The sequence below is a fragment of the Haliaeetus leucocephalus genome, unplaced genomic scaffold, assembly GCF_000737465.1.
Source record: "Haliaeetus leucocephalus isolate CR32 unplaced genomic scaffold, Haliaeetus_leucocephalus-4.0 Scaffold678, whole genome shotgun sequence".
Taxonomy (NCBI): domain Eukaryota; kingdom Metazoa; phylum Chordata; class Aves; order Accipitriformes; family Accipitridae; genus Haliaeetus; species Haliaeetus leucocephalus.
Genome location: NW_010973114.1, coordinates 5707739 through 5779427, shown reverse-complemented (window position 1 = coordinate 5779427; position 71689 = coordinate 5707739). Strand labels below are relative to the sequence as shown.

At 44.2% G+C, this 71689-nt stretch overlaps 1 protein-coding gene across 1 annotated transcript; it reads left to right on the top strand.

Annotated features, from left to right (window-relative positions):
• The first annotated feature begins 37446 nt into the window (after positions 1-37446).
• On the top strand, positions 37447-65007 carry SLC35F4 (solute carrier family 35, member F4). The gene is made up of 9 exons (XM_010579870.1): positions 37447-37501; positions 39873-39953; positions 41004-41192; positions 45312-45609; positions 53213-53432; positions 60217-60342; positions 61559-61751; positions 63458-63547; positions 64558-65007. The coding sequence occupies exons 1-9, from the start codon at positions 37447-37449 to the stop codon at positions 64797-64799; spliced, it is 1494 nt and encodes a 497-aa protein (XP_010578172.1). The 3' UTR covers positions 64800-65007.
• The last annotated feature ends 6682 nt before the right edge of the window (positions 65008-71689 follow it).

The following is a 71689-nucleotide window of genomic DNA, read 5'->3' as shown; positions in this document are numbered from 1 at the left end:
GCACACAGGCGACTCATGGGGGGGGTTACAAAAGCGACCCAGCCTTGGATTGCCTTGAGGCCCTGTCTCTCTGCAGAGACAACTCACAGGAGCTGTGTAGACAGCTTAGCCCTGGGTTGTCTGATAAACCCTAAACTAAACAGGGTGGTGGCTGCACCATTCAAAGAACCAAAACCTGAACTGAGCCTTGAAATCCCTTAACAAATAGTGTGCCCTGAGTCTCAATCCAACCACTTTTCAGTTGCCTGAGGAAGCAAGGTAAAAAAAAAAAAAAAGCTGGAGGGTTTCAGTTTCAAATGACAACCTTGTGTATTTGAACAATCACAGACCAGCAAAGGAAGGGGAGACTCCAGTCAGATTTACATAATCCATATAGGCATATATCATAATCCACTCAGACATAGTCATACACACCATTCTACAAGTCAGGATAAAACCCCTAAGATTCAGGTTGGAAATGGGGGAGTCACTTCTCCAACTATACAGTTGGCTTGTGAGGGAGACCCTTCTGCCCCTTGATCGGGACGCCAGTTGAGGTAGCTTCCCTGGGATTGAGACCCCTTACCTGGAGGGGTAAGTGAATATTGTTTATGCTTTAAGTTTGTAAACACGCGTGTGCTTGTGGTTGTCTGTGAGTTGCTTGTGGTTGTAATAGTGTACTACTCTTGCTTTAAAAATTGCAGAGTGCATTCCTCCATTGTATCAGTAAAACCTGCAATAGTGGCCTGTTAAGTCTGTAAGTAAAGTTCAAATAAATCATTTGCTTAAACCTTGCAGTTAAGTCCATTTCCGCCACATTATCTTTTTACCTGCTAGAGTAAATGTTATGGTAGATAACACAGCAAAGAGAGGGGCAGCAGCTGATCTGTGACATGTCAGCCTGCTTTTGATATGCTTGGTTGTGCTTCCACAGGTATAAATGCAGGGGAAAAAATATCAAAAGGACTTGAAATATTCCATGTTTGTTGAGCTCAGATACCTCATCTGAGTCTCTGAAACTGGTAAATAGGTGCTGAAGTCAAAGCAGTCAGAGTCTGTTAGTAGTTTCCTCCTGTGCAGGGCTCCGGTAGGTGCCCTCAGAATGCTGGCAGAACATGGTTCGAGGTGTCTAACTCAAGGCAATGCAGATTTTGAAAACCTTGGCATCAAATTTTGCTGGGGAGGAAACTTTGACAAATGAAGCAGCAGAGGAGGGGGGAAAAGAGAGGAGGAAGACTGGGAAATGAGCTCTGACTCTGCAAAGCGGAGCATGGCCTGGATGTGGCTATCATGGGAGTCCTCCAGTTCCGCTCCTGCCAGTCACCTCTGCCTGACCTGCCGAGCTGAGCCGTCCGGCTCCATCCCTTTCCCCAAAGCTCCCAACCCAGTGATCCTCCTCTCTCTGCCCCTCCTCTCTCAAAGCAGTTGAAACCTCAGTTCCTTGTGCACTTCCCTGTCAGCTGTTGTTGTTCTGAGCTGAGCACTGGGTAAGTTGATTTAAAAATGCATCCAGTTCTGTCTGCAGGCATCTGGCAGGCTGGGGCCTGGGGTGGAACAAGGGAACAGCTCTGAGGTTTGTGCTGCTTCTTCCTGCCCTAGCTGTGGTGCCTGCCCTTGTAGGTCTCTGGAGGGAACGGATGAGAGGCATCCTCAGCGCTCTGCAGTTGCTATGTGGGGCTGGGGCACAGATGGGTCCTGTTTTCCCCATGGTCATGGGAGTAGAACATGCTCATTATGGCTTTGCAGACAGCAGAGGACTGGATGTGGGCAATAGTTTTCAAACTGCCTGGTGATTTTGGGGTGCTGCACTGTAAAGACTATTCCTTTTTCAGAGGTGAAGTCCCATTATCTTCTGAAAATCAGGCCCATTTCAGCTTTCACAATCCATAGACCCCAAATCAGATGTGGGTTTTTTTTAGCAAAGCCTAGCTTGGAAAATATCCCTTGAGACATTTGTGAAAGATTCTTGCTTGCAAAGCTACCTACTGATGTGCTTCTAAGTAGTGTAATCATATTATTTCAATGATGCCTCCAGTATAAAGGATTTTTTTTTCTTTTTTCCTAATACAAGGTGTTTGTACTTGGATTTTCTTTGGAACTGGGTGTCGTGATTAGAGTTTCTGCAGTCTTCTAGGGAGCATGTGTTGCCTCTTTAACAAAGGGTGTATGAGTAAGGCAGAGGCAGTTTGTCTCCCTCCCCTGCCATGAAGTGCACTGGAGAGCAGTGCTGAGGGTCAGGTTGGTTTTAATTCAAGCCTTTACAGGGTTCACTTGGCTGTCACTGTAGTTGTAGTGTTTTCTGGCAATTTTAAGTTTTTTACACTGACTTTTAAATGGTAAATATCTTTTGGGGACCAACTGACTAGTATGGGGATTTTTTTGGTGCAGTTTGTTGTTTTTTCTTGGGTTTTTTGTTTGTTTTTTAATTTGAATCATTAGAGCAGGAGGAGGAAGAGGACAGGCTTGCGATGAAGATACTGGGCAGCAGCTGAGGTCTCAGTTCAGTTTGGGGTTTGACCTGTCTTCATCCTTGAAAAGGATGTGTGGACTCCTATCTGCAACTGTACTTGGTACCTCAGCTGATGAGAATAAAGTGCATGGATATCTCTGGGGGTGCATGAAAACAGTTATACCTCCTTTCTCTTCCGTCTTAAGTATTTCTCTGGTATCTCTTTGCATGCAGCCTCTTTGGGCCAGGAACCAGCTCTTCTTGGTTTGCCTGCAGTGCCAGATACAGTCAGGGCTGGCTCCCATTACACAAGCAGTAGTGAAGCAGAGCTTCATGGCTCTTTTCTGTTGAAAAAGATTTGGCCTTGACATACGTTGCCCTAAAGCATGGCGGCCGGTGTGATTTCTAGGAAAAACAGAAAAGAGACAGTATGTTCAAGTCTTAATGTTACTGCTTGTACTGTAGGCGTGCAAGCCAAGGGTCACTGCACTCAGTCGGGCTCACGGTGCTGGGTTGTGCTGCCTGTGTTACCCTCTGAGGTTTCATCAAAACAGGCACCTTGGGCACAAAGCCCTCATGATGTCCTCTCTCATGTTGTAGGTTTGAGAGGCCCAGGATAGCTTGGCTGTCATTCTGACTGATCTGTATATTGTAGTGAGGCACTTCTGCTTTCCCTCCCACTCCCAAAGTTTCCTGAAAAACAGAATCTAAAGATGAGTCACGTTTTGTCTGGGTGCATACTGCCTGCTGCGGTACATTGGCTGGCAGAAAAAAGAATATTTGGGCTCAGGTTCTAAACCCAGCAAGGTGTATACTAGAACTGCCGTTGCTTTCAGTAGGGCAGAGTTTTATTAATTTTTTTTTGCTTGGGAACAAAACCTAAATGACTAAAATTATCCTGGACCAGAGTCTTGTTCTCTGTTCTCTGGTAGCTGGTGTTTGTGATACCTGTTCAAAAAGCATGTGAAGCATCACACTTTCCTAACCTGGCACCATTTCGTACACTCCTGATGCACGCTTTGCACAGAGAGAAGTGAAAATAATTAGTCTAGAAGCTGAAAGGCTTTTGAGCCAGGTCCCTGGTGTGCAGGTCAGGATGGCCAGAGGAGAGATGGCTTTTAGACGGCTTGCAATGGCCAGTGCTTCTTACTCTGGAAAACTGGAAGGAAAACAGTACAAACTTTGGCTCCCCAAATGCTGGCAAAATCGGCAAGAAAAACTGTTCATGTTGACTTTTGTTAAGATCATTTAGAGCAGGGGTAAATAGTGGGCCAGTACACACATTAGTTGATTGATGAATGTGGTTAACATCATTCAGTAGCTATATTTTCAAAGATCAGGTCTATGATGCTTTATAACTTCATTGGTACCTTGATCTCCGTAAACCTACTGACTTTCAGTTCCTTCCCAAGGGACTGAGCTGTGATGATGCTGGACTGTTTTTCTGACTTTCTCTGCTGGTAGATCTCAGAACAGCTCTTAGGAATTAGTTGTCTGATTTTTATTTTTTTTCCTACACCCATACGAGGCAGATAAATACCATATGCACATCCCCCAGCTGAATTGTCCCAATTCACACATATGGACTGGAGGTCTTACATAGGCTGCTTACAACAGATACTTAATTAAGGTAATGTGGCTATCGGAGTGTCTGTGCTTAAGACAACAATGAGTAGTTTGAACCATTTACTACCCAGAGATCTGGTGTCCTATGTGGAGAGAGGAGCGGTCAGTGCCTTGAATCGCCGAGCTCAGCTCAATCCTTGCTCTCTGATGCTGACTGCCGTCGGATGGAGTCTTTCCATAATCAGGTATCCATGTCAGTGCAGCAGCACCACGACGTCCCTTCAAACCTTAATGATGAAAGGCAGAGGGAAGCACCACCCTCTGGTAATAAGCAGAGCACAACACTTTGATGTTTTCCTTGAAGAAGTCAAATGGGAAGTTGCATTGCCTCGTAGGATTGATTTGCTAAACGCACATATATTATCATGGGGTTGGGGAGGGGGGATGTCAGAGGCTATTAGGATGGTCTTAATGGCGTTGTGAGAATTGTGCTGGCAAGGAAATACGGTGTCTCTGGGAGCTGGCTGTTCATGAAAAGGGGAGTCTTTATGCTTTTAATCAGACACACAAAAATGAGTGAGGACAGGATTCCCCTTCCAGACCTGATCCCGAAGGGGCTATCTAGAGGAACCCGTCTCCCTCCATGGCCAACGAAGAAAGGGTGCCTCAGCGGGATGGTGTGAGCTGCCCTGTGGTGGGCAGGGCTGGTGGAGGGGGTGACACAGCTTTACTGCACTTTCCACAGGCAGCCTCAGTGGGACTGTCTGGAGATGTTTGGATGGGTATAGCCAGATGGCAAAGAGAATTACTGGGAAACCTCGTAACCCTTCTTCCTTCAAATACTAATGATTCTCCCTGTTTCTAACCAGAGCAGACTAAGCACCGCCTGCAGGGCTGTCTTATGTGCAAGGAAGATCCATCTTCGAGTTGTGTAAATCTTGCTCAGTATGTGTCCCTCCCTCGTCAATTAATTTACAGGGAAATACCTTTTAAGCTGAGCTGAGCTACATTTGTCAAACTTCAATAGCGTATTTACTTATGTAAGGGCAGCAGTTTCCCTCCTGGATTTTGCCCTCAAAACCTGCGGTGTGACCATTGCACGCATCTGTTCCAGTGCTACTGGCAGTGCAGCTGAAAATCTCTCCCTTGCTGCTGTCAGGGGAACAGCTATAGCCTGCCTGTGGCCATGCGTGAGAGAATTACCGTAGCTCTAATCTGATACACACTCAGTAGCTCAGAGCACGGAAAGATGTTGGAGCAGACAGTAAAGCTTGAAAAGCTTGCAGACTCTTCCAGACTGAGGTGGTCAACTTGAATTAGTTGTGGTGGCCACTGGGAACAGGACAAGAAGTAAAAGGCTTAAACTGCAGTCCTGCAGAGTTACGTTATCTCTTCAGGGCAGTGAATCTCTCAAGCAGATTGTGGAGTTGTTACTGGAGGGTTTAAATAGCAGGTCAGGCACACATCATCCTCCGGCAAGGCTGAGTGGATCCTTCGCTGTGCTAGAGAAATGGATCGAGTGACCTCTGGAGGTGTCTTGTTAGCCTGGTTTTGTGTGATTCAAAGCTGTAGCTCCATACCCTCTCAGCATTGGTGGCCACCACCAGATATGTCTTGGAGAGCTGGCAGAAAGCAGAGGCAAGGTAAAATGTGTTTCATGTCACTTTTATGGTGATTAGTAAGAGCTGAGATTGGGTCTTGAAGCATTAAGTGTGATGTCTGTCAAACCAATATTATCACTATTGAAAAATTTCATATTAGGGAGGTTATGCTCATTTACTTTGGAGCTTTGGCCAAACATCCAAGCTCAGTGGTCCAAATTTAAGCGCCATATAGATTTGCTCAAACCATCACGCTAATATTTCCCAAAGGCTGGCTCTCAGCATTCAGCAAAGCTGGTCTAGGTGAGTTGTAGTATTGGTGTTCTACCCTTTAGGTGCAAATCCAGTGTTGCTTGCATGTTCTGGATTGCACGGTCTGTGTCTGTGTACAGCCTCAGAGCCAGGCAATTTCCACACAGTATTTTTAGTGGGTGAGTGACCAGTGAAAAGTCCTAAATCTGGAAGTAACTAAACTTATACTTCAATGTTGGCTAAATACTGAAGGGAATTTTAACATGGTGTATGAATAATTAACACTAGCTATCAGTTTACAGCAGTTCTCTTGCTAAGACTAAGCATTATGCAGAGAAAGTAAAATAAAAATCACCCTTTAAAATTTCCTAAAGGGAAAAGGAAAGGTAAATAATTACCTAACCCCCTGAGATTCTCGTAAAGTCAGAATCTGCCATTGAAATGACTGAGAAAAAACCCAGCCTCCATCTAAGTCAATTAAAGATTTTTAATTGCAGCAAAATTGGGGAATTCAGTTAAGATTCCCAGAGCAAATTCTAGCTGTGTTTCCCCGGTTACACTCATCTCCTTTCATGATTATACATTTTAAAGGCAGCGACCCAAAATGCTGCATGTGTACCCAGAAAGTTCCAAGGAAAGTGCAGTTTAAAGGTAAAATTTAGTATAAAAGCTAGAAGTCATATCTATGTTTCCTGGAGAAGTAACTATGTTTTCCCATTCTGTAGTATTCTTCTGAGCGTGCATTGCTTGCTTCTGTTGTGCTACTGCATAGGGATGAAATACTTATACTTGAAGGGAGAGAGTCGGAGTTGGTGCTGCAGCTTTGCATCTCTGTCTCTTGATGTTGTACAATTCAAGGTCTTGATTTTGCTTTCACTGAAAGCCTTATCTGTCTTTTGTGATAGATTTCCTTTTAAAGCAAAACAAAGAACACAGTTTTGGATTAAATATGTCATCAGAAGATTGTACTGCTGTGCGTGCTGATTATCATAAAGAAAATACTGAACAGATTATACTTAGACTCTCTGAAGAAATTCACCTCCAGGCTGAATGCCAATGTGAGAAAAATTGGCTTGAAACAGAGCAGTTTTGGAAGGTGATAAACCCCTGGAAATAGGACGAAATTTCCAAATGCTCCAGAACCGTAACAAACAGCTTATGGTAATAAAGAGTTGGCAAGAATAATCCCTGTTTGAGAAGAGCTTCTAGAGGATGGAACAAAATAAAGTCACTTAATATCAGTTGCAAGTCTAGCCTCATTAGTGAAGTCATTTTTTTCAGCTAGAGACTGGCTCATCTCTGCACAGGGGGAAGGGTGAAGGAGAGACTTGCCTGTGTGAAGTCAGGAGATGCACCCAGGATTGTTTCCCATGGACTCAAATCTCCTTTCAGGAGTTCCCCATCTTGGCACTGGTGCTTAGATGGGCTAGGTGCCTGTGCCCTGTGTGTACGTCCACTGACTCCCCTATAGCTGCTAGGGTGCTGAGCCCTGGGTAGGGCCTGCCTTGGAGGAAGGAGGTCTGAGCAGGGTTTGGTTTGGTTTGGTAGCTTTTCTCCCCAGTTGGCCTGAGGTGTCTGGGACCAACTGGTAGGTTGCCATTCAGGACTTGTGCCTGGATGAGCAGCTAGCCTGGGCCAGCCAGCGCCTGGGTTATGCTGTGAAGTGTCTCGTGGGTTGGAGAGGAGGTTGAGGAATAGACGGCAGGGGACAAGCAATAAAGCAGATGTGGAAAGGAGACCACAGCCAGGCTGTGGGCAATGAGGGGGTAAGCTCCCAAGGGAGGTCGGTGAATGAAGTTGCCTACACTCATGCTCCTACCGCACTCCCTGCCCTGTCATCCCAGGCGTGCTCTCTGTTAGCAGCGTTGTGGGAACCCACCAGAGGGTCTCTCCCCCAGAGCATTGGTCCATGTGAGGACATGGTGTCCCTGCTGCAGTCCTGGCATCCCAGCTTGATCTGGTGGTACAGCAAGGAAGCTGTGTGTACTTCCACTCGTTGCTGCCTCCCTGACATGCTGCAGAGCAGCTCCTGCAGCAACGACAACCATTTGCAAAGGGCTGATGGGAGCGGCAATGTGGCTGTTCCTCTCCGGCACCTCCATGTCCTCCTTCGTTGACTTTGAGGGCACGGTGTCCCAGCAGTGACCAGCTCCTGATGCAGCAGAGATCAAAGGCAGAATCCCACTGTTGGCTTGCCAGCTTCTGATTCTTTCAAATGTATTTGCCGTAGTGATCCCTACTTGTTCTGCGATGGGGTCACCTTGAAAAGTAGTTCCTCCTGCAGGGTTCATTACCTGCGTGGCCACGTGATTCAATTAGGTTCATTTGGTGACTAATATCTGGTAACATCCATCAGAGTCAAGCTGCTTAGCGGAGAACAGCACAGTGTATAAATCTCTTTTCCTTCTGTCACTGCCTTTCAACAACAAGCTAATTCCATTTAATACATAATGGTAACACTTAATTGGTGATATAAACTGAAAGGAAATGGGCAAAAATGGATACAAATGTATCTTGGCTCTGATTCAGTTGGTCCTTTACTTCCTCTGGATCTGAAGAGGAATATTAGAGAGGGACAGTGTGTGAAAAGCCTCATCGGGAGAGTGCCAGTGAAAATATACTGTCTTAATGTAGCTGTGGTCAGGCAATCCGACAGCTCCGTACTGCAAAAAGCAGGATGCTTAGCACGTTTCCCTTCAAGTAAGGGTGTTTTGGGGCATCTTTCTGTATTTGATTTCTTTCTCTCTGAATTTGTTCCTAACTCTTAAATTATTTTCTTTTAAATTGTTCTTTTCTTTGGAATAATGAATAATTTAGTCTCATAAAATGTAAGAAACTCTATTCTCCCAGATTGGCTTCAGATGTATTTTGAAACCTCAAACCCAACTGCTTCATCAGGTGCAGAATTACAGCAGTATGTCACTGCAGACTTTTTGTCTTCCTGCAAATATATCCAGATACAGTGTCTGCCCCAGAGCATGCTGTGGGAAGCTGACTTCATCCACTCGCCTGGCTCCATTTGGCACTGCCTTGAGATATTGATTTATGACCTTGCAGCCTGGAAAGCATCTCGTGCAAGCAGGAGGCATGAAAAATAGAAGACTGCAGCTTGAGCTGGAGGCGTTGCAGGTTTCCAGTGAATTTACAGTGCAAGTGGGGTGAGTTTGTGCTTGGAGGTGAGGTGTCCAGATGCAAAGGGTGGCTCGGGAGTTCATAGGTGCAAGTACCAGCAATGCTTTAGTGACACAAGAGGGAGCTATGGACTCTCCTGAGATACAGCAAGGTTCACCCAGGCATAGAAGACACGTGTGAATGGGCAGGAGAAGAAATCTTGGAGTACAGCAGCCTCTGGAAAGACAGACCAGGCATCTGTTGTGCTTGTACTTCTAGGGTTACTTTGCTCCTAGTTAACCCTAAATGACCTGGAGAGGAAGTTGGAAGGGCAGACTTCTTCCCTGGGGAGTACAGATAAAAAATAAGAGATGGTTGTTCCCTGGATCTGGTGCCATTGTGGGCATGTGAGTTAGGAGTTAGGTGTGGGGAATTACAGTTGCTATCCAAATGTTAGGCTTCATTGCTTATTCATACCTCTTTATTTTAAATTATACCTGTTTGTAATTCCATGTGATAAATGGTCAATTCTTTAAAATTTGCTTTATGTGAGGTGTTTTTTCTGCCTTTGTCTTACAAAGCAAAGGATGGCCCTGGGGGTAAATGCTAGTCTTGGACACAGGAGCATGAAGTTTGTCTCCGTACTCATCTGTGGGCTGTGTGAGGTATGTTGCTCAGGCCTCGACCTGGAAATGAGACTTCGGGGGAATTTAAGATGGGAACCTAAGCAGGGATTCCTCCAAACCCTTGCCTAGTTCTGTAAGCACCAGTTTCATCAGCAGAGCTTCCTAGAGGCTTCAGATCAGCTGCTGGGCAAATCCAGGGCTATCACCACCACTTGGTACTCTGCAGTCTCTCATGTAAGGCCAGCCAGCATCTTCAGAGCGGGCAGGGACATCCCTGCTAGTCTCAGCAGCATGCTTTATAGCACAATGCTTTGCTTCAAAATCATGCCAGGGTGGAGAAGCAGTGTACATATGTGCGTTGTGGCATAGCAGTTAGATCACTTTCCAAGATGTAAGAGTCATTGTCTCAATGACTTCCTCCAAGCTGACCGCTCAAGATATGAGACTTTGGGCATTATGAAGATATCTATTTATCTGTATTTAATTCACCTTCCTTTTCAAGGTCTGATTTTCGAAAAAATAGAAGTTGCTTATTTCTGCTGGACTTTGTAGGTTTTTTGGTATCTGATTATGGATGGGCAAGGGAGGATTGCAGATATCCAATTTTCACATTCCCTGGCTCAACCTCACCTTCTGGATAATGGCATTGCTCAAGTTATCAGGTGGTCTGTAGGTCTGAGCACTGTCAGCATCCCTTGACCATTGGTCTGTTCCCTGTCCAGTGTGTTGGGCTGTGCCTCTTCTCAAATATGCAGTGTATTTTTTCATGAACAAAATTGCTGCTTTCCCTCCCCCTCTCTCCTTTAAAGCTTTTTAAACACCTCTTGCATTTTTGTCCTCGTTCCTGCCTTTCACCCCAGTTCCTGGGTGGATACTACGTGCTATACTTGATACAGTCTGAGCTATAAATAAGAAGCAGTTTGTTGGAAAGTAAAATTAGCAGGCCAGATTTTCAAACGCGCATCTAAATCTGTGCCTAGCCACCTCAGAGTGTACATGTCCTCATTTTCTGAGGTGCTGAATCTTGTTGTTATCCTTGATTTCAATGGGAATTTGATGCTCAGGACTCCTGGAAATCAGGTCACTTTTATATTTGGGTCCTGAGCATGGATGGAGGAGCCTGATCTCCACCACTGTGTTATCAGTGGGGAGACTAAGTCATGGAAAGGTTGGAAGCTTGCCCCAGGTCAGTCCCTTACCTAGCAGCAGAGTGAAGTGGGGATTTTGGGGAAGGAGGCTCCTTCCGTATATGAGGGATAATATGAGATTCTCAATGAGTGACCATAGACTCGCTTACATCCCCACAGTGAAACCTTGCAAGTCCTTGAATTCACATCCGTCATTTCACTTTGGCTTTCGTGAAATACGGTTGTAGGCATTTGTCAAAGCTGGAACCATTACCCTGATCTGAACATTGCCGAACAGGGATCGTTTGCAGATCTGCTGCAGGAATGTTGCTGGTGAGTTATGGCTGGAGGTTAACCGCAGAACTTTGTCTCTGTGTAATTATCCTAATGTGGTGTCAGCTCTGTTCTCTTAGAGTCGCTGGAAGCGTTGTTGTCCATGGGAGTACAATAGGGATTCAGTTAGGAGACCGAGTGAGAATTTTTTTAATAAGAAAATTAAATCTGGAATTTAGGAACGTGGAAGAATACAGCTGTGAGTATATCATGGCAACTCTCGGGTTAGTCTTCAGATCGAATTAGATTACCCAGCTGTGTGTACAGCACTGAGTTACCATACTAACGAGCCCAACTAGAAATGCCCACAGATAGATTTCCTGGTCTTTGATTTTTGACATGCAAAGAACTGATGAAAATTGGAACAGGGACAACTTGGATGTGCTCCTGAAAATGCACTCTGCTGGGGTGCTGCTCGCTGAATAATGCAGTTTGTGTTTTAAGAGTGTGTAACACACTGGCATTACCCCAGTGATTTAGCTGTTTGAGATCATAGTTTCCAGCCAGTGTTCCACTAAGGCAAAGGAAAATACTTCTGAGGTGCAGGTTATCATATGGATTGCTTCCTGTATCAAGGAGCTAGTACCCTGCCGTAAAACAACCAAAATACAGCTGTTACTGCTGGGGAAAATAGCAGCTATGTGTCTTTCTTTCCTGGGGTGGAGGCATTCACTAATGCCATCTAAACAGCTGCCGTTGCCCTGTGCCGTGCTCTGGTTCCTGGGGCTGCCTCTGTGGCCAGTGCGGCTGCCACATGTTAAAGTTAAGACAGATTGAGTGGATGCTGGGGACCCTGCCCAGTGCTTTTCAGCCTTTTTTTGAGCCATGCTATGCACTCAGCACATGCCGCTGAGAACCAAAGGATGTATTGCTTAGCAGCTCTGCAGCCTGCCTTAGCCTTCACGCTTACAACACCTGCTGACCAAGGCAGGCATTGGGAAGTGGGCAGAGAAGCAATTAATCTTTTCTAGTTTATGAAGACCTATAAATACAGCAGGAAGACCATGAAGGAAGTGGACCCCATGGCTACTTCACCCATGCCACAGTAGCTTATGCAAGAGAGCATCGTCAAGGGAGGTGATGCATTTGTTCTGCTCGAGTCTCCTTATGACGTCTCCTTGCTCCAGGTCAAATTGGGAAAACAGGGGCTCCACAAGTGGGAGAAATGGCTAAACCTCACTAGAGTGCAGACATCACTTTTGTCTTTTAATTTGCTTTGTGCTTTAGAAAAAAACCTAAGCATTGATTGCCTGCAAGCAGAGTAAGAGGGAGCTGCAGCAGCAAAGGGAAGGAATGACAGAAGAGGGGCTAGTTCGATAGATGCTTGTTGACACTGCAAAGAGAAATAGTTGCTTCACCTGCCACCAGGAAAATAATTTTGGGCTTTTGACTGTGTTTTTGGCAGCTGTGCATAGCACAGCTTTTGTAATTAAATTGAGCCTCTGGATAGGAAGGCACAGGTTGAAGATGATAAAAGCTGCAGAGGATGTGGTTGCTGGATTTCTCATTTCTACAGATAGGTAACGCAGGGCTCTACTCTACAAAACCAAAACATGGATAGAGTAGCAAGCAGAAAGATGTTTCCATGCAGAGCATCCAAAAGAGGTTTTCTTTGTTAGCTCAAGAGCCTCCAACTTCTCCCTCCAAAGCCTCCTGTGTGCTCGTACGCCAAGACGAGTACTTGGCATCCTGCTCTACTGCTCGGAGCTTTGCTGGAGGAAGAGCAGCTGCTTCAGTCTGTGTTTTCCATGCCTTCTCCCAGCACAGCTTTTCTTTCTTTGGGAAGAGTGTTTAAATAGCTACTTTAAGCAAGCAGGGATTACAGGAAGAGGAGGTTAAAGCTGAATTTGACTTTTGTGACTTCCGAAAGCTTTATCTTGGAGAGCTGGTCTCCTATGAGTGCTGTGAAGCCACAGCACCAGTGGCTTCAAGCTTGCTCACAGGCAGCCATCCTCCTCCCTCCTTATTGCCTCCTTGCATCTCCTCTTGGGCTGCTGCCCTCCATCCTGCCCTTTGCCTTTATCTTCATAGCTGTCTTCTCAATCCTCCCTGTGCCCAGCGCCTTCCCAGAGCTGCCTCCATGCTGCACTGCTTCCTCTGTTGCCAGCCCCTTCCTGCTGCATCTTTCTGGGGTCCTTCATGGTGGTACCTGGTCTGGTGGGGACCGGGAGCTCCTGAGCCCAGAGGTCAGTAGCTTGTGCTCCTCTGAAAGGAATGAGGACTAAGTTTTGAGATCAGTTTACAAACTTAGGCCATGATGCCAAAGGCTGGTGTAGCCTCATCCCTGGCCTGTGCGTGCTTAGTCATTTGTTCCTGTCTTGCTTTTCAGCTCCTCACTTCAGCTCCTCACCATCACAAGGTCATCTGGGGACCAGGTTAAAACTAACTTTCCTTTTGCCTATGTCAGAGCTTGGCTCAGCAGCACTCCACAGCTCTGGGGAATACTTGAGCCACGCTGGGAAATCTCAGCTGTCCAGGCTTACGCCAACAACACTTGGGTGTTGTCTACAGCATAAGCCAAGCCCCAGGGCTGACTGGCACTGCCAGCCCTGAATGGGCTGGCTTGAACCCTGTGCCTGTTCCTTGCTGTATGACAGGCAGGAGCGGTTCTGTGAGCCAGTACATCCCTCTGCCCTGGCTGCTTGTGGGAGAGATGCTGCGTTGTTCCAGCAATGGCAGGAGATGGCTGGCCTGGGCTGCTGGCTGGTGTCCTTGCATGCCAGCTGGCCTCATAGTGCTGCAGTGACAGAGCACAGAGCCTACGTGCATATGTACATGCGTGTGTGTGTGTATATATGGCTACATACATATCCTCTATATATAGACACGCAATGGCACAGGCATGCTCACAGGCCAAAGAAAATGAAGCCAAAACTTCATTAGCTAGAGCGCTACTCCAGATCACTTTAAAGACCACTTGCTAATGTGCGTAAAATCCCTGTCTTGGGTGGGCTGTCCTGTGCCTCTCTCCCTTTACACTTTTTTTTTATTGCTTTGGCATTCATGAGATTCATACTAAACACCCAGAATCCCACAATGGAAAGAGCAGGGGCAGGGGAATATATCTAAAAGAGAAAGGAGAGAGAAAAGAACAAGTGGAATGAAACCCTCTGCAACCTCCTTTTGAAGTGATTAGTTAGGTTACTGCTGAGTTTTATTTCCATTACAAACCCCAGGAGGTAATAGCTGGAGAAGCTCTCCTGAAATAGGGTTCCTCAGAGCAGGGGTAGCCATCCTGGGTGGCGTATTGCAGAGCAAAACTGGTTCAAAATACCGGTTGTGGGACAATCCTTGAGGGAAAAGCTGCTGCTCAAATGAGAGCATACTGTGAGAGAGGTCAGGCTATCTCCACTTGGAATGGAGCTTGAGCAATACAGGGGTACGTGCGATTCCCCAGGGTAAGTTCACTGGATACTTCACATCATCACAGCAGTTTGTGTGGTCAGTAAATGCAGGTCTGAATTGCTGGGTAAGCCACAGCAGTGCAAGCCTGCAAGCTGGAGAGGTTTGGGTGAGCATGACACATGGAAATCTGCTTCCCCCCCCCCCCCCCTTTTTTTTTTTTCCTTCTTCAAACTCTTGAAGTTTTGGTGGAGAGGGGAAAAAAGGTTCTTAGTCCAACTGAGCTCTCCCAGGAAACTGCATTTGTACAAAGCTCTTGCAGAGTGAGGCCTACAGGCACTTTATGTGCATGAAAAACTAATGCCAAGTTTTCTTGCTGTCAGGAAGCATCTGTAAGAAGCAGAAGAGCCTGTGCGCTCTGCCAGGGCCTCTGCACCATTACGCTGCTTTCCCGTTATCCCTGGAGTGCTGTTCCCAAAGGACTCTTTCTGCCAGATCCCAACATCCAGCTGCAAAAAGGCCCCCATGGAGAAGCCAGCAGCGTTGGTACTGCTGGATCTCAGGGGTGACTCCTTCCCTAATACCCAGCATGGCGGAGGGAAGCGTGCCACACCTAGTAGTGGGGTTTTTTTATTCTTTCCTTGCCGTTATCTGGATCTGTTCGTCCCTAGCCTGAGGCTTGGGAAGCTTGCCACAAAGCATCCTACGGGTGCACCCCAATTTTGTGGCCTTTTTAATCTCCTGCCGAATAGGGCGATTTCTTTTCAAGGTCACATTTCCTCACTGATGTACTGCTGCCGGGTGTTGGACTCTTGCATTTTTAATCCCCCAAAGTTTTCAGTTTAGTTGCAGGTGTGCTGGGCCAGCCCTGGTTTATAGTGCCAGTTTGTGGAGATCCAAGCTGCTGTCTATGCTAGAGACCGAGCTCAGGAGAAGCTGGTGGGATGTGCCAGGGAGGTGAGCCCACAGTGCCTATGAGTGCCAGCAAATACACCCACCAGCTGTGTGTTAAGGCCAGCAGGTGGCTGGTGCTTGCTGTATGTGGTCCACATGGCACCGGGAATCTTACGGTGTAAGTTTAAGAGCCAGGAGTAATCATGGTTCCTCTATTCCCTGGACAGCACTTACTGGGAGGAGACCTTTTGTGTGCTGGTGCAGTGGGCAGGATGGGGCGACTATCCAAAAATGCTGGAAATCAGCTGTTGTGCTCTGATTTGTTGCATGGCTGGGGCAAAATGTTGCATGAGAGTCATCGGGGGGGGAAGGTCTAAAAAAACGCTCTTTTTTTCATTGACATGGATTCCAGGCGCTGAAAGATTTTGGAAAAGTGGGGCAACCCCTCCTCAGGTATTGAAGAGGAATGTTGCGGTGTTAGAAATAAGCCTCTGAGTGGGTTACTGTGTCCCACACGCTGTGGAAAACTGTGCTCATACTTGCTGAGTCTCTCAAAGACTGTGTGCTGGACCTGCTCTCACCAGACCCGCCAGTTCCTACCCATTAATAAGGCATGCTGACACACAGTTATTGTAAGCAGAGGGTTATCTTGGGCTTGAAGATGCCGCTAGCCAGCAAGGGACATAAGGGAATGCTTGGGTGCCAGATTAATTGTTTTGGGGACTGTGTGCTGATAGCACAGTGCGTTCCCTAATGAGGAGATGAGCTCTCCAATAACTTAATAGAATCCTGCTGCGGGCTCTGATTTACCTCTGACAAGTTAAACCAGCGCCAGATCAATACCATGCTCTGTTGCAGTAAATAGGCTTGATTTTAAGTATTGAGTAATAATTTATTTCAGAGTAAGGTCTGATTTTTAAAGGCTAGAGTGCAGAGTGCGCTGGTCTTTTGAGTAAAGAGGAGATCAAGTCTGTGGGTGGCTGCTGGCCCCCACTGCTCCAGATCTTGGCTCCTGCAAAGCCTTGCTTGGGGAGCTGGTGAAAGCAGGGGTGCATCTTTTCCTTGGGAACTGGAAGGCAGCAGAGATCTTGGGGTACCCTTCAGCAACTTCACTTTGAACCACCTTGTTTTGAACCACCAGTCAAGTCTGTAAGTGGATTGGGGACCTGAGGAGACTACTCATAAAAATAACTCCCATTCCATCAGATAAAGCAGGTTTGCGTCAGCCTGGACCCCAGGACCTGCCGCTGTGGTGCTGTGTCTGCTTCCCCGGCCTGTGATGGGGACGTGTCGGGAGGGTGAGCTGTTGAAGTATCCCTGAAAGAGGTTCATGGTGCATGGGGCTGCCAGTTCCTCTCTGGGAAAGAGATCCTTTGGGTAATCATAACACCATGTTACCGGAAGGGTATCATCATCATGAAGAAATGCAAAGCTGTTCTCTCTAGGAAGAGCCTGTTTCACTTATACTAACTGTTTTCTGTTGCATATGCACTCAGCTTTCTGTATGTGTCAAGAACAGCGTCCATGTCCCTCTCCTTGTGTTTGAAAACTGTCCCCAGTCATGAGATGATGGCTGGGTCCTGCCACTTCTCATCACACCGAGCACAGTCCCATGGGACAGTCCAGGGACTTGAGTAACTGACCCAGGGAGAGTATTAGAAACCAGACTACTATGGTGAATACACAGCTTCGACATTTTCATTGTGTCACGACTGTTTAATCCTTCCTTAATCCCCTAATGCTGCTCAGTAGACTTTTCTTGTGTTATCTTCATTGTCTTGCTAATAAGATGTTGCACCTAACAGAGATTTACACTGAAAGGTATTAGGGAGGATTATATGAAGATTAGACAAGAAGTACTCACAAAAGGTTGGAGATTTCTTAGTACCAAAATTCTTAATTTCTATAGTGCAAGGATTTTACTTTTTTTTTTTCAAAGAATTTGTAGAGAATTTCTGCTAGAAAAATAAAAAAGTTGCTACTGTTCAAAAGAATTCTCTTGAACTTCAGCAGTGGTTATTTTTCAGACTAGTACTAGCTGAAATTGTCATCTGTTTTTTTTAGGTGGTTTTTTTTTCTTTTTTTTTTTTTGTGTGTGTTTAAAATGTGGACCCAAATTTGGGGAAAAAAAAAAAGGAGGGCAAATTAAACTCACATGTGATCTCTCTTCTGCTGGACCAGGTATACATGAGCATCCTCTGTGGCACCCCTGCTGATGAGTGCAGATGGACTTTGACACTCAGCAGAGATCACTGATTTCAGAGGAGCTTTGCAGGTGCTGGAAGACCTTTTGTGCTGAGCCTTTACAACCACAGTTACTTAACTGCTAACTCCAAGGACTGGCTGTGGTGGAGCAAGGCTGATGTCTTGCAGCTGAGATTTTGGGCTGTTATTTCATCATCAGTAAATAAATAAATGTAGCTGGAATTTTGCAGAAGCTAAGCCACCCCGGCATCAGATCAGCACTTAAAATGGAAAATAAAAATGCTTTTAAATAAAATGGCAGAAACCAAGGGGTTGTAGATTTTATGACTAACTGTCAGAGCTACTGGAAATTAATCTTACCATAGGGCCTTAAGCCAGAATCATCCATTGAATCAGGACTTGGTCACTTTTTCTCCTTCAAAAGCTACAACACTGTGTGTTCAACGTCAGCTCCTGAAGGCCAGCTGGGACACAGAGAGGCTTGTTCATGTTCCTTCCCTGTGAAGCCCTGATGCTCTGCCATAGGAGTCTTTCACAAGGCTTCACATCTGCCTCGGGAATCTTCTAAAATCCAGTGTCTGATGGTAGTGGGTGTCAAGCTATTTTGACTTTGAGAGATCTCAGTTTTTTCTAAAGAAGGCACGAATAATAAGTGGTACTTGCTGGCGGCAGGCTTTCTTTTCTAATATTTCATGCCTGTCCTTAACAGTGGTCCTGAGTTGCCTGTGGTATACAGGTTGGAAAACACTATTTGCAATGATTTGGATGCAGTGATGCGATGCTTATTTGGGAATGCTGCAGAGCATCCTATTTCTGACACCCATTCTGAGCTCACAGTATGTTTCCTTCATGCTAGTTTTCACTGTTAGCTCACCTGATAATAGCTATTTTTATTAGTAGTACCCATTTATTGTTAGCTCAGTGTTGCTTGATGAATATAGGTTGAGTGAATGAATGGGACAAGCTAAATGAAATGTAAGGCCTTTACTTTCAGGAGAGCTTAAGTACCCAAATGTAGTTACATTGAAGGATTGGTATTTCTGAGTATGTTTAGCACCTTCTGGACATTTGTTCCTCAGTGGCAGGTAAAATTATTTATCACAATCATTTAATGATGGAAAGCGGACCTACTCTGTCCTCATGCTCTGAGGTGGTCAACTCTACTTCATCCATGTCGGACAGCCTGGTCTGAAAACCCTCCTGCAATGGGAATTTTCTACCTGGCATCATCTCATTTAGTGGTTCGCTGTTCTCCTTGTTTAACAGCTGGCCTGCTGGCCCACTAAAGTTTCCGTTAATGCAATTAAAGTCTCTTGCTCCTGGATCTGTCAAAACAGGCGTGCATAATTAATCCTTTCTTCTGTGCAGGTACCTTTTATATGCATGAAGATTACTTGCTGTCTCCCCTCTGTTTTCTTTAAGTTGTTTGACCCCAGTTCTTTCCATCTTCACCCACAGACTGTGGGGTGTTTGTTTTGGTTTTTTTGAGACCCCTAATGGCTCTAGTCCTTTTTCAGATCTTTTCTGAAACTTCAGATCTTGCTTCAAAAGCTCTGTGAATTCTGCACCCAGCCTTTAAAATTAGAGGGACTGTGAAATGTGATGCAGCACCACTAATATGACAACAAATATTATCTCATGCTGTAATTTGTCCTAAAAATTGGTTATGTTTCTTCATCCAAGGAACTTTCTGGTGCCATCTGGGGTGGTAAGGGTTGCAGTGTTGGATGGTGCAAGCTCCTACCCCTACCACAGAACCTGCCTAGACAGCAACATGCTGGTGACTACATTTTGGGAATAACCAGCCCTGGATTTCTAGCCTGCTATGCTATTCTGATTACAGTATTGAAAAAAGCCCTAAGCTATCTAATTAACTGCTGGCTACCCAAAAGATAGCAAATATGAGAAGTGATTTACTGTCTCACTGACATGTTCCACCGTTACAATGACAAACACAAAATGGAAGTTTTCTCAATTCAGATGCTCTCCTGTGGTAAAGAAGAGGCACTTCATAATTGCAGAACCAGAAAATGGAGACAGCTTATTTCACTCGTGGCAGCTTTGTTAATAAAACATTGGGAAGGCAAATAATTATCTGGCATGCAATTACATCTAAGCTGTTTTCCTTGGGAAAAAAACAATATAAATGTTGGGCGTCTGATTTTATTATTCTGTCTGGAAAGTCTGTATTGGATATTTGAAATTGATACCAGATTTATTCTTTGTTGTTGAATAGACTGTGTGTTGGTTGTCAGCTTGTGCTGTGTTTTACTGCCAGGGAGTTTCGGAGTGGCCAGGCTGAAGTAGGAACCTTTCCTGCAATCTCTTGAACTTGGGACGAGTTTGAAATTCAGGTGACTTTTGATGGGAGATGCCCAGACTCTGGGTAGCTGAAGGCTACCCAGGTAGTTTTTCAGAAGCTCATGGCATGATCTTGTAGCCTTACCGTTTTGCCAGCGCTGCTTCTCAGATGAGCAGCTCCTTCCATCTCAAGCAGGTAGGCTGTATTGTAGGGAGTCTGGTGAGCTCTGGTTTCTCAGATGAGATCTGTGTGTGCTACAGATGAGATTTCTGCGTGTTCCCCATGAGGTTCTTGCTCTTTACCGTACCTGGCTGTTGGTAAAGCCCCTAAACTAAAATTTATGATGGAGGACTAAACACATTTTGTCTTGTTGATTCAGGATTAGGATAGCAGGATACATTCAACCTGGCAGAGGTGCTGAGGCCAGGAACACCGTGTCCACGGTGCAGCTGAAACAAAGTTCCTCTTGAATCTTTTTTGGTTTTTTATTGAGCAGCATTTTTTTTATTTTTCTGTAAATATGAATGAGTTTCTAATGTTGCAGGTAACTTTTACTATTTTTGTCAACCTGAAATCCATGTCTTGTTTCTTATAACGTCAAAATATTGAGGATGCATCTAAGTGGATACATTTGCTGTTTCCATGAAACGCTGAATGACTTTTATTAAAATTGAAGAACAGCCCTCTATGCCCACAATTCATACTTTTTCCTTCTATCTTTGATTGCATTAGAATTTTAATATTTCTTACTGTATGATATTTTCACGTTACAACAGAATAAAAAGCCTAAGAAGCTGCATTGCCAGCTCTGGAGATGTTAGCGTGTATCTCCTGGTCATTGCGGGTGGGCTGTTTATGTTGCGAAAGTCGCATGATTAAGGAAAATCTGAGCTTTATTTTAATTGAAATTTTAATCCAGGGAAGCACTGGTTGTCAGGTCTATAAAATCTCGTAGCAAATAAAAAGCTTTCCAAAAGCACTGCAGTAGAAGATGTTAGTACTTTCAAATCAGTTGAGTACTTCTGGGGGTGGGGGTGGTGCTGATATTGGGGTGGGGGAGTCTTCAGATACTTTGGGTTTGTTAGTAAGCAATATATCATAGTGATGTTGTGTAACATCTTACCCACTTGGTAGCATCAAAACTACTAAGAGCTTTTCAGGTACATGCAGGATCTGGCCTCTGGTAGCCAAGACACAACTGTCTGTCGGTGATCTGAGTGGTTTTGAACTGGTTTCACAGTGGTGTGGGAGCCAGCAGCAGAGTCGAACTGTCAGCTCGTTAGCAGCAGCTCCTCGAGGTCTGGTGGGACATGGCAGACTGAAAAGGCCTTTTCTTGTGGCAGCAGGGAGAAGCTTTCCTGTCCTGGATGACAGCTGAGTACCACTGCAAATCTTCATATCATCATCTCTGAGTGGATGTTTAGCTGGTGCCTTATATCTTATTTCTGGAAAGTCCCTGCTTGGGAAGCCTAAAAATAGAGAACATTGCATTTTTCTGTTAGAAAAACAGGGTAGGTACTGAAGAGTGAATTCCTGGGCTGATTTACTGAAAATAGCAACCCATGTTAACATGAACTAGAGATCAGTATATAAACATCCAGCCCCCAAGGGAATTAAAATCCCTTCAGATTTAGTAGTATTTCTTGCAGTTATTAGGTGAGATTTTAGCAGGTAATGAGTACTCTGCTTCTTGGTATTTGCAGAACACCAGAAAATCTGGATAAAGTTCAGTTTCTGCCTCAGTGAACAAAACGCATGAGACTTTAGTGTGCCTTCAATATGAATATTCTCAAACAAATTATATCTGTTCATTACAGAAGTCAAGGTTAAGGCAGTCTTTGTACCACAAGCCAAGTGATGGCTGGGAGCGGTGGCTCCCAGGCTGAAATTGCCTGGCTCCTGCTTTTTGGACAGAAGATCTGGAGAAGACAGACAGGAACTCGCCGTTGCTGATGTGGTGATTTTTATGCCATCCATCGGTAAGGCGATGGAGAACACCACGGCTTTACAGAGGTGCGTGGGACCCTCTAAGCACTTAAATACTCTTAAGCTGGGGCTGCCCTGTGCTGCGCAGCCCTGCTTCTCCTGTGGGTGTATGAATCTGGCGTTCACCACTTGAGTACAGGCTTGTGGACGCTGGTTAATTTACACTTGCGGAATGATTAATTGCCATATCTCTGTGGTGGAGTTGTGTCTTTGGTCATGTAGCCACTGGACATATGGGCAGAGACAGCTGTCACTTGTGCAGATAGTACCGAGAGAAAAGGTGTGTGCAGTCACGTCTACACTACATGATGTGTGAGCACATGCTGGTGGGGCTGAAGGTCTGTGACCTGCCTGCTAGATGTTAATGGGATGCTTAGCGGAACAGAGCTGATATTCTAGGTTGCTTAACAGGAGTATCCAACAGGATTGAAGCCAGTGAGAGATAAGACAGAGTAAGGAATTCAGGATTTGATTTTTCAAAATCCATATGGCGTGACTGGGCACAGCAGCAAGATGTACAGTTCTTTTTTCTGTGAGCCTTGGAAGTTGTTTTGGATTGAATTTGTTGTTTGAATCAAGTAACATTTTCTGTATGCTTCTAATTTTGCTAGAAGCAAGGTAACACTTGAAATGGAAGTCTTGACTTCGCTATACATAAAAATCCCTTTTGTAGGATATGTTTGTTTTGATCTCAGTTTGACTGTTTGTCTCTTCTGCATCTTGCTTCTAATTTATATTCCAACAGGATAAAGTGAACTTGATAATGGCCTTTTAGCTTGTCATCTTAAAACACATGCTCAGCCTGGAAGAGCCAATAAAAGTCATGTTTATGAGAGTCTTATGGTCTAGTGATCGGGAATGGACTGACCTGTCAGCTGCAGGGACATATGCAAAGTGGATTTCATATGGATCGTGTAACTAGTGGTGTTCAAAACAAACAAAAATTACAGTTTTAGATCTGAACACTGTTCCAAAATTGATTAGAGTCAAAGAAAGTCCTTTCATGTCTTTATCAGGCGTTCACACTGAGTGTTTCCCTTTGGGAGCATCTGTCCTAACTAGGGTGTCTAAAAGCCAGATGACCAGGCGTGAGCAAGTCACCTCGCCTCCATCATAGTCAGTGGGAAGAAGTGGGTGTCTTCAGAGGGTTATTAATCTCAGTTTACAGTAGACATCTAAGAGAGACCAGGCGAGTTGTCTTCTAGAGTTATCAGCTTCCCACCATTCACCTTAAAAAGATTTTGGTATAGCTGGTTCAGACTTCGGTGTCCACAGTGAAGTGAGATGAATCCCATTATCACTGTGGAAATTCAGTGTTTCATCTACTTGTGTAGCTGTTTTCCTTTAGCTGAGATGATTCTGTCTCCCTGTGGCCATAGCACGCTTGTCATCTGGATCAGATATTCTGTCACTCCCCATCAGGATTATATTAATATTGTAATTTTGGTTATTAATTGTTTCCCATAGGGAAAAAAAAGCTCCCCAAACTGAACCTGACATAGCTCAATTTGTTCGTTGATTAGGACTGTAGATGCCATAACCAACTGGCAACATGAGATGGTGTAGTGTCCTTCATGGGGACCTTATTCTTTATATCTCACCACAAGGTAAACCTCCAAATGATTTTTGCTTTCTCCTGCCAGTTTTGTCAGCAGAAACTGGCACAGAAACGTGTGGCTGGAGCGCAGTTTGTTGCAAACATCCGTCCATGCAGGGCTGACACTTAAGATAAACCCGTGGTTACCTGGAGTTCAACTACAGCTTTTGATGTAGGTTGCAACTTCAGTGGAGAAGAGTAAATAGCCTTTCCTTTTGCAGTAGGTCCCTTAAACATGTATGACTAACTACTGCAAACAGAGATGTTGTAAGCCAAGAGGACGGTGTATGTTTTGACGGCATCAGTCCCTTTTTGCTGTGAGCGTGGAGTACTTGTTAGTGGATGTGATTCAGCACTCTCTAATTCTGACTCCGCTTCCAGTGCTGGTTTGCTGTCTGGTTAGTGAGTCAGCAACTCGCAGCTTCCCCGTGCTCTTGTCTGGATTAATATTTACTGAGCCAGGGGACAGAGACTGCTGCAGGCAGGGTGTACCGTGCCTGCACAAGGAGGGCGGTAGGAAGCAATCTGGATGTGGTTCAGGGGCCTCTGACCGCTGGGACTCTTGGCTGGGGATAAGGGATCTCTTCTGAGACCTCATTCAATGATTATCTTTTACAATAAAACTGGTGCAAGGGAAGAGATATACCTTGTCTGGCATGAGAGCTTTGGTTAGTGTCTTGACAGTGTTTGCCTTAACTAGGAACAGATGTGGAGGTGCGAGCCTGCAGCTTGGGTTGTCATTTACCCTGTATAGTTACATGCTGTATAATTCATACTGCTATAATTCATGCTGCATGTTTCCGTGACAAATAAGGACTCCCTGAGTGAAAATGATTGGATATGTAGATTGATTATGTGGAGCATTGGCTTGTATTGGGTTTTGTTAGCTCTAGATTGCTGAGCCAGCACACTCAGCAGTGGCTGACAGTGATCTGGGGCTCATGGTCAGCGAAATCGTAAGCCAGATTTCCAGGTATCACACAGCTTCCACTCCCTGCAAATAATAAAACTTTAACATGTTGCAGACTGAAAGTGCAGAATGTGAGGCAAGCAACAACATATGAAAATCTGTTTTAAAGGTACCTGGAAACTAGTTTACTATACAATTTTTGGGAGAAAACCCCCATATTTTCCCACTGCGGTGCTTTGCATAAACATGAGGTGAGTAAGACGGCACAGGACCACAGATTTCATGTTGACTTGCAGTCTGTGGAGTAACTATTATGCCATCCTGGTAAATATGGACATCACATTCCACTTGTGGATGGATTTGTGTCTGATGTACCTCAGGAGAGAGGAACAGAGCTTGCTTCTCTCACTTCCACTCCATATTATTTTATTAATTTCTTCAGCACACTTAGAGTGGAGATAGAGGGTACATAGGAAGGATCAGAGGACTTACATGAATAGCATTTCATACAGAAATACAGAAATCAGCTATTCATAGTAGGAGCAGAAACAGATGGCCAAAGCTTTTGCTTGTGTAGCCAGAGAAGCTGATGCTTTTCAAGCTGCAATCTTTGATGGGAGTTATAGGTACCAATCACACATATTTTTAAAACAGTTTTGTATCTGCTTCATTTCTCTTGCAACTGTTGTACGAACTGGAGATTGCTATGGTAGGTATTTGAAAGAGTGCTTTGTGGATTTGCATATGGATTCTGAGTTGCAGAGTTAAAATGATGGCTGATTTTCCTTTGAAAAAAAATGCAGCAACTTTTAGATGCAATCCCATTCTGCTGTTAATGTTGAAATTGTCTGAAAGAAACATCTCGAATTGCTTGACATTGTCTCATGCATTTCATCCTCACCATTGTTAAGGTTCATTAATGATTCCATTATAAGCTCCTATTTGCAGAAATGGTTTTCTAAAAACAATCTCTGTGTTATATTATTATGTTGTGTATATTACATAAATGCTCAAGGACTAGACATGTATTAATAGATAGCCTTGTGATTGTGGAGCCGGCAGTTACTTGAGTGGTGATTACTCTATCACAAAGTCTGCTGACTCTCAGCACTTTTGAGGGGAGAATAAAATTCTTTCCACAAATTGGGAAGATAATTTTCTTTGGAATAGTTGTTACGCAGTGCTGGAAATCCTCTGCATGCAGATAAGCAGTAAAAGCTGGTTAGCTTTATGCGATGCAGTGTAATGCTTTGGAAAAGACTGTCATGATGGAAAGCCTTATCAGTCACAGGGGATATAATGAAGATCCTAAAGGAGAGCTCCAAGCCTTCCAGGAGGGGACATGCTGGGTGGAAAACCAGGCAGCTGCAACCATTTCTCTTTCCTGTACTTCTGTAGTGTGTCCCAGGTACTCGACACTGGGGTGGGGTGGCCTTGGGAGAGGGAGCGATGAGGTACTTTCTCCCTCACTTCCATACGGTTAACCACTCTCTTTTCCTTACTGTGTTACCTCACCCTAATAGTAAAGAGTGCAGGCCATTCTGTCTCCCAAAGAGGAATAAGAGGGCAGCATTAAAGGGACGTGCAGGGCAAGATCAGACATTTAAGATAATGTCCTATGCTGCTGGCTTGGTTGCCCCAAAGACCCTTCCTACCCCTCTGGGTACTGTGGAGTCACAGGCTGCCTCATCCATTAGGATGCTGTAGGTCAGTTCTCTGCATGTACCAGGCTCTTCTGTGGCTGCATCTGAAGGATGATCCGGTTGGGACTCTGCTTCTTCCCCTCTGCTCCTCCGTACGTCCTGGCTCCTTACGGGTGAGTGAAGGGAACAGTCCTTGCACACATACCCCAAGCATGGTACTTGTTGGTGTGTAAAACACGTGAGATCCCACCAGGCAGGTTGCTTCAGGAAGCCCAGCGCATGACATCCTAGGTTGGTGATTCTTGATCCTTTTCAAATCACTTTGTGGCCTTCCTTACAGCCAATAACTTCTCCCCGTTTGGTGGTATAGTAGGGGATGGAGGACCAAGCTCCAGGCCAGGAATCCCCACTCTCAGTTGCTATCAAAGGCACAGAGACTATAGCTGAAAGGTATATACTTGTGGCCCATAAAAATTCAGCAGCTTTGCTAGCAGATTCTGGTAGAGCTAAGCTACCTTTCTGTCCTTTTCCTTTTTATTTCCCATAGTTCCTGCAGCAAATACCTTGAATATCAACAGTAAAGCTTTCTACCTACAAATTCTTGGATAGGACTTGATAGTTCTCTTGGTGAAGAGCTCTGAAGGCAGGGCTCTCAAGAGGTGTTGGTAGCTCCCTCCTGGCAAAGAAAGCTCCCAGCACAGTGCCGGGTTACACAAGTGGATGGGGTTTTCTAAGAGTTACAGACATTATATGGGCTGTCACCAGTTTCCTTAGTGAAACTTTCTCATTGTTCCAAGCGAACAACTTCCAATAATATAAATAATAATAATAAAAAAGGAGTAGAAGAGAGAGAGGATGTCAGGGAAAGAGGGACAAAAATGTCCTAGCTGCCTCAAGGGAAGTGAGGAAGAAATGTAGACCAACCATGGCCTATATATGTCTCCTGATTGTGACAATTTTTGTAGGGCATTAAAAGCGAAGAGACTCCTGCAATACCATTGCTCCGTTATCAGATACAGAGCTGGATGTTACCGATTCTTTTGCCCAAGGCATTCCTGATTTAGCCGGCTCTGTAGGAGTTACATTATTCAAAGTTTATTTAAAATAATTACTGTAATCATCCATATATTGTCACAGTGTAAGGAACCAGAAAATTGCGTTGCATAATTCCCTTGCAGTTGTCTGAGAAATCTCCCGTCTGCTTTGCTAACACAGCGCAGATATTTGATGTGAAATCTTTGCTTTCATCCAAAGGGGCTGCCGCACTTTCAAGTTTACGAAGCGCGATAGCTAATATATTTATATTTTATCTGCTGCGCTTAACAATTGAATGAAAGAAAAGTGTTAGCAGAGGTCAAGCATTGTTTGAATGTGTTGCAAATGGTTTCCCAGGGAAACAGCAAATCAGTACTCATAGCCTACTGCAGCATCTCCAGAACAACATCTAGCCACCAGCCATAGCCGAGTGTTTACTATAGTACTCGGGACCTAAAGCGATGCAGACTAAAGATGAAGTGAGCGTGTGAGTAGGAGAGCAATTTCAAAGGATGAAGAAACATTCGGCAAGAGTGGCACCATTACCGTCTTACAATGTTTCTGAATTAAATTCGCCTGTGCCAGACGGTAAATGCTTTTTTTCCTCTATATCTAACCCTAGGCAGGAATTTACTTCGCATGCTCTTCCTGCTCTGTTCCGTGCAAAGTACTGCGAATGTGTGTGCGTGTATGTGTATTTTTAAAGTAACTAATGCTTGGACAGCATTTTTAACACTTTAATATCATCTGGGATAAGTGCAGTTAAATTTCTATTGCTTGTGTTCAACTGCTGTGTGAATGATTTCTGATGAAGAAACTAATGTTAAAATGTGAACAACTGATAAAGTTGTTGTACTTCAATTCTGGCTTTTAAAATGACGTGAAACTAGGTCCATATAATGTTATCGAATTTTCTGTAGTATTTTAATATTGTCCTCTAGATCAATCTTTTTTGCTTTAAAGATAGAGGCACCAACTTTTTTGTGCTTGCTGTCCCTCAGCTTGAGATAGCACTTGTTCCATTAAACTGCTTTTCCCCCCCTTATTTTCAGAAGTGTCAGCTCTAAAGAATTCCTTAATACAAAAACCACAAGATAGAAATTGTGAAATCTGTTGTATGCTCTTGATCAGACATGACAGCCTCATTCCTTTAAGAGTGTATACCAATTTCGCATCACACTTTTGTGTCAACTGGAAATGTAGTGATGTTATCCAGTGTGAGATACTACTGTGCTGATAGCTGTGATGCAGATATAAAGCTCAGCATGCTGAAAATATGCAGCAGGTATATGTGCAGTATAAATCAAAGATCGAAAGGAAAGCTTTTCTAAAAATATTCCTAATGTTCAGGTTCAAGTTTTTGTTCTTAATGTTTGTAGAATCTCAGGCTTTCAGTGCACTGTTGCAAGTTTATTATATTCAGTGTCGGATGTTTTAAAGAGCTGAGTGGTACTTTCCGAAGTTGCTTGTTCTGCCAGAATGAACTCTTCCCACCAGGTGTGGTACGTTGTTAAGAACACTGGAGCTGTAAAATTGCAAGGTGTGTGCTGTCTCTGATTTGAGCTTTGTTATGCCAACCAGCAATGAAAATGTGATTCCTTTGTGTGAGTTAAATTCAGTGCTACATCCAGGATAAAAACAAAGCAAGAGACACAGTCCAGTGCTTGTCAGCAGAGTGTGACTTCCAATTCTTCAATCTACCCAGGTCAGACTGGCTTAAATTACAAATGGGGCTGGGTTTTGGTAGAGCAGGCAATAGGTTGTGTCATTTTTCTTGGGAGCATATGTGTGATATCGAGAATTCTGCAGTCTTGGTAGTTACCTGGTGTTTCTTTCTTGAGGGAAAAATGCATTAAAGAAAGTTGAAGGAGCTGATAGACCTGCTGCTTATGTCGGTCCATTGCTGTTGCATAGCACCAGATTTTAGGATGTGTGATACTGTAATTCCTGCACTCACCTGCTTTTAAAGGAGCAGCGTTACGGCCAGGTGAGCTGGCTTGCTGTGCTGGTTAACAGGGTGATGTGCTGCTCTTTATTCCCTGAGAGCTCCCAGCACAGACCGGGCTTGCGTTGCACCAGGCTGTGAATGCGGAGGATTAAAGACTGTCCCTACCCCGTAGGGTCTAAGACAACTCACAAGCTGTGGTTGCCTCCAACGTAACCAGTCCAACTGCTGTCAGGTGCCTCTGTTTAGTCCAGTCTTAACCTTCTCCCCATGCTGGGCTGCAGCAGCAGCATCAAATATTGCACTGCCTGTTTCCTCAGGGAGGGAGAATCCAGTCATTGTAGGAAGAAAGGGCAATAGACTGGAAGCGACTACCTGAGAGTGCTTGTCATATCCGACAGGCTGAAAATGGAAAGGTTCTTGCTAGGGATGAAGCGGGCCAAGCTGAACTAATACCAGACCCATACATTAAATGTGAGTGTGTGCAGCCAGTTTTACAGATCAGCAAAGATTTTAGCAGGGATTCCCAAAGAATCCTAATGGGCTAGGGCAGCCACCTTCCCAAGAGCACTGCGCCTGTCCTGCCTTTCCTTCCCAGGCATGGGGAGAGCATGTGGAAGAGATGCCACAGCAACCTGGGCTCCGGGCCTGTGTGCTGGGAGGAGAGCAGGCGACCAGTGCACTCTATGTTGGCAGTTTTCAAGCAGTCGAGGTTTGTGGCTTCCTAGCTATCTTCTGGTAGAACCACAGAAACTGCTGACTCCTGGATGGTGGAGTGAAATCCAGGCAAGAAGATTCCTTCTGTAGTGAAGAGGCACCCAGACGTTTGCAAATCACTGGTCAGAAAACACTGCTCATGTGGAAAGAAAGGGAGCAGAGACAGCTGCCGAAAAGGGTTGGCGTGTGGGCTAGGTGGTTCTGGAAGATGGGAGGTGTGTATCAAGCTGAGACCAGAGCCACCAAATACTTTTGAGAACATGTCTTCATCTCAGTCTGGCCAGCCCTCACTCCCCAGCATGGCATCCGCCACAGCGAGAGGACTCTGTGTACGTGAGTGCCTGAGCCAGGTGGGTTGTGTGGACACTGCATGGAGGAGACTTATCCCAAATGTGCCATCATGGAAAGGCAGGGGTGAGACCTGTTGGAGCTAGTATCCCAAGGGTAATGGAGAAACCAGTTGGAAGTATCTCCTGGGGTTACATAATGCAGCAATACAGTGATAAATATTTACTTTTGCCCCAGCTGCTTACCTGTAAAATGTTCTTTTAACCCACCCTTCCTCAAATGTGCTTAATTAGGCTCTAAGTCAGGCAAGGAAATTGAAGCATGTGCTTAATGATGTACCACAGTGCTGCTATGGATTGAGCCTGAGCCAGTCAGATTTGGACTTATCTAGATGCATCTAAATGTCAGCCTTGGTAAGTACCAAGAAAGTTGTCTGAGCTTCCTGGAGTCAGCAGGAGAGCTGGACACCTCTGAGAGGTGATTCATCTCCTAAGATTGGTATCTAAGGGAGCTGGAATGAATCACTCTCTGGAGGCACCCATCAAACAGGAGAGGCAATAGTTTGCGTAGGAGATAAATACAAGCAGTTTGATATTGAGTTGTGTATCAGTGTGCTGACTGCTTTTACACTCGGATCTTAGGAGACCCATGAACCAGCCTGGATTTATTGCAGTGTTTCTTGAAAGTAGAAGCTATATCATAATTATTTAATAATGAGATGCATATGAGTGATTTCCAGAGTGTCCTGGGTCTAAATTCCTTTCACAACAACTTCATGTCAAAGCAGCCTCATGGCTTTCATTGAAGCTACTCTTGATTTACTGTAGTGAAAGTAAAAATGAGAGTTTAACTCAGAATGTCTTTCTTTTTGGAAATGTCACTAAATTTTAGCAATGACAAGATTAATTTTCAAAGAATTTTTTTTTTATGGAGATTCATAACCTGTTATTTTTGGAGTAAAGTGTATAAATTGTAAAAGCACTGGAGGTGCATCTGGTCTAATTTATTACAAAGTTTGTAACAGAGGTTTTCTTTAATGGGATGGTGTGCAGCTTTGAATGAAATGATTTGCATTTATCTTTTGCTTATTCGGTGCTGAAGTGGTGAAAAGCTGGTCTGATCCCAGGCCAATGAATCCTACAATTGGCTTGAGCTGGTGTCTGGTCAAGCACATCTGGGGAAAAGAAAGTCTCATAGGTCTCTTGCAGCGAAGGATATCCCTTTAAATGTATGTTCGAAGGACTCATTCAGAAGTTGTTATTGAGGTGGTCTCATAGGGACTGTTTATGTAAGCGAAAGCTTAAAATAAAGTCCTTGCTCTGGAGCTGCAATAAGGGGACTTGTAAGTCCCTGGGGGTTGTTCCCTCAGACAGGTATGTGTTGGTTTCACCCGAATAAAAACATCTGATGGTCCGGCTCCTTCCTCACAGAGTAGTATGGTGTGGAAGTACCCCCATCGTCCTCCTCAGAGGCTGAGCCAAAGCTCACTAAAATCGGTTGGTCTTCCCAGGAACTGCATTGGGTTTTGGATCCGTCCCTGTGATCTAGAGTCATTTGCTGGCATGGGCTTAGCTTGGCTGGACACCGGGGTGCAGACATACTTCTGGATGCCTCTACGCTGCCCTCTTCTTCCTCTGCAGCACCAGGGCAGCTTGGCTTGGCTTTCCCAGCAGCACTTAGCCAGAAAGTTGCCCTCCGAGATGTTCATGGTGTGAAAGGGTCTTAAAATGTTTCATGTGACTTCTTTGCGAGTTGCATAGGTAGTGGAGGGAGTGTATTAGTGTGCCTGGTCCTGCCCTTCCCAGGCTTCATTCTGGGTACAGTGTCCTGATGGGTAAGGAAGGAGCAATAAGCAGAGGATCTTTGCATGGGAAAAGTTCTGTGCTGAAGGAGGAGATGTTCATAACCTTACTGGAGGTAAGTGTTTTCTAACTCCAGAGTCATCACAGCTAAGCATGACATTTTGACACCACATTTGTTTTTCAAGGCAAATGGAGATGTCAACAAAGTTTCCGACAGCAGAATTCAGTCCAAAATATTCCACTCCAAATGTATGTTTTGTGTAGAAGTTGTAGGAGTTTTGATTTCAACATATAAAAATCATTCTTCATTTGCAGCACTTTCTTCTACATTCCTTCAAACTCTAAATATGTTATGTCATGCCCACTAACTTTAAAATATATGTAGCTAGTATGTTTCAAAATACATATGCCAGCTGCCAGTTCCACTACAGATGTTCTCAAATAAACTTTTTTCCCCAAGATCTGTTCTGATACCCTCACGCTGGTGCTGGTGTATTATTTTTGGCGTCAAATCAATGGAATTCCTTGTCAGTGCTTAAACAGAGGCAGTGATAAATTTGTTTGAGTTATGTTGAAACGAGAATGGGGAAAAAAGTCATCTTGGCTTAAAGTGAGTAAGGAGGAAAAAAAGCCAGGGAAAAAATATTTCCGTGCTTTTAAATATACTTTCAGTAAAATGTAGGTGGATGAACAAGTGGTACAAAGATTTGAATAGAGGGGGTTTTTTTTAATAGTTGTCTTTATGTGTTTTGAGGAAGGGTCTTGATCCAGGGCAATACAAAGAGGAGCCATTTACTTCAGTAAGAAACAAGTTGAGAAGTCCTCCAGAGACAGCTGGCCGTTATGCTCATGCGTCAGGGCTGCCGAAAAAGTCGGTCTGCAGGTTGCTTGCACCCAGCAAAGCCTTTATATGCTTCCTGTAAAGGTCTTTTTTGTTTGTTTGGTTTTTAATGGTTGCAGCTGTTGAACACAATGGATGTTGCAGTCTGCATTCATTTTGTGCTGCAGTCCCCAGTCGGAAGTTTTAGGACACAGGATTGGATGCAGACTATGCACATCATATTCCCTGGTTTGCCCAGAAAGCATCCATCTCAGAGCAGGTTCTCCATAAGAAGAACATGTAGCTGATGTGCAGAAAGATGGATTTACAGACTTGCAAGTGTTTATCAGGTTTGCATGCAGAAGCCAAGGCATCAAGCATATGGCAATTAATACAGGAACCCCAGTTTCAGCAGGCAGCTGTGGGGATCTGGGGAGATGAGAGTCAACCATAGCATGAGTAGATGCCTTTGTGTAACTTATTTAGCAACTATTTCCCACTTTCCTCATCTGCAAAAGGTGAATAATCATATATGTATCTACCCATATGACGTGGCTGTATTGAGCGTAAATGAAAGCTCCTTCCCTCTTCAATATATGTGTGTTAAATCTCAGTATTATTACTACTGCTGCTTCTTCGAACAATAACATAGTGCATTTGCATGTACTTTGTGTACAGATCTCGCCCTCTTTCCATTCCAAGCACAGCTAGTGTGTACAAATGCTACACCTTGTCTTGTTGGGGCCTTTCCCAGACCTTGAATTTTATATGAACAGATGTCACTAATGCCCTGACTGCACATTTCATCTAGCAGATCATATCAGGCACTGGGACAGTAGCATGATGTAGCTTCCGTATTGGCAGTGCAGTCCAAAACCATCTTCTGTGTGGCAACCAAAAAAGCTGGGAGCAAATACATGCTGGAAGTGCCAGGACCAAGTAGAATCACAGGTTGTTTTCACAACTGACGTGGACCATACACAGATGGTCCTGCCTGATTCTGATTGTTTTAATTTAATTCTGAATTCCTTAAGTTGCCAGATCTCATAGAGTTAGATACGGATGCACTCAATTCCTTCTCATTAGCTATTTATATTTCTTTTGCTCAAAACTGACTTATGGTATTGCAGTTTGCAGAGTTGGGCACGTCTTTTCTTTTTCATTTAATGGTGCATCCTCAGTCTATCTGGTTATTGTCAGGTTTTCTTGTTGTTTATATATTGGTTTAGTTTGTTGTGCTTCTATTCCAGATCCTAGTTATAAGTGGAATCAAGGTGCACGGCCTTACTGTTCAGTGGTCTGGATCTTAAATCAGGAGAAGTTAGCACCTTGGGACTAGGTCCCAACAGAGTTACCATCATAAAGCCAAGGAGATGCAGGTCTGGAAGGTGACTTCAGGAAGTTGTCTGGGTCATCCCTCCTCCAAGGCAGAGTCAGATATACCCTGACCATCCCTGACAGGTATCTCTGTCATTTGTCTCTGCCGTGAGACCATTTTTCAGGAACTTAACAGTCACTGTGGTCAGATTTTTCCTTCTCCCCAGGTGGGACATGGGACATGAAGGTGCTATTTCTCCAGGTGTTTGATGGTGCAACAGGGAGAGACGGCAGCCCTGCCATTGCAGTGTGTGTTTCGATCCGGAGCGCAGAGCTTTGGTGGTGGTCAGAGGAGTGGGAGGTGGGAAGCCGCATGGGTGAGGTTTCGTACCTAAGCACAAGACATGACTCTTGTGTACAGGGGGGATTTTTTTTTGACTGTTTGATTTCCTCCCCTGACAATTAGGCTGGAACTGGCCGTCTGCAAGGGTAATTACATGCAGGGGTCTAGAGTGACACATCCCTGATCAGGAACTAAGTTCGTTATAAGATGTGAAATTTAAGTTATTTACTCCCTTTGCTGCCTCTTTGTTCACTTTATAGCAAGGATAGGAGGGCACATGGAAGTTGTTGAGATTGCTAATTGTGAGTGAAGTTGCCGTCTGCTGATTTGAAGTGAAGGGCTGGGTACAGACACTGAAGGGATAATTGGCAGAAATTGCTGATGGATGTCACTGTTAAACTACAACAAAAATATCTGCTTTTTTGCTTTCTGCTCTTGACAATAGTTAATCATAGTACAAGAGAAATGCTGTACACCATCACTGAGTCATTTGTTTTTCATTAAAATCTGAAAATCTTGTTTTCCCCTAGGACAAAAAAAAATTTGTTGTAACCTTCTCATCCCCTTCAAACATAAAAACTTCCAGAACAAGCAAATAGTAAATGAACAAGGCATTGCTCTGAAGGGACACACATGCATAACTCTAATACACAGACACCATTGCAGTGTCTTGGAAGGATGTGTTTAAATGAAGAACATTGTGTCCAAATGCCTGAGACATGATGAAATGTTTTTTCTTCATTTAACAAGAGATACTTATTCCTCAAACCTGTGGAGCACACTGTCTGCAATGACGCCCTTCCTATTGTTTGTTTGCTTGGGTTTAGTAAATGTAATTACAGCTTCATGTCCTGAGTTAAACTGCTGGTTCTGAATTCATTAAAAGTTGGGGAGAGTTTTCCCTTGAATTTTAACTTCCCGGGTCAGCTATTATCTTCAGGTACTTTAGTGTATGCCCAGAACAGCCTTGCTGATTGTATTCAGTTGCTGTGGGTTTACACCAGCACAAGGAAGGGCAGGATTTGATTTTACAGGCAGTCCCTTTGGCTGAAAATAAGCTATGGACCTAACTCGCCATTGGATTGATAGTGTTGGATAGGCCTGCCCCCCGTTGTGTGCTAACAGTAGCAAACAATCCAATTAAAGCCATGGCTAATCCAACCTAATGAGATTTTGTTTTGTAAAATGGACAGAATAAGCTCTCTCCACCTCTACCAATAGCAGTGCAACTCAGTCCCCTTTTCTGTAGGGCCATGTGCATCCGATATTTCCCTGGCCGCAAAATTCACATCATCTTCTCCCTACTGCATGGCATTAAAACCGGAATTTCATTGCGAAAGTCTCCAGCCCTCACGATCGTGAACTGACTAGTATCAATGCACGCATGTGTACAGGCTGCTGGAAACAATAGGCTTGTGATGTGCGAGCGAGTCTGTCATCGTTGTGGATGCTCACTCTAACATGTAACGTTGCAGTGTAAAGGAAATGTTGTCAATTCTTTCACCGGTGCCCAATTTAGCAGGAACGTTCAACTGACGTACTTTCCACATAACACCAGACTGACTTCTACCTCCATCCATCTGTTAAAACCTAGCAATTGTTTCTGCAGCAGTAGTATGAAGACATCATTTTGTCAATGCAAAAACAATGACATATTAGGAGCTGAGATTTTGAGGACACAGTTAAATAAGCATACTGAATGAGTAAAAGGTAGATTGTAGATGCCTTGACTGACTTCTTGGAAAAGCCGGTCTCTCTCCTGACTACAGTGGTAGCCACAGGTAACCACTGTTCTGCAGGGCTTTGGGAACATAATACAAAGAAACTGTCCAGCTCATTTGCATCACCTATTTAACCATCAATTTAGTAGTGTAATCAAAAAAAGAGTATGTATTTTGGCATATACCAGCAAGCCAGATGTTGCTATCTCTAAATAAGCCAACACTTTGTGTCGGTAATCCAGTGTCATGAATGCACGGATGGCTTTCAGAAGGGAATTCAGTTACCTGTTTGAGAGGTTCTAAATTTCCATCAGGGCAGTTGGTTAAAAAAGAAGAGAAAAAGAAAAAAAAATCAGTTCTGTGATGACCTAGCCATAAAAATGACTTCCAGGGCTGCATTTTTATGTTGCATTGATTATTTTGCTGGCAGTCCATTTGATCCATTTTTAGTGAGAACTTTCAGACAAGAAAAGTTGTCACAAATGAAATGGCATGGGTTTTTTTTGTATTCCAAGCACTGCTGTCACATGCTAAATATGTCATATACATGAAGATAATCTGAAAATAGTTGGGTTTGAACCTCAAAGCATAATCCCTTCTCTCCAAGCTCCCTTCAAAACAACAAAGCGATTTTTCTAGCCAAGGTGAAGACATATTTTCTCACTGTGTGAGCCTCATATGGAAACCTGCATATGAACAAAAAGCCACAAGTCATGTATCACATCTTTCAGAGGGTCAAGGGGCAAGGGAGCTGTGCATAGTTTACAGATGGATGATGAAAATGATTGTCAGGACAAGGCGTGTGCTGCAGGTTCCTGGTTTGAATGGACAGAGCAGCAGCAGCATGTGGTGGTCACCTCCTCCCACAGCCAGGACTCACAAGGGTGCTCAAGAATTTGAAAAGGCATGGACATCAGTGATATTAATCATGTGGTTTAGTTCAGTCACAAGCATAATTACCTTGCTAAATTGAAGTACACTGGGATAAGTATATAATAGTTAATGCAAGACAAGGACAGACTTTGTTAGAAGCACGTGGAAAGCCACAGGTTCCCCTTGCTGGTTTCCCTTTGGTCTCCATATGCAGAGAAGTAGCTTTACTTCTCATGCTATAAAGCATTTGCATTTGCAGGGCAAGGAAAAAGATTTGTTGAAAGAGAATAATAAACTAAAAATAATCTTTAAAAATGGGAAAGAGCGGGGGTTTGTTTTTATCCAATAATGAAAAATCATCCGGATGGATTTGACTCCTTAAGACATGCTTGATATAATCACGTGTGATCCTTTCCAATTCTCCCTTCCCTTCTTTGTCAATACCATGAGCTGAGTGTTGCTTTGATACTCGATTATAACCTCCAAGTAATGAAGGAACACTTCTAGCAGCAAGATTTGGCAGTCTGGCAAGGTTTTTTCTATTTGTTAGTTTTTTTCCCAATCTCTTCCGGTGGCATTCCCTTAAAATATCAAATGATGCCCAAAATGTAGATTCATTCTCAGCCTGTGATTCATCTCTGCTAAAGCCATGAACTGTGTTCATGCTCGACATTGACTGTGTCGGTCTACAGAAACTGGATGAGGCTTCTGTGCACAGTGAGTTACAGATATCTGTTGCAACTTCTTACATCGAGTAGTCAGGTTAAAAGAAGGTCAGGTAAAGTAGTCAGGTAAAAAGTCCCACCCAGTGTAGACATCTCTGCTCAGGATGGTTGTCCAAGGTCAGGTTGGACAGGGCTCTAAGCAACCTGATCTAGTTGAAGATGTCCCTGCTCATTGCAGGGAGGTTGGGCTAGATGGCATTTAAAGGTCCCTTCCAACCCAAACTACTCTATCATTCTATGATTCTGTTATTCCCTGTATAGTCATAAGGAGATGCAGATAGTCCCAGGGCACTATTTTTCTCATCCTAAGGTTGACATCTAAAATAAGTCAAATGAATCTGACCCAGGCAGTGTCACTCCACCTTTGCTGTGGAGGAGGTGTTTATAGTACCTTTTTAGTGCATAGTTGCTTCTCCATTTGCACATGGCAAGTTGTGGCAGCACCCTGCTGTTGTCCTCTCTGGAGAGGACCATGAGGTCTCCATAAGCATGTGGGATTTATGAAGGTATATGGAAGTTCAGTGCTCTTGATCCCCCTAAATTTGGAGGGTCTTAGTGGATCCCTGCTTGATAGCTGATAATGGCTGTGTGAGACAAAGAACCTGAGTTACATGAGTTCTGCCTTCCCTTCCTCTTATGTGGGGTAACATTGCACACGTGTGAGGTTTCATTGCTGAACTGTGTAAATGGTGATTTGTCGTCCTTGCTGCTGATACCAGGTTTGGCTAAGTTAGCCCAGCATATATCTATTCACCTTGCCTGTCAAAGTATATCCTTAAAATACATTCAGATTCAGTAGCATTAGCTGGCCTGGGCTTTCTAGCTGTAACAATGAAATATTGATAAATCGCCCTGCTATCTGATTACTTTCAAGCATAAGGGAAGAAGAATTCAGTAAATCAAGCAGTGACTGTCGATTAAATGCAATCTCTTGGATTGCAGTTCTGGTCTCAACTGCTGGGTTTCTCAATGTACAGGAAAAGATTGATGCTGCTTTGTTGTACCAGATATAAATAGCTCTTTTTGCATGTGAGGAAAAATAGGTTTCCTTGAAATTTTGGTTGCGGATCATCTGCTAGACTTCTGCTGAGTGTGATGTGAATCTTGATCTTGTTCTAAATTATATCTGAATTGAGATGCGGCATGTGTCTTTCAGCTTAATGAAATCTCTTTACATGATGCATATCAAAGTGAGTAGTGATTTGGGTCAAGGCACCTTGGTGGCTGATTCTCTGAGGACAGGCAGTCAACAAACGCTTTCTGAAAATAAAACTTCTTTAAGTTGGGGACCTGAAAATTCATAAGTGCCTTTTTGAATATTTAGCCCCAAAAGTACTGATTGTCTTAATCCCGTGGAGGCTGGAACTAAATTTCAGCTGTCAAATAAAGGTGTTATGCTGCTTCTAATGGGGTGAATGGCCCAGGGCTGCTATTTCTACTGCACTTTTCAACCTCAGAGTGACTTGCAACATGTTTACAAAGTACCTAGGTAATGTTATCCTTGTTTGTTACAAGTGGGAGGAGTAACACTTGGAGTTATGAAAGGAGTAGAACAAAATCATGGGGGGAGTTGTGTGGCTGTTAGATCATTATTTTTCTCCATTAAAAAGAAAATATATGAAGGTGAATGGCTTTTTAAAGGTCTGAAAATATCTAGTAGGCTCTAAAAAGCTCTGCAGAGAGTAATGCTCATAAAAAATGGAAAGAGATGATATGGCACTTAGACATCATATAGGTCTTAATCCTTCAAAGTTGACTTTTGCGGGTCTACTGTCATAGACTGTGGCTTGCATACTGCATTGATTGACATTTGTAGAACTATGTGGCAAGGTGGGACCTGGACTTGGGCATCCTTCTTGTGTCAGAGATCCATCATTGGACAGATGACAAAAGGGAAAAGCATCTTTGAGAAAGATCATCTCAAGGGGGTTAGCTGCTGGTTCAGTTGCTTGTCTACTTAGTGTGTAAAAACTGACCTTAGAGGTTCTAAATAGGCTGAGAGAGGATTTTTCTGTATAATACCATGTTCTATACATGTCTGTCTTCCTTTGCCATCTTTGTAGTTAGACCTGGTGAACCAAACATAGCTTTAAGTTCATTGAAGGTTATATGAACCCTCTGAACTTCCTCTGGCAAAAAAGTGTTGACCTGATTCATGCATTCTCTTGAATCTTGAATACAGTCCTTGCTTTAGAGTATAATTTTATGTTGTTTGGCATGGAGTTATTTGCACAGTGTACTTTAATGGCTCATGTTGTAATGAAGAATGCTGCCCTCTGAGATGTCTGCTGTATTTGTTGCACATCTGGCACCTTACACATGGGCTTTGTGTCTATTTTTGTATTCTTTACAATGTGAAATAGGTGTGATTGTCAAATTCAATCCTTCCAAGTCATGGCAAAGTCAGTGGCTGCCCTGGGTATATGCGTCTTCCGTAAATTTAGGTAAGATGGTCACCAGTTGAAGTAGCAGCTGCAAAATGAGCGGTGGGTGATCTCAGCTGACCACGAACACACATTTTTATTTACCAAAACGGCCTGTCAGATGACTTTCTGAGAAGAGGACTCTCTTACGCTGCTCATGTGTTGACCTCTTACACAGACACCTTCGATAAATTCAGGAGTACATGCAAGATCACCAGGCTCACACTGCCAGATTCCAGCACTGCACTCTTTTCTGTTGTTTGCTGGTTCTTAATCCAGTCCTTCAAGCTCCTACGTGTAAAATATGGTGTCCTTCTCACTAGCAAACTTTTCATCTGGTACCACTGGTATTTCTGGGACCTGGGTCCTGTCAGCTGCCTTGTGCGTCTATACAGCCTCTGTGTGAAATGCAGCATCTCGGTGTTGTCTGCACCTAGCAGAAGAAGAAAAAGCAACTTCTCTGAAGATGTGGAGATTCTGATTTGGTGCATGTAAAGGCTTAAAACTGGTGTCTTCAATGGTTTAGCAGAAGTCTTCATCCAAAAGAGCTGTCAGTGGCCGTGGCTTCATTCCATACAAGAGTCTCAAGGATCGTTCTGGAGGATGGAAAGGGGAAGCTCTCCTCTGGAGAGACTGTCACCACTGACCCCGGGAGGTAGTGCTTCCTCAGCCCTCCTTTCCACCCTAAGGGAGAATGGTGACCTCTCCTTTTGCCTGATTCAGTGTCAGTGCTCAGGAAGGGGCCCACGTGAGTACAAATTCCTTTGCCTGTTCAGACCCTATGGATGGAGCCGTGGGGCTAAAAAAATACTGCAGCATAGGGCTCTCATTTCTTCAGGGGAAAGACTGGTTTTCATACAGCACCTTTTTTTCTATAAGGGGGGAGAGACTTAAGTATTTATTTACTTACTTATTTACTTTATTCTGACCAGAGCTGAAACCTTGATTTTTGCAGTGTGCTTCCTTTCTCCCGCTGAATCGTTTGTATGCATTTCACTGACAGAGTGTTTCAAAGCCCCGCTTTCCTCCAGGGAGTTTACAGCCAAACTGATGCAAACTCTTTCTTCTCAGGTGCCTCACGATCATCTGTCATCCAATGCAAGCCAGGAGGCAACTGCCCCAGCAGACACAGAGGCATGACTAGGCAGCTCTCCCCTCTAACTGTTGCTGAAGATTCTGCTGCTCCCATTCTTGAGCTGCAGAATCGAAGTCCCTCGGGAATCTGTCGGCACAGCAGAGTCGAGAGGCAGAGCAGATCAGGTAGGCACAACAGCCGCATTCCCGGCGTCACAGCATGCCTGCGAAAGGCCTCTTTCGTCTGTCTTTTGAAAGATGGTGCAGAGTCCGAGCATGTTGACGTTGGTTTATGGTGCTGCGAAAAGCAAAGCCACGTGAAAGTCCTTCCTGTACCTGTGTGCAAACTGGGGTTAGGCGGGAAGGAAGCAAGGATGGGAGGAAAAGGCCTGGGCCTCAGTAGGTACGTGTAATGTGTTAGGTATCTGAGAAATCATAAGGCCAGTAGGCACAGAAGATCTTGAAAGGATGGTTAACGTTAGCACACAAGTTAGTTTTTACAAAGTGGTTATGTTTCCTCAGCTTCAGCCTGGCCAGAGACCAGGACCCTTAAGAGCCAGCCATGTTCCTTCTCAAAGACAATGACAATCTCAGCTCATACTGTGGACGGTCTGATGAAGAGGAAGAGAAGGAGCAACAGGTGGAAGGATATCTAGGAAAGACCATCGCAGTTCAGATCATCGATCAGCTGCACGTAAGGGCTTCCATCAGGAAAGTGTCACCCACTTTACTGCAGAAGTTTAGCTCAAATGAACCTGTAGGTACAGTGAACACTGACTTCTTCACCATGATGTCCATCCATCACCAGCAGGGATGGCAATGGGAGCGATTACAATATGCAGCCACAGGCCTTTGAGTCCACTGAATTGTACTGTTGAGGAGAGAGATGTTAAATGACTGAAATAATTTAACTGTTCAAGTTCTTTGGAAGACTGTCTGTGTAGATACTGTGAGCAAAAAGGGGAGGAAGAACAGGTTGGATCTCCCTTGCACACTGGAATTGTGGGAGATGAATCTTCCTCTTGTCACTTCACCACCGATGGCAGCAAGAATCAGCCATTTTCTTCTTGTGTTGGAAAATGGAGGGATCTCGTACTCCAGGAGTACTCTCTTGATGGAAACCCTCAGAAAAATATTGGAGGTGATTATTGCTGCAAAGAGTGGATGATACAGCATCTTGCAGTAAAGATCATATGTAAGATACCAGAAAACCGATCTATACTCATTTTTGCAGATATCAGGCTGAAATAACTCTCTGCATGCTGGCACTAGGGTACATCCAAAATCAGAATCCTTCTTCTCTAAGAAAGGGCTTTAGGCCACTTGAGAAAAGAGTAGTGCCTTGACATCATACTCTCTAAACATATATTTCGCATTTGTTAATTTCCCTTTTTACCCTGATCTTCCCTTCCTCATCATTGAGGTCTAAGTAGGACTGACCTGACCGGTAGGTAAACAAATATAAAGAGTATTATTTTCTAGAAAGTAGTTGCCAAATAGTCAAAAGAGTTCAGAAGAAAAGCTGTAGGTTTTGGTTTTCCTCTTCTCACTCTTCTGAAAAATGAAAGCAAAAGGCTTTTCTGTTACCATATTGTCACAGAGATATCACAAGCAAGAATTATATTATAGACAAAAGGACCATGCAGGGGTGTTTCTGCTAGCTCCCTTTCAACACAGTTTGCTATTGACCAGTATCATCTCCATGTGTCACCTGCAGTGTCATCTGCATTCTTTCCCTGTCATTTCATCCTTGTTGAGTTCTCAGATTGTTTCTGTGCTCTTGACAGGGTAAGTCTGTTGGTTTGTTTCAGGTAGAACTAAACACAGACACCAAGGATTTCTACTACCTTGCTAATTTTAAAATGCTATCTACCAACCACTTTGGCTGATCAGTTTGTTTTCTCCTCATTAACATGTAATTCGGTATCTGAACACAAGTGCTACTTTCTAGCTTACTCCAGCCCCAGCTTCATGACTTGGAAATACTTAAACCTATTTAGTATGAATTGTGTGCCTGCTCACCATGTGTCTTTGACTTCAAGCCCTGTAATTATTTTAAAAGATATTTCTTATCTTGTCCTTTTGATTCTTTGGCCAAGATTTAGGTGTGTACATCCCATGGATTTTGAAAGCAACCATCAAGCAACTATGTGTCTTTGGCTGGGAATCCATCTCAATTTCACTTAAATGAAATGTAAATATCTAGTCTAGGGAGAGATAAGCACCTCCAGTAAACTTTAGATATATATGAGGATGAAATCAGCTACCTTCTCACCATGCCTGTCCATTATCATTAAATATAAAGGGGCCCTAGACAACATGTTTAGTCTGCATACACAATTATTTGCTAGCTACATTACTTGGGATGAATCCTACCCATTAAGCACTTATGAAAACTCCCCACTCTACATTTAATCAGGCTAAAACTTACATAGGTCTTTAAATCCAAGGTAGGACTTGCAACAAGTGTATATTTCTGTGCTTTTGCCTAACATGCTAACCTGGGACTATAAAATCCAAGTCAAATGCTAACGGTAGTGTCATACATAGTAACAGCAATTACATAGTTATTTGGAAATTGAAAAATAGAATGCATGGATAAAGGTGCTATAGTCTTCTATCATTGTATGATTATTTTAATTGTTAGCTGAAGAAGGACTAATTGCATGGTAGTTTTGCTTAGCAGGAAAACCTGCAAGTGGATGTTGCATAATATATTCTTTTTAAGCCATTCTAACTTGCAAATAAACTGTAATTTACTTTTTAATAGAAGATGTCAGTCATTATTAGTACTATAAAAATACCTATTTTCTCTCAGCAGCCAAAAAGAATGCTAAAATGATGCTTGCCTTTTCAGACCTGTGTCTGATTATCCTCTGCATGGTTTAATAAACCTGTAATTTTATTTAAATTCTTGATTCACTACTAAACAATGGAGCCACTGAATACTGATTATTTTTAGGAAAAAAATATACCATATAATTGCAATCACAAAAAGCTCCATGTCCTGGTTAGGAAAATTCTTGATTGCAAATGCGCTCCCTGCTATGATGAATCGTTTTTTAGATGTAATGTTGGTCTAATGTAATAACTTGGAACCTCAGTTTGACATTTCTTTATGGCTCTAGCAGAAACAGTAATAGAAAAGGAAAGTAAACCTGAGTCTGAAAGGGTACCTTTTTCACATTTAAGTTGAGTGTAGGACAGTGTATGCTCTCACTGCAGTAGATACATAGCTCCTCTTAACATCAATAATTATATTGTTTCTCACATATACCGCATCGTGTGTTGATGCGACTGATAATTGATAGTTATAATTAAGAATAGCTGCAGGTCATGAGTTTTAGAAGGAACTCCCGTTTCTTCTATCAAACTGATGTGATATGGTCTAACGGTGTAAATGGTTGGAAGCTCAATGCTGCCACATGAGCTCATGGGGCAACAGCGTTAGTGCTCCTCAGTATCCAATGCAGTTCAATCCGTTGTTTTCAGCTGGGATCTGTGAAATCAAATAGAGTTCATGGGTTGCGTCTCTGGAAGATATGTCTGGAGAACAAGTCACCAGTCAGTAAGATTAAATTCTCTGTGCTTATGTTAGGAAATCTGCCGTGGTCTGCAGATTAGATCTGAAAAGTACTGTACTAAAACGGGAAATGACGACTTTCCAGTTCCTCCTTGATTATGTGTAGAGGTGTATTTCTAGGCATGCCAAGCTTCAGTTTTGTCCAGTTTCCTTTTTTAACTTCAAAAATGTAAATACACTAACTTGACTGGAAAAGTCCTTGCTCCACTTGGGTATATAAAACCAACAAACTGTTTCTTTTTCCCCTCCCAGCTTGCAAATAAAAAAGTGATTCTTGAGTTAAAATCTTGAATGATAAGAACTTGTTCCTGGCTTCAGATGTACAAGCTCAGATAGCTCTTATGTTGCACACATGCACAGTAATTGACTTTATAATGTAATTGTTTCCAAAGGATGTAACTCTGTTCTAGAGGTTTGGCTGACAGAAGGAAAGAAGGGCTGATATAGCAAACAGTGGAAACAGCTTAACCGTAACACTGTTACCTCAGGCTTTGGTATTGTGTTTGTATTTTGTTCCTATCCCCTTGAAATGACAGAGACAGTATTACTGAAGTATTTCTGTGCAGGATTTCGGTGTTTGTGGGACACAGAGGAATTATAGAGAGAAGACAAGGGGATAGTTTGTGTCTGGATCAGAAGAGGTGATTTTGCCAAGAATTGTTTTGAATGCATTCATTATGTGTGCAACTCTTCTCTTCTTCTATTTTTTTTTTTTTTTTTAGGAGAAGAAGGAACACAAACGCACACAGAGAGCAGCAGCCAAGAAGCTGAAAGACAGACACGATGCCAGTCTTGCACATCCACATTTCTCAAGCTTATCTGGAGATTTCTGATAATTTTGTCCGTCTCTTCCTCCTGGGTCGGGACCACGCAGTTTGTCAAAATCACGTATGAGACCTTTGACTGTCCTTTTTTCATGACTTGGTTCTCAACAAACTGGAACATTATGGTTTTTCCCATTTATTATTCTGGGCACCTTGCAACTGCACAGGAAAAGCAGTCTCCAATCAGAAAATTCAGGTAGGCTTTATCATGGCAATATCCCTTTAAACAGTCTGATTTCTGTGGACTGAGATCACTGCTCTTCTCAGTTTGACCCATGGTGTCAGACAGCAGAATAAAGGTCGTGCTGCAGAAAATCTCATTCATAAATAGCTTACAGAAAGCTAACAGATGAGTGATATATGCTTGAATTAATGGATAATTGATTGTTAGAGGGGTTTTTTTTACCAGTAAAGGTAAAGGCCAGTAATTTGCTTATAATCTTGCTATTATATTATCTAATCTCTCTATATTTTGTGTTCTTGTCTGGATCAGGCCATTAATTAATCTGTTCTGGTCCACTTATGATAGAACAATAGTGTAAAGTGCAACCAAAACAACTCATAGTTGAGAAGAAAGATGTTCAAAGCTGAGGAAATGGTTTCCGTGTGGAAGACCATGGCTTACTCTCCACGCTCAGCAAGTGTAGCAGGGTGAAAACTGCCCTTTACTCCTCCTGCTGGATCATAGCATGGAGCATGAGCATCCTAGTAGCCTTCTCTGCTCTCTTTTGTGTGGGGTAGGAATTAAAGCAGGTTGCAGACTCTTGGTTTTCCTTCCCCTGTAGCTCTGAGGGGTAAGCTGGCATAGCTGAGTGTCTGCCATCCTGAGGAAATGACATGAAGGCTTTGTCCCATCTTCTGTCAGGCTCCACATGGAAATACCTCTTCCTCTGTGTTGCGAGAGCCAGGGGAAAACCTCCTTCTGACTCTAGCCTTTCCTTACGCCACATGGCTGCATGCTGTAATTAAGTCTCAACCTCAGGTGCAAAGGAGTCCATAGTACTAGCTATAACATTAGTCTGCAGGGGTGGAAATTTATAAATCCCTCTTCAGTAGCTGCTGTGAAATCATAGAAATACAAGGTTAGAGGGGAACCCATAGAGATCATCCAGTCCAACCACCAGCACTGCAGCAAGACCAAGCTGGCTTAGCTTCACCCTAGCCAGTTCTTAAGAAAGCCGTATCTAACCTGTCCTCAGGGCTTGGAAGTACCACCATGTTCTGGGACAGTTCATTCCGGAGTTCCTCCTCTACTTCCATTATTCCACTGATCTGACAGTGGAGTAGAAGCTGCTTTAAAGGATGGAACTAAATTCAGCTTGCCAAGAGATAACACAGCTTGCCCATGGAGGGAAGAAATTCACAGGATAATTTTGAGCTGGGACCCAATTCTGTAACTCCAGTGCAGACTTGCTTCGAAAACAATCTTATTGACTTCAGCAGAATTGTCTGTTCTACAAGGTATTAACCAGCATGTGGCCTGTACCTTGTTCCCGCTGACAGAGGGTTCAGCACAGCTGTCATTGAGCACACAGGGAATTCAATTTGTGACTGTCAGGCTGGAGTGTAGCAGGGCCAAATTCTTCCCTCAGCTGCTTTTGCCAGGATCTGGGATGTAATTTGGTCCTAAATTATCATTTCTGTCAAATCAGTGTGACTGAAATTGAACAGTTGCACTTAATTAACTGCTTCTCTGAAAACCCTGGTGCTTTGTACGTTAATGATGCCTTCATTCAGATTCTTGCTGGAGTATTTGTGAGAACATTAACAGTGTCAGCTTGGCTTCTGGGTATGGGGTAAAGTAATAACAAACACACAGCAGATAAGGGAGAAGGTGAGAATAAATATCCCTGCAGGTAGATCCTCTGCAGTTAGTTGGTTGATTATATATCCATCAGAGCAATATTTTGGGCAAAACATTTGTGGCAATGCATAATACAAGTACGCTTAAATAATTGATAACATTTCCCAAGCTGTTAGGAGTTCAGCTTTTAAAGTTGAGGACACATGCTAACACGCCCAGAGGAATTTCTGCACACACAGAGATGTGAAGTAGTTTTGTGAATGTGTGCGAACAGGAGACCCGATGGGCCAATGGAAAGGCATCTTCCTAGGCTATTTCCTACTCCAGATATATTGGGAACTCACATCCTAGGGAAGAGGTAACTGCTGGTAAATACTGACTTCATGATGGGGACCAACTGCTTGGTCTGCGCCATGTTATAACTTGACAAGCCAAACTCTTTCAGTTTGGGTATGGGAATGGACATCTCAGGATGAGTGCTTGATTTTCTGATGACTTAAAGAATTTAAAAGCATCATTTGTAGTTTTTAAATTCAGAGAGTTATAGACAGATTTAGTTCGGAAAGGATCTTTGGAGGTCATTTAACCCAGCCTCTTACCCAGAACAGATTTTCAAAGCTAGATCAATTGCTTGTATAATTGTTTGGTTTGTGTTCTTGGTATTGTTCCTGTTACAGGGCTTTCTATTACATTTTGTAAGATTCCTTGTTGCTTCATTTGCTGGTTTTTTTCATAGAGTAGCTAATTCTTGTCTTTAAAGCCCATGCTGTAGTGATTCCAGACCTACCTCAGAGTCCAGAGGTGATTTGTCTTTGTGTTTCTGGAGGACGTGGTTACTTACTAGATGCTTTAAAGACATATGACATTTTGTCCAGCAGATATTCCTGGTGGATCAGAACAAACAGTGTCTGTGATATCTTGGCAGAGATCAGTGATCATGCAAGTGACTTGCAGAGTGCTGCCCCGGGCTGGCAAAGCTGTATAGAACCACTGTTACTTCAATAAATCCCACTTGGAGGGATAGAAGTCTAAATCTTTAACTTTAGATTGGCTTTCTGAAAGGTTTATAATCTTTGAGATTGTAAACTGTGTATTTCTTACCTCTCACACTTCACCTTAGAGATCAAATTTTGTGGTCTTAGAAACTAACTTATGGTTATTACTTCCCTGCTGCGTTTCAGTAAAGTATTTGGGTTGTCTTGAGGCAGAAGACACACCTTTTGGTGTCCCCTCGGTATTGTAGATAAAAGGTATGTCCCACATAAGGAGCTTGAAAATCCTTGCATTAGCAGTAGATAAAATGATCTGAAGCTCAGTAAGCTCAGCAATAGGAAATCTAACCCTGCCCATATTTACCACAGCAGAAGACACTCCAGACTTGATGTAGGATCCTAGCAGAGTTATGATTTGGAATAGGTGAATGATATTTTCAATGTCAATAAATTTTGCCACCCCATCCACCATCTTGGCTTCTCAAGGACAAACACTGTGACATTCAGCAGCTTTCTGCCGGAATATATCCACGATGTAATAGCTGAGGTTAGTCCTACAGGCGCTATGCAGCCTTGAGGCACTGGCTAGGAAGAGTGTCAGTAGGTGCAGGTTTAATAAATATGAACATGTTGGGAAGAGTTGGTTTTTCTAGCAAGAAGGATAACAAGATGTGAGCATCACTTGAAGTAAAAACAGAGCCATAAGTAGCTGATATTTGGTGTCATCTGTCATCTGCAAGTTTGTCACCTACAAATCTCTCTATCTATGTTGCAGCAGTAGCTCAGTCCAGCTTCCTCAGCCACTCACAGAAATCTAGGTCTGCACTGCAAATCTAGATCTTCACTGCAAAGGGCTTTTCAGATGGGCTTTTCAGATAAGAGATGAGGATCTCCGTTGCCTGAAGCTGTTCCAGCCCCAAATGGCTCAACAGTAGGGAGGAAGACCAGCAGCACAAAACCAGGGTTTCCCTTGGACCATTCCTCTTGGGAGACAGCATTCCTGTGGTGCTGCCCCCCGAGCCAGACACTGCCTATGTGAGAGGTTCGTGCACAATTCCCTTTCCTCTTGCTCTAGCTCTTCAGCAAATACAGCTGGCCAGGCTCTCTTTCTTAATGTTCAGACTTGGTCAGTCCTGGAAAACAATTCACCAGTTGCTCAACCACCATTACTCTGTTTGGTGCCTGTCTCCTGAAATGGAGCTGGAAGGTATTTTATTGCAGCAGATGCCATCATTTAGATAGAAGGACTAAACGACATAGTAACAACTTGTGCTCACAAAAGGTCCCGTGGTGCTTCTTGCTACCATAATGTCACTGGTGGCCTTGCCAAATTTTAATCTGGCTGATGTAATTACATTCGCTGTATTCACGTTACCCCAGGTAGCGTCTGTTAGCTCTGCTTTTTCTGTAAGCTGTTTTAAAACCAGCTGCTGCCTTACACTCCAGAGGCTGCTGTGTGTCAGGGGTGAATAAACCCATTCTTCTGCAGGGGCTGGCATCAGAATAACTAAGAGGCTACGCAAGCTATTTAGTGGGTGCCAGAGGCAAAGTTACATGACTGCCTGAGGTGCTGTAATTCCTGAGAGCATGGCACACTGCCCAGAGCTGATGGCTGAGGGCTACCTGCAAATAAAAAGAGCTATTTATGTTAGAGGGCAGGTTTTAAATAGACTTCTTGTGCATTTGGAAATAGTTTGTGTCATAGTTCCAGGGTCAGCTGCCCTTAGATATGTCTCTGCCTTTAAGTCAACAGCCTACAGATATTATTTGCATGGGGAGGGATCCGTGAAGCCCTCTCTCCTGAGCACAGGGTTTTAATCACTGACATGTCTGATGACTCCTGCAAGTTTAATTTTAGTTGCATGCCAAAGAGGCTGAGTTAACCACTGAGCAACCAGCCCTCACAAAGCCCGGGGCAATCTACTGTAGCCATGACTGGGAAAATAAAGTATTCTTCCTATCTTCTCATTCGCTGAGCATTATTCATGGAGTTCTCCTAGACATGGAGAATTCATCAAGTCTCCGTCTCACTCAGCGTGACCCTGTCACAAGTCTTTGCTGTATTTTTTTAATTGAGAGGTGAGGAACTACTGGCCCCTCTTTTGTCTGGTCATTGTTGCTCTGTGTGGTGGAGGCTCTTCCATCTGCTTAAAGAGCCCATTGCCTGGGGCCTGTGAAGTGTTCCCAGATTTCTTGTCCTAACTGTGAGTCTCTGCTCGTCCCTCCCACTGCTTCTGGGAACTCAGAGATAAGTGACATTTGCCGGGTTGCCACAACGGCCTCTCCCAAACAGCTGACCAGCCCACAGAGTCCAACCCAGGATAATACAATAATCACTGAGTCTTCCTCTTTGCGAGGATTCACAGTCAGGGCACTTTGGACTCCATCCTCCTGACTGTGGTCTGAGTTTGTCTGTGTGCAGAAATCCCAGAGATCTGCAGGACAACAAAACCCATCCTGGCATCCCCCCCACAAACACCCTTTTTGGCTTTGGAAGCCACCCACCCTCTGTGTGGATGGAGGAGCAGAAGCACTGGGCTTATTCCCAGCATCTCCCCGGCAGTGGAGGGGCCACGATGGATGACAGGGATATAATATCCCATGGCGCATTTGTAGAAGAGCTTTTCCTGCTGCCTTGCGGACTCTATCAGTGACAGGCTTGGATGGTTTTGCTGTTGCCTTTGTACACTATCAGCATAATACTAGGGTACTTAACTGTGCCCTGCGTTACTGTGAGCAGCCCAAGCACCTTTCTCCTTTGTTTTAACACAGCACAATCTTGTTTCCTTTAAGACAGGTCCTGACAGCTTCTGAGACAGGTTGGATTTACAACTGTGTAACGATCCAATCCTGCCTCAAAACCACTGGCAGAATTCCCACTGGATTGGAGAGAGCAGGCTCTGTACAGGTCTGTAGTTCACAACGCAGATCTGTTCTTGCCGGGAGATGGGGCATCTTGGCTCTGGTGTCATGTAGTGGTGGCATAGCCACGGTGCATCCAGGTCAGAGGCTACCTGTCTTGAAGTGAGAGGTAGTCTGAGCTCAGAATCACCCTCTGCATCCACTTAAGTCTCAAGGGGAGAAAAACATCTTTTAAATGTAAACTGCTATACTTGGATGTCCACAAACACTCAAGTCTGTGCTACCGGTGAGTCCATTCTCACACGAGGAAACTCATCACCTTTAACTCCTGTTGAAATCAGTGATACAAAAGCCTACAGTCAAACTTGAGCATTAATTTGCTTGCTTCACTGAGTATTTACTTTGCATCTTAGATAAATGATACACACCACTAGCTATTCTCTTTCTATGTGTAACGTTTCTGTTCTGATTGTTGGAGAACAGGCTGACTTCTGAGAACGTTGAGGTCAACTAGAGTGAAGGAGACAATTAGCAGATCTGCCTGCCTGAGTGTTAACTTGGACACCCTGGCACAGAGTTTGAGAAAGGAATTTATTGTTACCAGAAATGACTGCTTTGTACCCCAGGTCATTTTAGTAGCAGCAGGGAATGAATGGCTATTAAGTAGAATCATAGAATCATTTAGGTTAAGACATAGCTGATCTCATTTATTACATAGATGTTATTATTCTACTTTCCTCAAAACAAGAGTCATGGTTTCCATTGTTAATAGGAAAAAACTGCAATATTTTTAATAGCAGATTTCCCCAGAATTCCTAAAAATGGTTTAGGAGACCCGAAAACAATTCTATCTTTAAAGGCAAAGCTAAATCAGGATAATTATTACACCGCCACCACCTCTCCCCCCCAAATAACAACTGGTTTTGACTTAGTATTGCAGTGCATTCTTTGAAGTTACTGATTAGTTCTACATACATTTTTTAGCAATCTTCCAAACACAGCTATATTTGGCTGTGAATACTTTGGGGCTCCGAGGCCTCATGGCATTTAGATTAGTCCGTTAATGTTGCCTCGTGAGGATGTGTTGCAGATTGATGGTACCTTGGTTCACTCCATTGGTGTTTCAGTTGTATGAAGCATTCACCTGTGGGACCTCTCATGTTTTAAATAGATGTGTCAGAGAGCCTGTCATGTCAAGAAATGAAGCGTGCTGGGAATATCTTGAGGAATACCTTTAACCAAGAATGCAGACAGTGGTGTTGCTAAAAAACATCCTTCCCAATTTGGGAAAGGTAGAGAGATGTTTCAGGAGGGGTGCAGTGATGGGCCTTTAATCAAGCTGCATGCTTGAGTACTCAGTCTCCCCTTAGCCCACACAGGTACCACTTTGCACAGGAGTGCTGTCCCCGAAAGCAGTGTTTTCTGAACTGACCCTTCCCTTTTGTGAAATCCTAAGAAGCAAACAGCTCACTTGTGTGTGACATAGTGTTTGGGAAGCTAGAGATTTGTTTGCAATTTAATCCACAAGGAAATGTCTCTAAGTGAACAGAACTTTTCACTGTATAATAAAATAGTTAAATATCTTTCCCTCCCCTTTTCTTACATTCTTGTTTGACTGGCTCAGGCCCACTGGCTGGTGGCTCACTTTCCCACCATGGTGATCTGTCTGGCAGTATTTTTGAGTATCTTTAGGCAATTCTTGAAGCTTGCTTGGCCGTACATGAGAATATATTTCAATAAGAATAAAAACAGGTTTTGGAGCAAAGCAAGAAAAAATTGTCAAGCTACAGAGAAAAAATTGTGGTTATAATCTCTCTGTTCATGGCCTCGAAGGCAGAGTCTGAGAACTGTCAGTGCATTATAGATAACCTTCATTTCTGTGTGTGAGTCCCTGGGATTGTGGTTGTGTAGAGTGTGATTATTCCAGGTAAGTTACTTCTTTTCTATTTGTGAAATTGCTGTTTTAAGAAGATTGTAGGTTATTTTCTCTATGTGAATTAAACAATAGATTTTTATGGGTGTGTGGAGTAGTTAGGAAAAGCACCTAATTGAATGTAATAAAAGTCTAATGAATGTTTGTTGTGCTGGAGTGAATGCTAAGGAAAATCCTAGCTGAGTTTTAAACTCTCTTCTTTTCATAGGGAATGCAGTCGGATTTTTGGTGAAGATGGTCTGACGCTGAAACTCTTTCTTAAAAGGACTGCTCCCTTTTCTATTCTGTGGACTTTGACTAACTACCTGTATTTACTGGCTTTAAAGAAGCTGACAGCCACAGACGTCTCTGCCCTGTTCTGTTGTAACAAAGCTTTTGTCTTCTTGCTTTCTTGGATTGTGCTGAAAGACAGGTTCATGGGAGCAAGGGTAATGACATGCCTGATTTTCAACTCTTTCTTGTTTTCATAATTGCCCTTAAATCCATAAGCTATTGTGCTGCCATAGTACAGCTGCATTATGGTATACATATACCGTGAAACCATTTCTCATTTAACGTTATGATGTAAACCTAAGCCTGAAGATCAGTTAGAGATCTCAGACTCCAGAGTAATTTGATGTGGGAATTTCAAGAAGCTATTACAGCTAATTGTAATTTGATGAATTAGAATAGGATGACTTCTAGTTTCATATAAACCTATTCTGTCTTGGGTTACAGTGCTGAAGTACAGTCAATTAATTTTATTTTAAACTTAGTGATAAATGTCTAGGTTCTAACCAAAGCAATTTTACTCCTTGTTTGGCTAGATAGCTGTTTTCAATATGTAATGTATTTTTCTTATGCCACCGTATTACTTTTTACATATACATAAACGAATACAAATGTGCACGTGCCAAATATAGTTTAAAAGGGACAGCAACTGTTTTGCATGGAGGTGTATTTTGCACTGAAGTGTTATAGGACTCACTGGCAGTAGTATGAACCCTGCAAAAAGGAAAAAAAGAACTCGAGCAAAATGATATGTGCCTGGATCTGGGGGAAAGCAAGCATGTTTCCGGTAATTTTACATACACAAATCTCCTGATAAGCAGCAATTTAAACTGTTGACTCTATACCTTGGCTAAGGAGCAGCTAGGCCTTCTGCCAGTTCTGCTGGTGCAGATTTCCCTGTTGAAATGGCTCAAGGCCTAATGGTCATGCTGGGTACAATCCTGATTTGAACTGTCAAGAGCCCTGAACTTGATTAGGAAGTGGTTGGGGCCAGGCGCGGTGCCTGTGACCAGAAGGGGCCACCAGCAATTGCATCCAAGTTCCACGGAAAGCATGCTGGATCAGGACACTCATCTGAGTGAGTTTGTTTTTTAAAAAATGAGCACAGCAGCCTTTTTTGATTAATAGTGTGATAGAAGGGTTCAGAAATGAAAGGAAAAGGCATCCTCTTTTCACAGGCATCTGACCTAGCTCTTGGAGCGGCCACAAGCACACTGAACAGAGAGCACTGTGCTTGGGTTTGGGAATGGAAGAGGAAATCGTTTAAAGTAAAACAGTTCCCTTAAATTCCTGGTGAGACAGGGCTGGCTGGGCCGTTAGTAACGGTATGGGGCCTAAGCACCTCAAGACATGCGTGCCATCACACAAGTGAACTCTTGGGCAGGGATCTTCCAGGAGGGTTTTGTTGGACTGGCTCAGTGGAGGGTCTGTGTCCAGACGAGGCAAAGTCAAGGAGGCGAACCGGTGTTTCACGGACCTCAGCCTTAGTGCCCTTGACGGACACGGACATTTCATCTTGCAGTTCTAAAGCCAGACATCTGTATATCTGTTTCATTTACAACTTAAAATATAGAAGCATCAGGTAAATGTGACCTACCCTCAGCCTGCTGATGACTAACTCAAAGAATAAGCAGGGTTTGAAATCCTTGGTTCTTCTCTACAGAAATTAACAGGAACTGTAACTTGCCTCCTCTGCCCCTCTCAGGTTCCAGCTGAAAAAATAGGAAATTTTGTACCCTTTAAGCTAACTTTTGTGTCAAAGCAACCTCTTTCTAGACGAGCAAGGATAGCTCTTATATTTTCCTAGCCTACTCTCTTAAAGAAACCTAGATTGAAAATAGTAAAGCTATTTTCAGTTATTAGTTATTTTTCACTGACTTAAAAAAAACATTGCAGTAAATATGCATTAGCATTAATGCTGTAAACACCATGAGGTTTGCACAAGAAAAACCTGGCAGAAAAAAGTGAGCAGGAAATTCTGCACGTACAAGAAACTGGTTTTTGCTGCTAACTGGCAGATTCTGGATGCACGTTGCTGGAAAGGTAATTAGCAGCATTTTCCTGTAGCCCTCCTGCCAGAATAACATTTAATGATGTTAATAACCACGCAGGAGAGTGTTTGAGAACTAAAATATGACAAAACAGCACGGACCCAGCCTTTTGTGCTTTGAATGCCTTTACTGCTTTCACCCCCCGGCCTCTCAGAGAGCAAGTGTAATTAGGTTATTTGGACAGTAAGGAGACAAAAAGAAATAAGGGCTTAATCATATATTCTGAGCCAGTGTTTTTGCAAAAGCACTTAGCACCCAGGAGCACAGCCAGTTTTTCAAAGGAGCCCAGCTCCTAGCAGCTCTTTCAGAGCTTCAGAGCCGTCGGGCACATCTGCAGCGCATCGGAGATGGGGACGCAGCCGGCGCTTGTGTACCTGAGACACCTTTCATCTGCCTGGGCTTGAGAACCAGCAGCTCTGCAGAAGATTCCCAGTATCACCAGTTCCCTGCCCACCTGGTGTTGCTGCAGGCAGTCTCCGAAGTGCCTGCAGATGCCCGTGGGCACCCGGTAGCCGCACGGCCAGCTGCCCGACAGCTCTCCGATCCCCCGCCTGCATGCCGGCACATCGCCCTGGAAAGCAGCTGCCGGCCAGGCTGTGGGGCTGGATTTTCAGATGGGCTGTCTAAAGACAAACCGGTCTTGATGGCCACCTTATGGTACAGCATAATCTTGCCCGTAGAAGTGTTGACTAGCTGCAGAAGGGCTGCCGGGGGTTGCACGCAAAGTTTCAGCTGCCCTGGCTGCATTTGAGCTACCCGGAGTGCATGTTCTGCAGTGAGAGCCACGTGTCCTCAGTGGTGATGCTGTAGCTTGGGAAGAAGCTTGCACCCAACTCAAGAGAGAAAAATACCAACTGGAGAAAGAGTATTCATATGAGAAGGACATATACAGCAAGGACTATTAGCTATTTACCTATAAAAGTAGTGCTTGAAGTATCTACTGCCCTGCACTAGAAAACATAGCACAGTCCCTGTGCTATGCCTGTACCATAATCTTCTTTGCTTGCACACTTCTGAACATCTCACAAATTAATAATGTATCAGTGTTACACTGGGACTTCTGGAAGTCCAGACAGCTTTGGCTCAGAGCAAGCACAAACACTTAAAAGACTTCACGTATTCGAGTAGTTCCGTTGGCTTGTGTTGCTTAGATTTAGCCACGAGCTTAAATGTTTGCATTTTTGAGCCCTCGGTTGTTTTTCATCTGTGAAGTTGAATTAATGTTTATTGGGTAGGTATGGAGTAGTTTGGGGACATTTTTGCCCCCCAAAAGGTTGACTCTAGCCTGGAAACAGGTTTCTTTGTAGTACAGCACCTCATTTTCTGCTGTGCTTCACATGGGAAAAATTGTTCCTGAGTAAAATGTTGGTTGGCCTTGCTCTCTTCCAGGGGGAGAAAAAAAAAAAAAAAAAGGGAGGCTAATTTCATTCCTTACCTAGGACGCTCCAGAAGAAAGTTACTACCCTCTTCCATTAATTAAAAGCTTTGTTTAACGAGCTGTCAGCTACAACAACCAGCTTTGCTTCACTTTGACCTTGCTGCTTCTTGTCAGCTTACAGAAGCCTGCGGGAGGTGCTCTCAGGTTTCTAAAGCAAACACATGACAATTGTTAGGCAGAGGTCAACTGTGCTAATGCAGTGGTGTAGAACTTGTGGGAAGAGCTTTGACCATGAAACTTAAATAATGTTCTTGCTGTTTTCTAGTGTCAGGTCTTATTTATCTGATGTCTCATGAGATGCTGCTCCATATGTGTCCATCATTTTAGTTGTTTCAGGAAAAAAAAGTGTTTGGCTTTCTAAATATTTGATTAAATTAGGAAAGTGGCTCTCTGAGTTTGGTGTAGTCAGACTGGGAAGATGTTTTTCCCAACAGGAAGAATCTCCTAATGGGGATGATGGATCTACTCATTTTCACTAATACAAGGAAAGGACTCACTTGCTGGGTGCAATTGCTGGGAGCAATGAGTGCGCTAAGAGTTAAGTCTCAATCCTTTCCCTTGGAAGGAGGGGATAACTACATTGGACTTTGCCTTGTGGGAGACCTTGCTTGAAACATTACAGCTGAAATATTCCAGCTGACAGCTGAAGTGCTACATCTGAATTTATGTGCAAGGCAAGATGTATAGTGCTGCCTGAGATGAAACCAGCCAGGCAGTGTAGCAGGGCAAGGGGGGCTTCTGGAAACTGATAGGAGGGGCCATGCTGATGTCTGAGAGGTCCTGGGTGTAATTTGGCATTGCTGCAAGGCTGGACTTTTGGGGTATTTGTATCTTAGGATAAGCTGTAAGGTGAACAGCAGTGTTACACAATTATATTGCTAACGAACTACTCACTAAACTAAAGGTAGGAGGGAGAAGCTCTGTAGGGACCATTCCCTCTGAACGGGGCTGGAACACATTCTTCTAAGAGAATTTAACTTTCTTTTGCTCACCGGTCCTTGTATAGATGTAAGGTAAGGGATCAAAATAAACATTGCTGCATCTTGGGTGATGGTATGTGCATCTTGTGCCAGATGTGCCCTGACTTTTCAGCAGGGTGAACAGCAGAGGGTGATGTCCTCCAGCACCCCACTTAAGGAGCGAAGGCCAGATTCCCATTTTGGCAGTGGAAAATGCAATGTGCTCCCCTGTCCTCCTCAGCAGCCTGCTGGCAAAAGCCCTAAGTCCAGAGAAGGCACTCTTGGATCCACGTTCCTCCTCTGGATGAAGAGACTCAAGCCCTCCTCCTGGGATGGCCTGACTGCTGGGATGTGTTATTCTGGGAAGGAGGGGAGGGAAGCCGTCTGGTCCCCTCTTGCTAAAGCCCTTCCAGATCTCATGAAACCATTGCATTACACCTGAAAGACTGTGAGTACATGTGTGACTCCAGCCCTTGTCATTAAGTTAGGGAACCTGGATTTCAAGTGCCATTTCATGGTGAATTTGGAGGTATCAATGGTATCTTCAGGTTTAGGTGACAGCTGGGCAGCTTTGTTGAACTGTATCTTGGAGCTTGGATCTTTTAAATAGAAGTAAGGTGGGATATAGATATGCACTGTGGTTTGTGACTCTGCCTTTGGCACTGCGACTGCAATGCGAGGCGGGTACCTGTGTGCCTCAGTTACTGGCAAAACGGGGCTAATGGTGAGAGGGAAGTACTTAAAGCTGCACCTAGGAGATGAGTCCCCCAGTGAAGATATTGGCCTAGATACCTATGGGATTTAGGAGCGCTAACATTTTTACCTGTAGTCTCAGAGATTGGCTCCACCCAGGGAGTTGATTCTTGGTTTTCCATCGTGTCCCACGTGTGGACACCTTTACCTGAGTCAGGCATGTGTTCATTGAAACATGGTTTTGCTCTACTGACTGGCTCTGTTGAAATTGTTTTGTGGGATTTTTGTGCTTATTGCCTCAGCCTGGCTTACATCTGCTCAGTATGAGTATCAGTGGGTTTTCTGAGCCTCTTGGTAAAACTATGTGAGATCTGAAAGTCAGGCTTTTCTGCAGAAGGACACATGATTTGGTCAAGAGGCCTTTAAAGTCTGTGGTGTGAAGCACACAAAGCTGAGGTTTGTCTAGCAGTAAATATTTCTTAAATGAAGTTTAATGACATTTTCCAGGAAGCAAGTGTCCATCTCACATTGGTGTTGGCTCAGGAGTTGTACCAGAGCTGCAGGAGCAAGAAGGTAAAAAGCCCTGCCTGGCTCAGCAGTTGAGTTTGGGAGCCAGTCGACGTGCCAGTGATGGTAGAGGTTAGCGCTGTTGAGATGAACGACATTACTTTCTTCCTTTGTATGAATGGAGAGAGCCTGCCTTGCCCATCCACTGGGGAGTTATGTGATTCAGTGGATATCTGGGAATAGAAAACAGGGTGTGAACCTTCAGTGTTGCTGGTGATTCTCTAACAGCCAGCTTTGGGTATCGGCATTTGTGCATCTTTTGTTCTGCACCCAGCTCTAATACACAAACAACCTTTTTTAGAATGATAAGATGTTTAACGTCATACTGATATTTTTTTTCTTCAATTTCTGTTAAAAACCCTATCTTTCAGAAATGGAGCTGTGACTTTCCACAGGTCTGAGGAAACACTTTTTCCTTTACAGTCCATGGAAGCTAGGTATTTAGTGTCTTTGAAATTCAGACTCCGTATTTACCTGCTGAGGGCAATTAGGTAGAGGGGGAATTTTTCAAAGAATAATACATGTCGAGATCCCTACTGCTTCCTTAAGGTCCTTGGAGTCAAGACCCAGGATTTCAAATACAGTGTGGTTAATTATTTCTGTTCTTCTTCTTTGAAGATCCTTAAAAGCTCTGTCTGGGTTTTTCAAATGAGGCCAAAAACCTAAGCACAAAGGTAAAGGCTTCATAAAGAAATTTGGTTATGTCTGTCCAAGAAAGCTGGCAGGGCTGTTAGGAAATACCGTGCACAGTCGAAGCAGCCTGGAAGAGCTCCCAGTGGTACACTGGTATTCTACAATACAGGGGTCATTCTCCTGCAGTGATGTCCGGGAAGGTCAGCCATCTAAATATCTGCATTTCAAGTCAAATTGGTGGCATTGCTAAATATTTCTCTTGTTGTATAGTAGAGCATAATATCTTAAAAGTTCTTGATCTTGGAGTCATATCTCCAGAGTGGATGTTTAGCTTATAAAATACTTAATGATGGATGTTCTGTCAGTGAGTCCCAGGAGAATTTGCAATGCTATAGATCCGTATTGCTATCAGTGCATACACTTTCATTATGTTTTACATCTCTCCCAACTGCACATAATTTTCCCTATTTAAGGGAAAGCAAGAAAGCTTCAAGTCAGAGAAAGTAGCTAGTGACACTCATTAAAACCCCACACAGTGATAATCTCTTTCCACGTAATGAAATTACACTGAGCTTTACATTGCTTTGCTTTGTCTGTGCAGATAGTTGCAGCAATAATGGCAATCACAGGAATCGTAATGATGGCATATGCAGATGGTTTCCAGGGCGATTCAATTATCGGGGTAGCATATGCTGTTGGATCAGCCTCTACATCAGCATTGTATAAGGTAGGTCATAACTGTTTATTAGTATTCTTATATTCTTTAACATTGGATGTACAAAGCGAATCACTATAAAATAAATGTTTTATTTTATTCATCCCTCCTGTATCATTCATATTGTGACCAGGCAATGTCATGATGTCAGGAAATCTACTGTGAGGGTAATTAGTTGTTAGCTGCCAAATATTCAGAATGACTTTGCTTTATGTTCCTTTAATGAAATCTCCGTTACTGTGCTGCAAGGAGTTTAGGATCACGTTTTAATCATTTCCTGCCACCGCAGTTTATCGACACTATTTTGAAGGGGCTTGCCATATGCAGCAGGGAGGAGAGCCTGAATGCGGATAGTGCTGCTTTCTCTGAGTGAGGACGGACAGCTCATCCCTGGTCTGCACTGCAGCTTTCTTGTGTATTCCGTGCTCGTGCTGGGCTCGGAGCCTGTGTGTGTGCGCCCAGTGCAGGCAATGCGTTAGAGACGTGCAGGGCTTTGCCGCCTACTTGAAAGTAGGGGCTGCCCTTGAAGGTGAGGGATGAAGAGGGCAGGGATGTGTCTGAGTTGTTAGAAAGAGGTTGGGCTAAACCTGGTTGTATTTATTGTTAGCTCGGGGAGGGTGAAGCGTGTGTAAAGAGGAGCAGAAGTTTGGAGTTAGTTGTAGTGGGATAAGAAGTTGCCTCCCAGCTTTAGACTTCACTTGTCTCGCTAATAAATTTGTTGTGACCATTCACAAGTCACTCAAAGTGCATGAATTTAGGCTCATGTAGGACAAATCCTCCATGAGGCTTGTGCTGCCTGGGAATCCGAAGCGAGTCCTTCCAGGCTAGGCTTTCCTCTCACAGCAGGTTCATGCTGTGGAAATCACTGGAGTCCCCTCACAAATCCTAACAGTGCCAAACGCAGCCCAAGTCCTGTAACTTCATTGCATGAATGGTGTTGTCCTTGGGTTCTTAGTTACACTCCTCATGGCATTTTTACAGACTCAACTGTCCTCACAGTAATAACATGGTATCCCCCTCTGTGCTAAAATGCAGGAAAGGACAGAAATCGGACCAAAGCTCTCCTTGCAAAACTCTTCTATAGGAAAAGGCCAGGTTGTGGCATGCTGTTCTGGTCAGGGCTGTCCTGTGCCCAGCTCTCCCAAAGGGAGTGGAAACTGTGCAGGAGGTCTTCGCTTCCCATGACAGGCATGAAGTCTAAACCCCTCCTCTCTCCTCTCCTTTGCAGGTTTTGTTCAAAATGTTTCTTGGAAGTGCAAACTTCGGGGAAGCGGCTCATTTTGTTTCTACCCTGGGCTTCTTCAATTTAATTTTCATCTCTGTTACCCCGATCATACTGTATTTTACAAAAGTGGAGTACTGGTCCCCCTTCTCTGCTGTGCCGTGGGGTTACCTGTGTGGAGTAGCCGGCCTCTGGTTAGGTATGTGATAAAAAAATTTACTCATTTTTATAGCTCTTCTCCCTCTCCCCTGTGCCACCCCAATACAAAATCAGCGTCAGGCACAAACAATTCCCCCCCACTCCCTTAAGCAGCAGAGCTCTTTCACAGATTAAATCTGATCCCAGTGAAAACAGGTACTGCTTGAGAAATTATTTGTATTTTTCATAAGAAGCCTTAATATTAACATTAATAGCAGAGCATAAACATGAAGCAGTCATACTAATTGTCCACTTTTCATCTTTACATTCCTACTGTAGTTTCATTGGTATTTCTCTGTCTCTGGCACAGCTTGATTGCTATAAATCCAATTTCAAAGGGCTGCATGTACCCAGTCAGTTCCTGGCATGCTCTGTGGGGGGGGTGTGCACTGACACGGGGACCCACACTGCTGGGGCACCTTCCTGCGGGTGCTGCAGGGCTCTGGGCAGAGCCTGTTAAGGCTGCGTTAGCCTGTAAAGGCTGGTGCTGTTTCATTGCTCGCGGTGTTCACCTCCTCTCCGCCCTTCCACAACGCTCCCTCTTTCAGACCCACAATTGCTATCCTCTAGCCAGGCAGAATATCTGTTGGATTCAGCCCAGGGGTGTTTTAATTTCCAGATATAACATCCTTTCCTTCAGTAAAGTCTCTATTATTTCATAATTGAAGAGGTTTTTGTCTCCACTACAAGTATATTAAATGGAAATAAAGAGAATGGCATTGCCCGGTACGTAGCTCATCCACACAGCTGTCCTGAGACATGGTTGGGCTGATGGCTGAAGTGCTGTAAGCACCTTGAAACTGCTCTAACCAGAATCGCAGCTGGTCTGTGAGCACCTAAGGGACAAAAAGTAGGGATAATTTATCACCCAGCAATCTACCCAAGTGTGTAATCCTAACCAGGAGGGAATAACCTTGTGGAGCAGACAAACTTGCTCCTTTTACGGAGGGGACTCATGGCAGAACTGGGTGGTGGGTAATCGGAGGAGGGGAGCTGGGGTCCTGCCACAGCACCAGCCCCTGGCTGCCAGAGCTGGAAGAGCACCCTAGGAAATGGTATGAAAGAGAAGTTTTTGCAGTTTGCTTTTGGTCTGTCAGGGAAATTGGAGCAGGCTGGGAATGCTGTCATGTAAAAAAACCCCACCCCATAAATTAAAGGTATTGGAACATTTGTATTTCTGTCAGCTTTTATTTAGCTGCAGTTAACTTCATCGGCTAGTTGTATTTAGTGTCCTTTAGATTACGAGTTCCTGCTGCCATCACCTTGGGTGCATGGTCCAGCTAGAGGGGTGTGGGACCTTTCATCAGTGAAATGTCCTACTAAGACAAGGACAACACAGCCTCAGCTAAGAGGGGAAGCTGGGATTACCATCTTTCCGGTAGGAAGAGAAATGATGGCTTGTGGCAGCAGAACTAGGTTGTTGGTATCTGATTAAAGCTTGGACAAAGCTGTGAAATACAAGTGTGATAACCTTGGTATTACAATTTGTGTAAAGATGTACAGCCCTCCCTCTTCCCCCATGCAGAACTTCCCCTCATGTCACACTCATATATAAAAAAAGTAAAAATCAATCACTTTGTGACAACTACATCATTGTGGTGTGCATACTGAGCATGTATCATACTTGTAGAGTCAAGGCAGAGGAGAAAAGTCTCACTCTAGTGTTTTTCCTAATAATCATGTATTATTTTCTCTGTTTTTCCCTAGCTTTCAATATTCTGGTTAATGTTGGCGTCGTGCTTACATACCCCATTCTGATCTCTATTGGCACAGTGCTCAGCGTCCCTGGAAATGCAGGTACAGGTACCAACGTTGTTGGTGGAAAAATAAGCACACGGGCATGCAGAGAACAGCAGCAGTTTATTGTCTAAGTAGTCAAAATCTGTTGTCACATATTTCAAAAGCAGTTCAGTCTCCTTTGGCTTCCACGGATGCTCCTGGTGATGGTGTTTCAGTTAGTGAATGCCTTTTTTTTGGTCTTGCCTCCTTTCTCTGGGAGTGATGGGATGCATCCATACCACGCAGAGGAGAGGGCAGGCTGATCCCCAGCCAGCAGCCCAAAGCTGCTGGTTGCTGCTGAGACATGGTGGGGTCAGCATGCTGCTGCTGTGGCTCAGCACTCTGCTGGTGAGTTGCCATGCAGCAGCAGGGCAGGGTGTGTATGTGGAAGTTTACGCTAGAGTCTTATCTTGTTGAATAGCCTCTGTCTCTGCTCTTCCAGTCTCCTCCTTCACCTTCTTAGCCTCACCACTCCAGGCATTTGAGCATGTTTTCAAAGCAACATCTATTTTTAGGGGAGTGCAGGTCAGAGCTGTGAAACAGTCAGTACCTGTAAGAGGCTGCTGAAGGGCTCAGATGTGGCTGTTGTTGCTGGTTTTGGACTTTGGAGGCTGGGCTTGGAGGCATTGACTCCAGCTTTCTGACCTTCACGCTGCTCTCTCCCTGTCACTGGTCCATACAGCCGAAGAAAACATTATGCCAATGCAACTTGCTGTAGATAAAGGCTTACCATAAAGTACCTTCCCTCTCTGACCAGAAATAGAAACCTTGAGGCTTAGACCGGCACTACAAGGCTTCCTCAGAGCCTACATGAAGGCGGTGAGGAGATGTGACACTTCCAGTACCACACTCTCAGGTCAAAGCTGTTCTCTGAACTCAGGGAGCTGGTCACTCTAGAGGACTGAGAGTGACATGGCCAGTATCATGGCCAGAGTGTGACACACAGGTTACGGAGATGTGCCAGGCTGGTCTGATGCTGTAGTTCATCCTGCCGCAGTTTTGATGGCATTGTTGTTTCTTCTTCACAGCTGTGGATCTGTTGAAGCACAAAATGATCTTCAGCGTAGTGAGGTTGGGAGCCACCATCATCATTTGCATTGGGTTTCTGCTGATGTTGCTCCCTGAAGAATGGGATGAAATAACCCTTAGGTTCATCAACAGCTTGAAAGAGAAAAAAAGTGAGGATCACGCCGACGACATCACAGACTCCAGCGTACACACGAGAAGCAGAAGTAGAGCTAATGGGACAGTGTCTATACCACTAGCTTAGGCCTGGTGGACTTTAACTGCACGCAGATGTATATTCTGTGAATATAGCTTAAATTTCCTCACTACTTGTATGCTTAAAAATGACATTTACTCTGAACTGGGGATGAACTGTAAGATAAGAGAAAGACATCTATAATAAATGTTTACATTTATACACTTATCAAGGAACGGGTGTAAATAACTACAATAAAATGTTTTGTAATAAAAAACATTTAGGCTTGTGGCTTACTGAACTGGTGGCCTTAAAATATGGATCAAGTCTACATCATTTATCTCCTTCTGGTGGCAAAAGCAGAGACATTCTCAAGGATACAGATCTTGGATATTTCCAGCTAAATCTCAAAATTGAACATAGAATCATTGAATGGTTTGAGGTGGAAGGGACCTTAAAGACCATCTAGTTCCAATACCCCCACCATGGGCAGGGACACCTTCCACTAGACCAGGTTGCTCAAAGCCCCATCCAACCTGGCCTTGGACACTGCCAGGGATGGGGCAGCCACAACTTCTCTGGGCAACCTGTTCCAGTGCCTCAACACGCTCACAGTGAAGAACTTTTTCCTTACCTCTAACCTAAATCTACCCTCTTTCAGTTTAAAACTGTCACCCCTCATCCTATCACTACACTCCCTGATCTCTGGCTGCTTGGACAATTTCTCTGTATTCCTCCCAGGTTACCTGTCCTTGCTTTCACCCTCTGTAGGCTTTCTTTTTGTGTTTGAGTTTCTCCAGGAGCTCCTTGTTTGACTGACTTTCAATAAAGTGACCTTTCAGTGAGGTAGTAGTTTTGGAAAGCCATTTCAAACCTTTCCCGGCATTTTAGAGAATTCATCTCTGAAAGAGGCTGATGTTCACATTGATATTAGGAATTATTATCAGAATAAATATTCTGTGACATGCAAAACCTTAATTTTTCATTAAGTTACATTATTGTGAAATCTGTGTTGAAAGCTGTTTCGCCTGTAACCTGGCCATGCTACAGTGCTGTTATCCCAGAGACACAGCGAGCAAGCTTGTCTCCTCTCCATTGCGTATCGTGCCTGTAGCCAGTGGAAATCCATGGCTCAGTACTGATGTCCTAACCCACGGGACACCCAGCACATCAGCGGGGGCAATGGTACGGCTGGATCCGTTGCGGAACGTGGGAGAACAGGGTGTTTACATGAGCTGTTGCCAATTAAAACAGCTCAAACTAGTTTTGCTAGGATTGTAGATCTGTAGGGATTTCTACCTGCCCTTCTCACCCCAACTGAGTAATTGAGCTGATGTTGATCCCACCCTTGACTCCAGGACTGCTGCTACACCCTTAGCTGCCTTCACACCTTGTCCCAGCCTTTGCTAAAGAACCAACCCCACTCATGACACCTGTGGTCTGCTCCAGCCCCTGACCATGTAGTTGCAAACATCCTATAAACCTGAAAACACCCATAGCTTCACCCCCCCGAAAGGCACCGGGCTGCAGCACTAGCCCCGCATCCCTCCCAGCAACACGCTGAGCTGTGCCTCTTTCCAACACCAGCTTCCTAGCAGTGGCACTGGATTTTGGGTGCCTTTAGTAAAGCCAAAAATAGCCTTATTTATCCTTTTTTCTCCCAGAAAAGCTGTGCTCCCAGCTCAAAAAACAGGCTTCTCATGTGAGATTGAACTCCCTGGATCACCAATGTCCCCAGGAAATGTCAGTTCCTATTTTCTAGAGCTTTGGGCCAAACAAATATTATTCTTAACCTCCACTGTGGAAAAGCCTTTCAAAAGCCAAAACAAACCAACCTACCCAGTTCCTTCCCTAAGCCTGTCACTGTGTAATTTAGGCTGGCTGCATTCTCTTACAGTGTTCCTAGGATCAACCATGCAAGATCACTTTTATGTGAGAGCACTTGATATGCAGACAAGCATTTTTTTTCCTTTTTTTTTTTTTTTTTTTTTAAGGAAGAATAGAAACAGCCAGAAAGTATCACAGATTTCTGAGCTCTACTGGCCTGCCCACTGTTTGTGAGCTTGATTAGCAGCTAGTAGGGGGTTTTTTGATGGTGTTTCTGCCAGGGGAAAAAAAAAAAAGTATTAGAGAAAGGAAGCATTTGTCATTAATAACACCAGTTATATGATAGCAACAACTGATTTGTTATTAAAAATAACAGCAAGAGCACACCCAGCACAAAGCTGTGATTTATATTGGGGCTGATTGCAAGCTCACCTCTCCGCGAGCACGTCCTGGCTGGCGAGTCCTAACGAACCCCTCGTACTGCACTGATGCATGGGGGGGCCGTGGGAGCCCCACGGTTTGGGTGGGCTGGAGGGGGGCGGGCAGCCAGCATGTCCCCGTGGCTGTTAGGGCTTACTACTGCTGTAAACAAAGCAATTCATGTAAATAATAACAAAAGCACCTTTTTATTTGATTCTCTTCTATTCGATGTCTTTTAGCTTTTAACGTTCCTGTCTAAACCGTTCCCTGTAACCAGCAAAGCTAAGAAAATACTTGTGTATATTAAAAAAAAAAACCAAACAAAATTGGGCACTTCCATCACACAGCTGCAGAATTAGGGCTGTAGAAACCAACCCAAACAACCATCCCCTTTGCACTAAACCCAGAGCTGTAAGGGTTGGGTACACACACACGATCTTTTGAAATTCTCTTCTATTTGACAAGAGGGGCTCAGCTCCTCATCTGCTGCTTTCAAAAGGAGCTAGACATTAAAAATATTCTAAAAAAGTGAATTATATTGAACAAGAGACACTGATGGGATGATATGGCTGAGAGCAAATAGCATATGGCAGCTTGGGCACCACCCCAAGTCGATTTTGAGGTTGATATATTCATTTACATTACTAGATAGTTTTAGAGATGAGTTTTAGTGAAATTTTAGCTCCTGCCAAACTGAACACATGGGAAAAACAAACAGTTCCTTTTAGTACGCATCAATGAGTACATTTTGGCAAGCAGCCTCATGGCAGCATCTTCAGGCCCAGGACTGGATCCTTCAAGGAACCTCATTGAGCATTCAGCAGGGAAAATCACATGAAATCCCCATGTTTGAGTCAGTTTTCCCCCTCTTGAGATGTTTCATGGCCAGGGGCACAGCGTGTTACTGTGCCAGCCTGTCACTCTCTACGAGCAGCCCCCTGTGCACATCTCATCCCCAGGGACCAGCGATCACCCTTGAATTTCTTACAAGGAGAAAAGACGTGTAAGCTCTGAGCCCAGCAGCCACCTTCCGCTTCACATCAAGCTTAACAGACGTCATCTAACCCAACCCAAGCTTTCTGCTAAGAGCGAGCATCCCCCCCCGATGCTCCCTGTACAGCGAACAGCACCGAGGGTTGAACCGGGGCTGCAGAAGGCTTTCTCCTCTCTCTGCCACCGCTTTGCTGTGGATGGGCAGGAGGGATTTGCTCCTGAATCCTTTCCCCCACCATTAGCTCTGGGCAACATCCACCGCTGTAGCCACAAGGCGAGCAGGTACCTAATCCCTTGGTTGCTGTTGTGCCCATTTCCAGGGGTGCTCATCCCACTCAGCAATTCCTTACGGCCCCCTCGTTCACCCACTGCCCAACCTGCAGTTTATCTATCTTCCTTATTAAGCCCAGCCTTTCAGCCAGAGAAAACCCATTAAACCCAAGAAATCAGACAATAAATGGAGGCTATTTTGCACGATGGTGTTGGTGATCCATCAGAGGAATGCAGACCAATAATCAAGTGACTGATCAGATGTGGTTACTTCTGCCACCGTGGGTGTCTCTGACAAGCCCTTCTGCCATCTCCAGCAACGGGAGTGTTTCATATCAGTTGCACCGTCTCGTTTGCACCCTAAGGAAAATGCCAGTTTTGATCTGGCAGCTGCGTTATCAGATTCTCCTTCACGCCCAGGTTTCTGGCAGAAAAACAAAACGTGCTGCGAATAACTCGCCTCAAGCATCGCCGCCTCCACAGGGCTCAGCGACCAGGCACCGTGGACGTTATCTCAGCACCACCGATATCCTCAGCCTTGCCTAGGATAAGATGAACATCCCCTGTTAATACAAGCAACAAGCAGCAGAGGGAGGAACAAGCCGCATTTCTTAACTTCACAGATGTGTAATAACAGGATCTATAGCCGCACCGGTGTGTATCCCAGCCGGTGAAACAGTGCTGGATTATTTTCCTCTCTTTGCTGCTCCATTTGTTTGCACTATCGCTAGCTAAATGCGCTGCAAGCATAACAAATGACAAGCCTATTCACATCGTGACGGTTCCTTCTGCTTTACTCACCAGAGATTTGCATAAAGTCCAGGCATTATTTTGGCAAAAATCCATGCTGCCCACTTTCCATCTCCTCCTGTGCCCATGTTTCCTGGGATTCAAGGGCAAAACGTGCATCAGTATCTGCAACACATTGGGTTGTCATGACCCATCTCTTCCATTTGCTCTCTTGGAAGGTAAACACAAAGGGAATAGGAAATGCTTACCCCACCATGCACACTTGCACCAGTACATCTCGGCATTTGGGGATTTTTTGACCAGGGTTTTGGACGTTACGCTTCCCCTCACCCCAATCTCCGTGACAAACCACGACGCTCTGACAAGTGGCTGCTTTCCCCGTGGTTTGGCACAAGGTGTGCACTGCGGAAAGCAACACACAGCACGTGCAGCTGTGACGGTAATTTAAAACTCATTTTCAAGGAGAAGTTTCAAGGCAGAGGCAATCTTCTGTTGTGGCTGGACATCAGATGGGTGCCCTGTGCTGAATCCTCCCTGTGGTTCACCTTTGCTCCATGCGTGGATGAGTAACAAACTCCGCTCCTCGGTGGGAAAATGCTCTGCCCTGAGTCATGGCACTGCCCTACCCTTGAGCTTTTCCCTGTTTCTTCCTTACAACAAGGGCATCAGAGCACTTAGGGGTCAATGATTTCATTTTGACTACAATAAATTTGCTGGACCATCCAATTCTGGCAAGATCAGTATCAATTATAGGTTCCAGCTGAATTTGGTGGAGGGTTTCAGGCAATAAATGAAATGGCAGAAAGGTGTGGAGAGCTTCCAACTCTCCTGGGAGGGACCATGTGCTGACCCGAATGGCAATGTATGGGACCAAAGCTCCTTCCAGCCCCACGTTTCTATAGCACAGCACTTGGGAGTCAAACTGAACCTTAAATACAGGTAAAAGGCTGCATTAAATAACCTGTCAGTTAAAGAAAAAGATGAGCTTCACGTCACCAGGAGGGCAGCAATGAAGCCAGCCTGAAGCTCAGGCGTACCTCAACCCATCCTTCCCCACTTCAAACGCCATCAGCTGGTGTTAAAGGCAGGTTTAAGCGAGGGGGTTAACACAAGGTTACTCGTGCCATAGCAGGGGCTGTCACCGCTCAGTCTCGAGCTGAGCAGGTCAAAACGATGCCGATAACCACGATCTCCGCTGCTGCACGTGCACAGCTCACCCAGCAAACCCCCCAGCATCCACACAACACCCTGCAGAGCCACAGTCTAGGGTGCCCGGGTGAAGGGGTAATTTTGGCACAGCAGTGGCAAGTGGTAATATTTGGGAGCCTCTCCCAGGACCATTAGGCCCTTCTGGAACCCAGTTCAACCTCAAACTTGTTCTCAGTTTGCCCCAGTGACCTGCCAGAAGGGCATCTTTTTGCAGCCTGCCTTCCTCCCTCCACCCCAAAGCCACAGCTGCTGCTCTTGGCCCTCTTTGCTTTACAAAGTAAAGGCACCCAGGTGAAACACCCAGATACAGCACGACAGCACTAGCTTTAACATCCACGTGGGTTTTCCACTGCTCCAACACATCCATCATTGCATTTAATTCAAAGTTTTCCCAAGCTGCTTAACAGGAATGACCTTGTTCTCAGCAGGGTAGGTGGAAGAGGAAAAAAAAAAAAAAAAGGCAAAAATAGACATTAAGCATTGAGAAACTCAGGAGAGAAGCAGGGTGTTGTTTCTATGTTTTCATTTTAAAAGAAAAAGGAAAAAACAATGCAGACTAAGCTACTCGGCTCCCTCATGCCCTGCGTGACCTGTTGTAAAGCAAAGTCACGAATGCTGTTGGTGCTTTGTGGCTGAAAACATGGACTGGTTGGGTTGCTCCAGGGATGAATAATTTCTTCTGGGAGGTGCCACCCATGGCCAGTGGCACTTCACAGCTCAAAACCTCCCTGTTTCCATCAAGGAGGAGTTGAGAGGTTCATCCATGGACCTACTAGCCTTAAGTGCCAGACACTTGGCTCTGCCATAACCCTCGCTCCCCTCTGCAACCCTCTTCTCCCAGGAGAAAAGCCCAGAGAGGCTCCAATCACTCCAAACCTCTACAGGATCACTCCAGGAATCCCAGTGGGATAAGCTTCCACTAAATGAACCCCGGTTCTGACACCGTCTTGGGCTCTCCCTCACACTCTTGGTGTTTGCTGGTTTCCACGTGTTTCGCAGCGGAGCCCGCAGGTGCTCTGACCACCTCCCGCAACCCTATTCCTGCCACAAAACCCACCCTGCAAAATTAATCTTGTTGTGTAAATAATCCTCCCTACATATTTTTCAACTGCTCCACCTTGGAAATGAATGGCTCTCGACAGCTCCGAGGAAACCGTGCCCTCTGAACCCCCTCATACACCTTGGGAACGGATGGAAAAGTACAGATCCTGCTGCATTTGGCCCAAATCCTGCAGCACCTCCAAAACTGCAGAATCTACTCACTTTGGCTGATGTTTTCAGGTGGTTTTGTGCTAAAGCTGCATTTTTCCCCCAGCCGGCAGGAGCAAGGGCAGAGGATGCTCCTCGGCCAGCCCCTGTCCCCAGGCTGCTTCTCCCAGGCAGGGTGGGAGACACTTTAACCCTTCTGGTGCTCCGAGGATTGAATTTCCTTCCAAAAACTGAAGATTTAGCAAAAGACCTGCTTGTAGAAATCCCTCCATATCAGCCAA

Coding starts and splice junctions, on each gene's coding strand:
- SLC35F4 (XM_010579870.1), top strand. CDS start 37,447: ATGCTCGACATTGACTGTGTCGGTCTACAGAAACTGGATGAGGCTTCT. Junction 61,752..63,457: donor AGTAGCCGGCCTCTGGTTAG/GTATGTGATAAA, acceptor GTTTTTCCCTAG/CTTTCAATATTCTGGTTAAT. Junction 63,548..64,557: donor CAGCGTCCCTGGAAATGCAG/GTACAGGTACCA, acceptor TCTTCTTCACAG/CTGTGGATCTGTTGAAGCAC.